This window comes from Musca vetustissima, unplaced genomic scaffold (genome assembly GCF_032173495.1).
Source record: "Musca vetustissima isolate MV318-11 ecotype Yass unplaced genomic scaffold, APGP_CSIRO_Mvet_v1 utg19417, whole genome shotgun sequence".
NCBI classification, from domain to species: domain Eukaryota; kingdom Metazoa; phylum Arthropoda; class Insecta; order Diptera; family Muscidae; genus Musca; species Musca vetustissima.
The window spans coordinates 1-51,849 of NW_026883637.1; the positions used below are offsets into that span (position 1 = coordinate 1).

A 51,849-nucleotide genomic window follows, 5' to 3' on the forward strand; every position below is an offset into this window, starting at 1 on the left:
GGAATTCTGAAACTTAGATTCAGGATGACTGTGGTACAACTATGTACCATTGAAATGTGGGTGAACCGATAGTGTTGGAATCCTGGAACTTGGATTTAGGATCACTGTGGGGGTGTTGGTTTGGGTTATATTGGCAGTTTTTGAAATTCGTACTACCGTGTACTAAATTTGGTACAATTTGAACTGTGGGTATATAGAAAGTTTTGGAATTGGCAAGCTTATATTTAGGAAATTCGTACTACTGTGTACTAAATTTGGTACAATTTAACTATTAAGTAAACCAATTGAGCTGGAAAAAAAAGAACTATAAGAGAACATAGGTACTAAATGTTTCCAAAAGTGTTAATAATGTTTGGTATTGGGTTTAAAATACTTCCCACATTCGCTAACGAAGTAGCGGGTATATAATAGTAGTATATATTTGAGCCGAAAATTAATGTAAGAAAATAATCTGATGGATCATCAACGCCCAGACGAAACGACTAAAGCTAGAAACTTGAAATTAGTTGGGGTTTGGTACGTAGGCGTGTGATAAGATTTTTGGAAATCCGTACTTAAAGGTACTAAAATGTACGAACAACTGCTTTACGCCGTAACGGTTAGAAGTAGTACTTTGAAACTTGGTACGTAGCTTTGTCAATGACGAGCGAAGAGCAATGTGTGAAAAAAAATTTGGACTTTAGTGGTACTAAAAAGTAGTACATTTTTGGAAATGAGTACTAAATATTATTAAAACTGTATTACAGCGGAAGGGTTGGAAGAAGAACTCTAAAATTTGGTTTTGTCAATGATAAGCGAATCAGAATGTGTGAACAAATTTTGGATAATAGTACTAAAGGTGCTAAAAAGTGCTAAATATTGTACTACGATGGAACAGATATCTGAAATTTGGTATGTAGCTATTATAAATAAAATGATGGGCAAACATATATATATATATATTTTTTTTTTTTGAAATTAGTACTAAAAAATTTGTAAATTTTATATTTCAATATAACCGATAGAGACACATACGTGAAACTTCGCATATAGCGTTAACTATTGCAAATGATATGCATATTTTTTTTTTTTAAATTGGTAGTAAAATGCACTGAATACTGTAGTATAATGGAACCGGACGAAATAGAAATCTGAAACGCCGCACGTAGATTTAACACAAATACTATACAGTAATATATTTTTGAAATTATTACTAAAATGGGACAAAATATTAAATTATAATGGAAAAGTTAGAGACTGCAATTTAGTATGTAGCTTAACTATTACAATAGAGCGATATGCATACAAATTTTTGGAAAATTGTACTAAATATTGTACCACAGTGTATGGTAAAAAATATAAATGTAACTTGAGAGTACAAAAAAAAAGATTCTAACTTTTAGTACAAATAAGAGGATTGGTTCATTGGGAATTCGTACTAAATGACACCAACAATTCAAAATATTGAACTATGTGGGAAAAAGCACAATTCAGAAATTTGGTATGGAAAACGCCAAATAGTTAGAAAATTGTACTCACAGTACCTATTATTAAATACTTATCTGGAACTATGACAATACACATTTATACATAAACATTTTCCAGAAATAAGTTCTAAAATGTACAACACATTGTATACGGCTGCATAAAGAATTTGGTACAAGGCTTCTTCTATGAAAAACAATGCTTTTCGCAATTTTCTTTGATATTTGTACTTACACAATATTGTATACGAAAGACCGATTTCTGAAAATTTGTATGCATACTTAGCTATAACAAATTAAAAAATGTATTTTTTTTTTTTTTTTGAAAATTTGTACTAAAAAGTACTAAATGGGAAAGGTTGACTATACTTCATCCAAAAGTATAATTAATGTTTTTATTTTAACTATAAAAAATTCGCTAACGCCGTAGCGGGCCTATGCTAGTTACTTTCAAGCAAATATGTCGTTATAACCATATCCCACTGTAGCAACCTCTCGTTAGGTGTAATTCGACATACAATTCAATTTTGTATGTGTATTTTTTCTATATTCTATATGTATTTTTTATTTTGAAACTATATTATTTATAAATATATTAAACGATTCAAAGTATTCAGTATATACATCAAGTACACTATCTGCCAATCATCAGTAGGAAATTTAATCAACTCATTGACACAATGAATAAACTAATCTTTATAATTGTTGGAATTATATTCACACAGGTATTATACTTATTTATTTTGATTTAATTTTTCGTAATTTATTAATGGAAAATTTACTTGTTCATCAGAAGGTCTTTGCCGATGACCACGATTGGTTTCCTAAAGATCCTGTCGCCGTACAAGATCAATGTGAAAAGGAAAATCCATTATCGGATGAGACTAAAGACGATATGTTACAAGGTGTCGTCCACAATTATCCCGATATGACAGCGTACATTACTTGTGTAGCCAAACGCATGAAATTCTATACAAGTGAAAAGGGTTTCGATGCTGAACGATTAGTATATGTTTTGAATAAAATGGATCGTTTATATAATCGTAATGCTGTTGAAGAATGTGTTAAAAAGTATGATGAAATTACGCCGGAAAGCGAAATGGTTTATCTCGTCTCGAAGTGTGTTAAGGAGGAAAATGTGCCGAATGAGGAATAGATTTAAGAATGGAAGTGGTATTGGATTTTGTTGTTGTAAAATTAAATAAGTACAATTAAATAAAAAATATTGGTCATAGGACTCTCAACACTATTGTGATTAAAATATTGGTCCAACTTTTTGGGGCAGACACCATATAACGAAAAGTCCAAATTTGGGTATTTTGGAAATTTGCCTGTAAATTAATATTTTTTTGTATTCTTATTGCGTAGAAAACCCAGTACCAAACATTATCAATATTTTCCCAATTTTCGGGTAGGCCCCAATGAAGACTTCCCAATTTTCGATAATTTTAAGATTTTAGAAACGTTTTGCACTGAATTATTTTGGTTCTCATTAGATGTCAAATCTTTCTTTCGTTAAAATTATCAATAAAGGTTAATGGAATAGTCCCACCATAATTTTCACTATATTGAGGATTTCAATAATTATTCTAACCGTGTTGGGTCTCATTTATTATTTTGAATTCTCTTTGGGATGCAAATCTTTCTAAAAAAGACTATCAATAACAGTCGATATGTGGGTACAGGACCCATATAAAGGTACATCCTCTTTTCGAACCAAAGTAAATATTTATTAACATTACGAAGTAATGTTACCTTGGCGGTAAATGTTGGCAGCAATTTACCATGGCAAATACCCCATACGAAAATCCCGATAGAGTTCAGATAGTTTGAATGTCCATCTCATGGTGGATGGTAAGTGTGGATTTTCTATACCCTACACAGCTATTTGGTGGTCAAATACGACTCCTAAAGTTTGTGGTCGGTTAATACTGAAGGGGTCAAAGGGGTCCAAAAACATTTTTTTAGGCTTTCTTCTGGTCGGTCAGTCTGTCTAATAATGTACGTTATTGAAAATGGGATATATATGTCAACGTTTTGTTATACCTCCATTTGGAAACGTATTTCATCCGAATTGGATGTAATTTGATACTTTGGGTTCTCACAAGGTAATACGTCTTCTCACCAATAATTATCTATATTGGTCCTTATTTTAGTATAGTCCCCATTAACGGGATCTCCCAAATTTCGGCATTTTCGGAGTTTGGACTCCTTTTCTATCCGATATGTAATTTGGTATTTTGAATTCTCTTTGGGTGTCAAATCTCACTAGCGAAAATTCTCAACATAGGTCCACATTTTAGAATAGCCTGCATATATAAGGTACCTCCAAAATGTCTGTATTTTAAGGTGTATGGGCACGGTTTACAACCGAATTGATTTTAATGTGGTACTTTGGCTTCTAATTGTGTAATACATAATCCCATTAAAAATTATAAATATTGATAAAGAAACCTCCAAAAGTTCGGTATATTGGGGCGTTTTATAATGCTATTTATCCGAATTGGCTGTATTTTGGTATTTTGATTACTCATTGGGTTTGAAATCTCAATACCAACAATTCTCAATATTGGTCCGCATTTTAGGATAGCCCCATTTTAGTGATATTTTGAGATTAACCGAATTGGCTCTCATTAGGTTGAAATCTTCGTACCAAAAATTGACCATGACATAGTCCGTCATATATAAAAATACCAAATGATTACAGGTATTTTAAATGTCTACATTGTGGCTTTTCAATACAAATATAGATATTCCAATTTATAAAATGTTTGGGAATCGTTGAATGGGCATCGAGGTCACTTATTATTCGTTATAAAGGGCTGTCGGATTCGTCAGGAATATTTACCATAAAAAATATCTCACTATACGATTAACAGAGAGACAGATGCGGGTCCCATTTTTTATACCCTTCACCACACTGTGATACAAGGTATTATGTCATTCTGCATATGTTTGTAACAGGCAAAAGGAAACGAGATGGACACATGGTTCCTTTTGAGAATATGCATAGAATCACTTTCTGAGTCGATTTACGCATGTCCGTCCGTCCGTCTGTCTGTCCATGTTAAATTGTAAACAAAGTACAGGTCGCATTTATGATCCGATTTGGATGAAATTTAGCACAAGTCAATTATTTGGCCCAAGGACGAACCCTATTGAAATTGGGAAAATCGGTTCAGATTTAGATATAGCTCCCATATATATTTTCGTCCGATTTAAGGTAAATGTGGCATCAAAGTCCCTATATATATTTCGATTTGCATGAAATTAGGCATAGAGTACTGAATTACGTCCAGAATGATATGTGCCAAGTTTCGAGAAAATCGGTTCAGATTTAGATATAGCTCCCATATATAGTTTCGTCCGATTTAAGGTAAATGGTGCACCAAAGTCCCTATATATCTTTCGATTTGCACGAAATTTGGCATGAAGTACTGAATTGGGTCTAGAATGACGTATGCGAAGTTTCGTGAAAATCGATTCAGATTTAGATATAGCTCCCATATATATTTTCGTCCGATTTTATGTAAATGGTGCACCATATATCTTTCGATTTGCATGCAATTTTTCATAGTGTACGGAATTGAGCCTAGAATGATGTGTGCTAAGTTTCGTGAAAAACGGTTCAGGTATAGATATAGCTCCCATATATATTTTCGACCGATTTTACGTAAATGATGCACCAAAACCCCATATATCTTTCGATTTGCACGAAATTTGGCATGAAGTACTGAATTGAGTCTAGAATGATGTGTGCTAAGTTACGAGAAAATCGGGTCAGGTTTAAGGTAAATGGGACACCAAAGTCCCTATATATCTTTCGATTTGCACGAAATTTGGCTGATCTTACATAATTAAGTCCAGAATGATGTGTGCTAAGTTTCGAGGAAATCGGGTCAGATTTAGATATAGCTTCAATATATTTTCGTCCGATTTTATGTAAATGGTGCACCAAAGTCCTTATATATCTTTCGATTTGCATGAAATTTTTCATAGTGTACGGAATTGAGCCTAGAATGATGTGTGCTAAGTTTCGTGAAAAACGGTTCAGGTATAGATATAGCTCCCATATATATTTTCGGCCGATTTTACGTAAATCGGGTCAGATTTAGATATAGCTCCGATATATTTTCGTCCGATTTAAGGTAAATGTGGCAACATAATCCATATATATTTCGATTTGCACGACTTTTGGTATAGCGCACTGAATTAGGTCGAGAATGATTTATGCTAAGTTTCGTGAAAATTCAGTGCAATCTACCGAAGTTACATTAGCCTTTCGTGTGTCAAGTGTTCTTGAAATCGGTTCAGATTTACATATAGCTCCCATATATATTTTCGTCCGTTTTAAGTGAATGGTGCACTAAAGACCCATAGCTAGGCCGATTGACACAACGTACTGAATCTCTGGCAAATTTCCCTGAAATCGGTTCAGATTTAGATATAGCATGTTTTATATATATATATATATATATATAATTTCGACCTATTTATGTTTGTTTGATATTACATTTTAAAGAGTGAAACATATTAAATAGCTTGTGTACAGTTTGCTTTAAATCTATTTACAAAATATAGAATAGGTTGCAGAATGGTCGGTTTACTTATCGATAAAGATCGCATATTTAAGTCCGTTGAATTTCATGTCAATGTTCCTTCGTAAAGGCGATGTCGGACACATATGTACAATAAACTCGAAGTGGTGAAGGGTATCACATAGTCGGCCCAGTCCGACTTTACTACTTTCCTTGCTGGTTTTTGCTATCTACCGATTAAACTTAAATGTCTACAAGGGCTTTAATCCCCAAATGGAATTTCCCAACCCTCAAGCCATGAGTTCCATTTTGATACATAATTTTACATATAGAAATATTGTATTTATTATAGGAACTACACATGTTTGGACAATCGGAACGAAAGATTGATGGCATACGACCAATAGTTTTTAGTGCCGATTCCTAACAACGAATCTCCACATTGGAAAAAATATTTGAGCCGAAAATTTATTTAACAAATTATTTACTTATAAGCTAAGATGTCGTTATAACCATAACCCACTGTAGTAACCTCTCGTTAGGTGTAATTCGACATTTATATATACATAGCTCTTAAATCCGCCGTAACCAATTAGTACATTACAATTTAATTTTGTATGCGTATATTTCATTATTCTATATGTATTTTTATATTTTGAAAATATATTGTTTATAAAAATATTACACGGCTCAATGTCTTCAGTATATAAATCAAATACCCTATCTGCCAATCATCAGTAGGAATTTTAATCAACTCATTGACACAATGAATAAACTAATCTTTATAATTGTTGGAATTTTATTCACCCAGGTATTATTATAGATCAGAATAATAGATCTAATTTTTTGTAATTTATTAATGGAAAATTTACTTTTTCATCAGAAGGTCTTTGCCGATGACCACGATTGGTTTCCTAAAGATCCTGATGCCGTAGAAGAACAATGTAAGAAAGAAAATCCAATATCGGATGAAACTGAAGCCGCTATGTTTCAAGGTGTCGTCCGCAATTATCCCGATATGACAGCGTACATTACTTGTATAGCTAAACGCATGAAATTCTATACAAGTGAAAATGGTTTCGATGCTGAACGATTAGTGCATTTTTTGAATAAAATGAATCATTTATATAATCGTAATGGTGTCGTAGAATGTGTTAAAAAGTATGATGAAATTAAACCGGAAAGCGAAATGGTTTATCTCGTCTCGAAGTGTGTTAAGGAGGAAAATGTGCCGAAGGAGGATTTGATTTAAGAATGAAAATGATATTGGATTTTGTTGTTGTAAAATGAAATAAGTTCAATTAAATAAAAAATATTGGTCATATGACTCTCAACATTATTGTGATAATAATATTGGTCCAATTTTTTAGGGCAGACACCATATAACGAAAAGTCAAAATTTGTGTATTTTGGAAATTTGTCTGTAATTTCAAATTTTTTTTGTATTCTTATTGCGCAGACAACCCACTACCAAACATTATCAATATTTGCCCAATTTTCGGGCAGGCCCCAATGAAGACTTCCCAATTTTCCATAATTTAAGGATTTTAGAAACGTTTTGCACTGAATTAGCCGTAATTATTTATTTTCGTTCTCATTGGATGCCAAATCTTCCTTTCGTTCAAATTACCAATATAGGTTAATGGTTAGGAATAGTCCCCCATAATTTTCACTACATTGAAGATTTCAATAATTATTCTAACCGTGTTGGGTCTAATTTAATATTTTGAATTCTCATTGGGATGCAAATCTTTCTAAAAAAAACTATCAATAACAGTCGATATGTGGGTATAGGACCTATATAAAGGTACAGCCTCTTTTCGAACCAAAGTCAATATTTAGCATTACGAAGTAATTGTAATTCGTGTAATTTCGAGACCTTGGCAGGGGAAAAATCTTCGCAGAAATTTGGCAGCAATTTACCGTGGCAAAGACACCACACGAAACTCCCGAGAGAGTTCAGATATTTTGAATGTCCAACTCATGGTGGAGGGTAAGCGTGGAATGTGTGTACCCTACACTACTATATTGTCAGGGTATTATAAGGATGCGTGTCCAAATGGTAAAGATCTATTAATATTAGGTTGGGGAGAAAGAAATGCACTATAGGACTTTATTTCACATGCTTTGTAATGTTCGCCACCGTTTTGTTGTATGATTTGTTGCCGTTTTAAAGGTAACAACATACTGCCTCTCTCATAGCAGTCCTGCTTTCTCTTTGCAAAAAACTCTAGTAGTCGATTTTCTCAATCCATCCCAGATACCAATTTTTATCATTAAAAAAATTTCGCAATGCTAGAAAAAGATCATAATCGCTTCTTCCCAGCCGAGCTCCCGAAGTGTCTGGCGAGTCAATGTAGATGTGCGTGGCCTAGCGTTGTTCCTCGACACCTCTCCTGTTGGCCAATTCTGGCTGTTTCTAGCCAATTGATATCTTCAAACGGCCCAGTTGTTGACTGTAAAGATCAGAAAGTAGCGTTTCGCCATCTGAAAGGAACTCATAATAAATAATCCCCTTCCAGTCCCACATAATGCAGAGCTGAACCTTCCTGGTAGTTATTCCTGGTTTGACCACCGTTTGAGGTACTTCACCGCTCTTTGACCATGATCGTTTTTGTATGTGATCCATTTCTCATCTCCAGTCACCATCCGTTTAAGAAATGGGTCTATCTCGTTTGACCAATGCTTTGCAGATGGAAATTCGATCCATCCTATTTTTTTCTATTAATTGGTGTGACATCCAAATATCGAACTTTTTTATAAATCTAACTTTGTGTAAATGGTTTAAAACTGTTAATGGTCGATTTTTAGCTCATGGGCGATGTTACGACTGCTAACATGATGGTCAATTTCGACCATTTCTACGATTTTATCGACATTTTCATAATGGATTTCTTTTTCCCCAACCTAATATTGAGGGGGGATGTATATGTAAAACCCCCAAATATTCGGTATTTTGAAGATTTGTGGAACGTTTTTCAACCGAATGCGATGTAATAGGCAATCCGGGTTCTCATAAGGCAATACATCTTCTCGACCGTAATTATCTATATTGGTCCCTATTTTTGTATAGCTCTAATATAACGGTACCTCTCAAATGTCGGTATTTTACATATTTTGGGTGTCAAATTTCACTACCGAAAATTCTCAACATAGGTACCTCCAAAAAAATCAGTATTTTGCAGTGTATGGACACGTTTTACAACCGAATTGGTTCAAATTTGGTAATTTGGCTTTTACCAAATTTAATTGGTTGGCATAGGGGATGATAGATACCAAGCAACGGCTCTGATTGGCTTTAACATGGCGAAGTCCAGACTTATCTTGGTCCCTCTTTCATCTCAATTGTGGACACTGACCTCCCCGCTGTGCCACCTGGGGAGCTATTCTCATCACCCGATGAAATAGTGAGCTAATATGTGCCGCGAGTTCACCTATAAGAACTATAAAAAATGGGTTGAGGCGTCGGGTTAGTTTCCCACTCTCGGAAAACCCAACCTGCTATGAAAAATAAAAACAAACCCTCTAATGTTGACGACCCCCGCAAACGTATAAAGGATCACGATCTACGAATTTGCACTTTGAATGTGCGCACGTTGTACAGAACAGGCGCACTGTTCGCTTTGGCGGAAGTACTCAAGAAGTACAAAGCCGATATTATTGCCTTATAGGAAATGCGAGGGAAAGGGACAGGCGTAAGTAAATCAGACGATTACGCCCTGTATTATAGCTGCCATGAAACGAGACAAGAATTTGGCTGCGGATTTATGGTTAACAGGAGAATAAAATACCTCGTCTCCAGATTCACTCCAGTAGATGAGCGAATTGCTATAATCCGTATAAAAGTTCTTCTACATCAGACTCATTTGCACCCATGCTCCGATCGCAGATAGAGATGAACAGACCAAAGACATATTTTACGAGCGCCTAGAAACAGCATATGACCGTTGCCCTGGCCATGACATTAAAATTCTGCGTTTGTAGGTAGTTGGATGGTCCTAGTCCTAAGGGACTACATTTCAAGGCCATAGCCCAATTATAAAATCAGGGTGTCTGTAGTGTTGTATTTCTTTTTTTATATATATAAAAATCTCGATTGATTCTAGATATTTTGAATACACAACTCTTGGCAGAGGATTAAAAAAAGTTCAAAAATTTAACGATTGTCTTCTTGTAATATTTTATGTTTGTTCATGTGCTAAAAATATACATATACACAAATAAAAAATTATTCACTATATTCCGGTGCCTTATTGACTTTTTGTATACACTGTGCAACACTATAGACCATTTCAGTTTCCGGTGTAACCTCTCTAAATTTCTCTACACACTCTTCGACACCATTACGATTATATAAACGATTCATCTTCTTTAGGGAATACAGCAATCTTTCCATATCGAAACCATTTTCCGTTGTATAGATATGCATGGCTTTAGATGTGCAAATAATATAAGCAATCATATCGGCATTAGTATTGGATGGTACGGCCACGGTTTTCTCAGCCATTCGAAATGAGTTTTCACATTCAAGTTTAATTTGATGAAAATCTTTGGGCAACCAATCAAGCTCAGCGTCGGCCAGAACCTTTGAACAGAATAGAGTATTTCAATTAGACAGTAAAAAAATAAATTTATTATAATACCTGAGTGAGGAAGAGAATTCCGACAATTGTAAAAATTATTTTAATCATTGCTTTAACGAGTAGATTAAATTGTGAACTGAAGATTGACAGTTGTTTTATTTGATTTAAATACTAAAGACCGTTAACTGAGAAATTTATTATTGTAGTGGAACTGGAAAAACCGATTGAATATGGTACAAATATATCAAAGATAATAATAAACAGTTGTGTTTCCATGAATAGTTTCTAGAATATACATACAATTCCTTTCTGGTTCGATTTATGTATTTATGTCCGTCTTTCCATTTATATTTGTAACGAATATACAGGTCGCATTCTTTTTCTTTGCTTTTTCGAAGTATGTTGGGTTTTCCGAGAGTGGGCAACTAACCCGACGCTTCAACCCATTTTTTATAGTTCTTATGGGTGAACTTCGGCACATATTAGCTCACTATTTCATCGGTTGATGAGAATAGCTCTCCAGGTGGCACCGCGGGGAGGTCAGTGTCCACAATTGAGATGAAAGAAGGACCAAGATAAGCCTGGACTTCGCCATGTTAAAGCCAATCAGAGCCGTTGCTTGGTATCTATCATCCCATACGCAACCCTAAAAAAATAAAAAAAAAACTGTGAGCGTAGCGGGGCCGACCATAGAATACCCTACACAACTTTCACGAAAGTCTAACTTTCTGTGGTTTTATGTTCTGAGGTTGGGCTAGATGTCAACAAATATTACTAATATTCAGTACAGCCTTTCTAACTACTTGTCTAGATTCCCTTCACCCTTTGTGTTGTAAAGTTCGGCTATCTATTGTGGCCTATAGATCGACTTCAAATTACACAAAAAATAAGTTTTCGGTCCACTTTATCCCAAAACTACTATCTGATCATCACCGAAAATTATGGGCGTTGTCCTTGACCATACCTGGATCCTCATGGAAAATTTCAAAGCGATCAGCTCTATATTTCCGCCCTCTAGTGAGGTAATGGATTAATAAATAATATGTGAATACGCAACCACCTGTAAATATTTATGTGTAACTCCCACATTCGGGTACATACGACAATATTTGGTATCGATTTAAAGGTCAACGACTCCTCTTTGATAAAACTATCAACATTTGTGGTCTATGTCCTTCAGGAGTAAATATATACGGTATAGAATACAAATTTTGTAATTTTTCACAAAAGTCATGGTCCATTTGACCCCGCTAAATATTGACCAATCTTTATCAAAACAGGCACTCTTATTCTTTGGCCCTATCCCCTTCTTCCTGTAAAAATTCGCGATGTTTGGGGCATAATTGCGGCCTCTGGAGCGACCAGAAAAACAGAAAAATATTTAGTATTTGGCCCATTTCATCCCCTAAATATTAACCGATCTTTACCAAAAACAATAGGGGTCTTCATTGGCCAGAACCCATCCTACATGCAAAATTTCGTGAAGATTGGTCCATAGCTGTGGCCTGTATCGTGCTTACAAATTATAATGGACAGACACATGATCGATTCAGCTAGTCGAGATATGACGATCGGTATACTTAAAGGTGGGTCTAGGACCAATATTTCGCGGCGTTACAAACTTTTGGGGCTGCACAAAGCTATAATACCCTGACAACATAGTTGTGTAGGGTATAATACCACACCACCATTCACAATATCATACCCACTCACAGTCCTTTCCTCTAATTGTAGTTTTTGATCTGTTTTTTTTTCTGTTCTCTAGACTGGGCTGCGTTCAATTGAAAATCTATATAATCCCTGCATGTTTGGATCGCTTTTTGAAAAATATGGAACTGGGGGATATAGCCCATCTTCTTGCTTTTGTATTAAAATCGATCCAAAACCCGATGCGCTTACATCACTATGCAACTCTGTTTCCCTCCTCGGGTTGTAGATCACTAATATTGGATACCAGAAACTTCTTAAGAATTTCAAGGGCTCTGTTACATTCATCAGCGATTACATATTTAGCTCTGCCCTTCGGTATAAACGCTTCATTGAGAAAATGTGTGCATGTTCAATACCTGTTTTTGAAAATTTATATCCTAATACATTTAAGAACTTTAAGCATCAACCCCTACTAACCTGATCAAACTCTTCTCCAACAAGATAACGTGTTTTTCTAGTGTTTTTGAAGCTCTTACAATGTCATCCTTATATATATTACCATTTCATTTTTGTACAAAAAGGCAAGGAACGGCTGGAATATAGCCGGCCCATTTTTAAGTTCAAGTGGTAGCCTTCACCGAATCTTCGTCCAATCTGACCTGATAAAAAACTGACTTCAAATCTATAATGGTAAACCATGATTCTCCCACTAAATTTTCTAATCAATCCTTTATCAGTTATTATATACGAATCGTCATATCTCTACTAGCTGTGTCGATCTGTCCATCTGTCCATTAAGATTTTTAATAAAGTTAACGGTCAGAGGTGTGAACCACTTGTCAGGAATTTGTACTTATCCGGTTCTGGCCAAAAAAAAAACATTTATTGTTTTTGGTAAAAACGTGCAATGTTTTCCTGTTAAAGTCAACCAGAAGCATTTTTATTTGTTTTTTTTTCTGATCGCTCTATAAAAATATTGAGCGGATCAAATGGGCCAGACTGTTGTATGAAAAATTATTGAATTGACATTCTATGGGGAATATATACTCGTAAAGGACATAAACCCGATATGTTGATAATATATAAATGTGATGTAGTTGACCTTTTATTGACACCAATTATATTTTATACCTTATGATCAAGGACAACACATGTTGTTGTTGTAGCAACTGTCTAAATGTTTGTTGTACTTTTTTTGCATTATTTCGATTCTGACTCCTCTGTATCCCGGTTCTGGAAGGTTGCAATCTCTATCGGCTGCGTCCAAAGAGATTCTGGAACAAATGAGTGGGTTTTAGCAGGGCAGTTAAAGAGAGGTCCATGTCCAATTCGGGCCCACTCTCGTTTAACTAGGCAGCTGTCGTTCTTCTGCTGCTATAGGTGTTGGGTGGACTCCAAGTACTGCATTTTCACATGCCTGTTGTTCTGGGGTTTCTTTTATACCGTTGGACATCTCCTTTTTTAAAGATCATGTAGGTCTCTCCTTACATGCCTTGGTGGAGGAATTCTATGCATAAGATGAGGCATGGATGATTCCTGCGATAACACCCAAGTAGGTACTGCATCGACAACATTCTGTTGTGACGATGTACGGGTAAGACCATTGCCTCCACATATAAATGGTCCACTGGTGTCATAAGCCGGCACCCTGTCGCAGTTCTCAGGGCGGCATTCTGGCAGGTTTGAATGTTCTTACACTGGGTATCGCTTACATTCGCGAACCACACTGCAGCCGCATAGCTTATTGACCTATTTCCTTTTAGCGGTGACTTGCGCGGACGATAATAAATAAGCTGTGAAGCGTTACACGCAAATTTTTGAGCTAGTTTGTGGTCGGAATTAGTGCACAATCGACCATTATGTTCAGGGGAGCTTAATTCCTGCCGTGGTGCACAGAGTGGCTGTGGTTTTAGCGGCGGATATCTTCATATTCCTCAGCTATATAGACAATTAACTTTTCGCAAATGTCATGTATAATGGGACCCGACGCCATGATCGTACAATCAGCCTCATGAATTACGATATCTATGCCGCCCGGTGGTTGTGGAATTTCAGAAAAGTAGAGGTTAAACTGTTCCGGAGATATGAACCCACCTTGGGGAACTCACTGTTTCAATCTACGGGGTTTAGACTTCTTGTTTCTGAATTCCACATATGACTGGCGACTAACACATCCAACGTTCCAAACTAGGCCGGAGGATGGTCTTCTCTATAAGGCTTTCGATAAGTCAAGAGCCACTAAGACTGTTCTGTCGCACGGTCTCTTCTGGTTAAGTCCTCTGCTTACATGTGTAGTTATGTCTTGTAATGCTGTAGTTGTACTGTCCATCCTCCGGAACCCATTTTGTAATGAGGGTACGATTCATCCCTGCTGACATCCTTGCCTGACTTCAGGAACGGGACCACCCTGCCTATTTTCCAGGCTTCAGGAACAATGTGGGTGGCTAACGACAGGTTGAGTACAGCAGTTAAGTACTCTTCACCATTTCCATGGAGATTTCTTCCAGGCCCAACGCTTTGAATGATTTAGGGTTTCGAGTGACATCTGTAACACCATCCTTCGTAAATTGTGGTGGTACCTCCTCGGCTCGGAGGGCTTTAATACGACTAAGGGCTCTAATCGTCTTGTCACTCTCGGTGTGCTCTATAAACTGCCGGTTAAAAAAACTCGCTCACCTCTTCGGATCAGTCACCGTTACATCGTTAAACACAGCCGTTCTATCGAGTTGCAAAGTTTCAGGTGGTCTAGCCACTTTTTCCTCTTATGCTCGCATACTAATCTTCTGACTGCAAGAATGAGTTCTTTCACCCTTGGTTCTTCAGGTTGTTGTATACAAACTGAAAATGATAAAAAAACGCTAGATGCTAGATCACCAACACTAAAAGTGCTAAATATTTTCCATTTCAATCTTAATATAATATTCATTATAGAAAACTCTACATCAGGTTCGCAGATAGAGAATAAGATACAACTTTATTCTGGAGGACATTCGCATATCCTTTAGGCATAGATAATATTAAAGTATTATTTCAGGCGAGATTGCTTCCCAGATAACTTTTCCGGCATCAAACAAATCTTCTTTAGATTGGTTTAATTTTGAGTTAATGCTTACAAAACAAATTCTGGGTTAAGATTTTTCCGACTGTTATAAGTGTGTTTTTGTTTAAGTTATTCTTTATAGAACTATAACAGTTATATGATTTGTAAATCTCACCTATATCTCCCTACCTTGATTATATTTAATACTAACCAATGGGAAACATTTTGTTATCTCCTACAATTTTTACAAAGCAATGCACTTTTGAAATATTTTCAATTTTTATATATAAGACAAAGAACATAGTGATTAGTATAAAAACAGAGCTAACTGTTCCTTATTATCAATTGTATTTGAGACCCGTTCGGCTAATCACCTCACATCATGAAAGTAATAATATTTGTTTCGCTAAGCATCATTCTTACTAAGGTATGAACATAAACATTATATGTACTCATATTTTAATTAAATTTATTCTTCAATGTCCTTTTACAGGCCCTGGCCGATGATACTCACGATTGGTATCCCAAAGATCCTGTTGCGGTACAGCAGAAATGTCGCGAAGCACACCCATTAAGTGAAGAATCACGTTCGGATCTCGAAAAGGGTCAAGTCCACAATCATCCAGATTTGGTAGCACTGTTTGTTTGTACTGCAAAAGCTATGAATTTCTATACTACCGAAAAAGGATTCGATGCGGAGAGAGTGGTGTATGCTTTAGAGAAAATTAATCGTTTACACAATCGCCAAGCAGTCGAGGAATGTGTAAAAAATAATGAAAATGTTGAAACCGAAAATGAAAAGGTTTTTAGTGTCGCCAAGTGTATTGAAGACAAAAATGACCCGGTGGCAAAAGATTGAAAGTCGTGATGTTTTTTGAGAACTAAATTGATAAAAAAATGTAATGAGATTTGAAAAAAGTAAAAAATGTGCTTTATTTCATAGATTGTTGAAAAAAAATTAGGAGGGATTCTTTATCGACGACCTGAAGAGAGTCCTTATACACGAGCTGAAGTAGTGCGTTTTTATGGAGGCAGTATTTATTAATGGGTTGAAACAGAGAGACTCTATAGGCAAGTCGAAGCAATGTTAACTAAATCGGACAGTCTTCTTAGAGGAGTTAAAGCTGGGTGTCTTCATAGTCGAGATGAAGCAGGGAGTCTGTACAGACCAGCTGAAGCTGCGAGTCTTTCATAGACGATCTGAAGCATGGAGCCTTTCATAGACGAGCTGAAGCAGGGAGTCTTTCATAGACGAGCTGAAGCAGGGAGTCTTTCATAGACGAGCTGAAGCAGGGAGTCTTTCATAGACGAGCTGAAGCAGGGAGTCTTTCATAGACGAGCTGAAGCAGGGAGTCTTTCAGAGACGAGCTGAAGCAGGGAGTCTTTCAGAGACGAGCTGAAGCTGGGAGTCTTTCATAGACGAGCTGAAGCTGGGAGTCTTTATAGACGAGCTGAAGCAGGGAGTCTTTATAGACGAGCTGAAGCAGGGAGTCTTTATAGACGAGCTGAAGCAGGGAGTCTTTATAGACGAGCTGAAGCAGGGAGTCTTTATAGACGAGCTGAAGCAGGGAGTCTTTATAGACGAGCTGAAGTAGGGAGTCTTTATAGACGAGCTGAAGCAGGGAGTCTTTATAGACGAGCTGAAGCAGGGAGTCTTTATAGACGAGCTGAAGCAGGGAGTCTTTATAGACGAGCTGAAGCAGGGAGTCTTTATAGACGAGCTGAAGCAGGGAGTCTTTATAGACGAGCTGAAGCAGGGAGTCTTTATAGACGAGCTGAAGCAGGGAGTCTTTATAGACGAGCTGAAGCAAAAAGTCTTTATAGACGAGCTGAAGCAGGGAGTTTTTATAGACGAGCTGAAGCAGGGAGTTTTTATAGACGAGCTGAATGTAGTCTTTTTAGGTGATGTATGGACGAGCTGAAGCAGGGAGTCTTTACAGACGAGCTGAAGCAGGGTGTCTTTCATAGACGAGCTGAAGCAGGGAGTCTTTCATAGACGAGCTGAAGCAGGGAGTCTTTCATAGACGAGCTGAAGCAGGGAGTCTTTCATAGACGAGCTGAAGCAGGGAGTCTTTCATAGACGAGCTGAAGCAGGGAGTCTTTCATAGACGAGCTGAAGCAGGGAGTCTTTCATAGACGAGCTGAAGCAGGGAGTCTTTCATAGACGAGCTGAAGCAGGGAGTCTTTCATAGACGAGCTGAAGCAGGGAGTCTTTCATAGACGAGCTGAAGCAGGGAGTCTTAATAGACGAGCTGAAGCAGGGAGTCTTTCATAGACGAGCTGAAGCTGGGAGTCTTTCATAGACGAGCTGAAGCTGGGAGTCTTTCATAGACGAGCTGAAGCTGGGAGTCTTTCATAGACGAACTGAAGCAGGGAGTCTTTCATAGACGAGCTGAAGCAGGGAGTCTTTCATAGACGAGCTGAAGCAGGGAGTCTTTCTTAGACGAGCTGAAGCAGGGAGTCTTTCATAGACGAGCTGAAGCAGGGAGTCTTTCATAGACGAGCTGAAGCAGGGAGTCTTTCATAGACGAGCTGAAGCAGGGAGTCTTTCATAGACGAGCTGAAGCAGGGAGTCTTTCATAGACGAGCTGAAGCAGGGAGTCTTTCATAGACGAGCTGAAGCAGGGAGTCTTTCATAGACGAGCTGAAGCAAAGGGGTCTTACATAGACGAGCTGAAGCAGGGAGTCTTGATAGTCGAGCTGAAGCAGGGAGTCTTGATAGTCGAGCTGAAGCAGGGAGTCTTTCATAGAAGAGCTGAAGCAGGGAGTCTTTCATAGACGAGCTGAAGCAGGGAGTCTTTCATAGACGAGCTGAAGCAGGGAGTCTTTCATAGACGAGCTGAAGCAGGGAGTCTTTCATAGACGAGTTGAAGCAGGGAGTCCTTCATAGACGAGTTGAAGCAGGGAGTCTTGATAGTCGAGCTGAAGCAGGGAGTCTTTCATAGAAGAGCTGAAGCAGGGAGTCTTTCATAGACGAGTTGAAGCAGGGAGTCCTTCATAGACGAGCTTAAGCAGGGAGTCTTTCATAGACGAGCTGAAGCAAGGGGGTCTTACATAGACGAGCTGAAGCAGGGAGTCTTGATAGTCGAGCTGAAGCAGGGAGTCTTGATAGTCGAGCTGAAGCAGGGAGTCTTTCATAGACGAGCTGAAGCAGGGAGTCTTTCATAGACGAGCTGAAGCAGGGAGTCTTTCATAGACGAGCTGAAGCAGGGAGTCTTTCATAGACGAGCTGAAGCAGGGAGTCTTTCATAGACGAGCTGAAGCAGGGAGTCTTTCATAGACGAGCTGAAGCAGGGAGTCTTTCATAGACGAGCTGAAGCAGGGAGTCTTTCATAGACGAGCTGAAGCAGGAAGTCTTTCATAGACGAGCTGAAGCAGGGAGTCTTTCATAGACGAGCTGAAGCAGGGAGTCTTTCATAGACGAGCTGAAGCAGGGAGTCTTGATAGTCGAGCTGAAGCAGGGAGTCTTTCATAGACGAGCTGAAGCAGGGAGTCTTTCAGAGACGAGCAGAAGCAGGGAGTCTTTCATAGACGAGCAGAAGCAGGGAGTCTTTCATAGACGAGCTGAAGCAGGGAGTCTTTCATAGACGAGCTGAAGCAGGGAGTCTTAATAGACGAGCTGAAGCAGGGAGTCTTAATAGACGAGCTGAAGCAGGGAGTCTTAATAGACGAGCTGAAGACGGAATCTTTATAGAAGAGCTGAAGCAGGGAGTCTTTCATAGACGAGCTGAAGCAGGGAGCCTTTCATTGACGAGCTGAAGCAGGGAGTCTTTCATAGACGAGCTGAAGCAGGGAGCCTTTCATTGACGAGCTGAAGCAGGGAGTCTTTTATAGACGAGCTGAAGCTGAAGGAGGGAGTCTTTCATAGACGAGTTGAAGCTGAAGGATGGAGTCTTTCATAGACGATCTGAAGCAGGGAGTCTTTTATAGACGAGCTGAAGCAGGAAGTCTTTCATAGACGAGCTGAAGCAGGGAGTCTTTCATAGACGAGCTGAAGCAGGGAGTCTTTCATAGACGAGCTGAAGCAGGGAGTCTTTCATAGACGAACTGAAGCAGGGAGTCATTCATAGACGAACTGAAGCAGGGAGTCATTCATAGACGAACTGAAGCAGGGAGTCATTCATAGACGATTTGAAGCAGGGTGAACGGAGTCTTTCATAGACGAGCTGAAGGGAGTCTTTATAGTCAAGATGAAGCAGGAGTCGTTATAAACAAGCTGAAGAGAGTTTTTCATAGACGAGCTGAAGACGAATGGAGTTATTATGCCCGAACTGAAGGGAGGCTCTATAGACGAGCTGAAGGGAGTATTTATGGACGAGGTGAAGGTAGTCAATCATAGTCGAGCTGAAGGGAGAACTCATATACGAACTGAAGGGAGTTTTTCAAAGACGAGCTAGAGTTAGTCATTCATAGACGAGTGAAGGAAGTCTTTCATAGACGAGCTGAAGAGAGTCAATATAGACGTGGTAATGGAAGTCTTTATAGACGAACTGAAGGGAGTCTTTATAAACGAGCTGAAGGGAGTCTTTATGGACTAGCAAAAACAGGGACTAGCTAAAAATAACCTTTATAGACCAGCTGATGCAGAGAGTATATATAGACTAGCTAGTCAAAATATGGACCGCCTATGTAGACAAACGTAGGGAAGTCTTGATGGGTGAATTGAAAGGTCTCTTTATGGACTCCACGCTTATCGATTTATATTTTAATATTATGTTTAGATCTTTTTTTCTGCAGTTCATTTGTTGTCGTAATTGTGGTTTTTCTATTTTTCTAAATGCGGTTTTCCGTGTAAACTAGCGTTTATATGTTATGCGACGAATCGACTGATAAGAATTGTTTTTATTATTGCATTATACATATGTAAATATTATTTTAGATCAAAGATCGCCAATATAAATATGATTGCCGGTATTAGCTTGCGATTATTTGCATTTTATTTGTCTTGAAAATTACATGCAATGCATCAAGTTATTCTGCTATCAGTTGCTGCATGCATTTTAATGCAGGTATTTATTGTATTATTCTAATAAGAAAATTTCCATTAATGGTGTTCAATTTCTCCCCCTATGGAAAATCCCATAAGGTCCATGGTGTCAAAGACGATTGGTACCCCGAAAGAGCCTACAGTACCCTACAAAAGTGTAAGGATCAACATCCATTGCCCGAAGCCGTTCTGGAAGATATAGATAATGGCCGCATGGAAGATAGTCCAACGTTAAGACAACTTATTTTATGTGCCTCGAAAGCATTTAATGTTTATACCACCGAACATGGTTATAATGCGGATCGATTGGCTCATGCACTCTATCGAATCGGAATGAATCGTACATGTCGTCGTCAGGTGGCTAACGAATGTGTTACGAAATATAAGGATGTTAAACCGGAAGATGAAATGGCCTTCAACATTATTAAATGTATCATAGATAAGGAAGTTAGCCCTGAAGTGGTTGAGAGGGATGGTCCACCATCGGAATGGAAAGGTTGTGATATAAGAGCGTGAGAAATTTTGTATAATTTAATAAGAATGATAATAAATTTAAAAACTTTAAAAAAACATAGATTTCTCCGGTAGACTGATATAAGAGCTAAAGCAAGGAGTCTCTATAGAGGACCTGAATCAAGTAGTCTTTATAGAAGAGGTCAAGCAGTGAATCTGTATAGACTATATGCAAGTGGAAAAAGTGCTGAAGAAGGGAATCCTTATAGACGAGTTGATGTAGGGATTCGTTATACACGAGCTGAAGAGAGTCTCTATAAACCAGCTGAAGCAGGGAATCCTTTTTTAGTTATCTTCATAGACTAACTGAAGCTGAAACAAGGTGTCGTTATAGACGAGCTGAAGGGAGTCTTTATAGACAAGCTGAAGGGAATCTTTATAGACGAGCTGAAGCAGGGAGTCTTTATAGGCGAGCTGAAGCAGGGAGTCTTATAGGCGAGCTGAAGCAGGGAGTCTTTATAGGCGAGCTGAAGCAGGGAGTCTTTATAGACGAGCTGAAGCAGGGATGTGAAGTAGGGAGTGAGACGAGCTGAATCATGTAGTCTTTATAGAGGAGGTGAAGCAGGGAGTCTTCCAAAGTGAACTGAAGTAGGAAGTCTTTATAGAGAGCTGACGGCAGACTATATATCATAATACGATCACCTTTATAGGAAAACTTAGAGGACAAATTTATTGACTCCACCATGAACGATTTTATAGACGAACTGTAGCTGGGAGACTTTATAGACGAACTGAAGCTAGGATTATTCTTTATAGACTAGCTGAAGTAGAGTGTTTTTATAGATGAGCAAAAGTCGGAAGAATTTAAAGAGGTGAACTAGGGATACTTTATAGACGAGCACAAGCAGGGATAATGCACAGATGGGGCGAATGTGGTCTTTGTACGTGGTCTGAACGAAGCACTATACAAACTGTTCTAGATTCGAAATTTGTTTTTTATTGAAAAATCATCTGAGCCGATTTTACCCCTGTAAAAAATCGGTCTCAGACTTTAATTATACCCTAAACAACTATGCTGTCAGGTTATTATAGCTTTGAGCTGTCCCAAGAGTGTGTAACGCCGCGAAATAGACCCACCTTTAAGTATACCTATCGTCATAACTCGACTTGCTCAGTCGATCTAGACATGTGTGTCTGTCCATTTTGTAAATACAATACAGGTCACAGTAATGGACCAATCTTCACAAAATTTTGCATGTAGGATGGGTTCTAACCAATGAAGACCCCTATTGTGTTTGGTAATGATCGGTTAATATTTTGGGGATGAAACGGACCAAAAGTTTAATTTTTGTTTTCTGACCGCTCCAGAGGCCGCAATTATGGCCCAACAATTTTTACATGGAGAAGAATATCGGGCCAAAGAATAAATATGCCTGTTTGACCGATCATTAGGTCAATATTTAGCGGGTCAAACGGACCTTTACTTTTGTGTGAATTATGATAACATTTGTATTCTATAGCGTATATATTTACCCCTGAAGTACATAGACCCGAGGTAGTATATACAAGAGGAGTGGTTGACTTTTAAATTGATACCGATTATATTGTCGTATGCAGGGACGGTCGCAGGGGGCGGCCCCGGGGGGACGCCCCACAACCGACCCTATAATGTATATATGTTCTTGATCAGCGTAAAATTCTTTGACGATCTAAGCATGTCCGTCTGTCTGTCCGTCTGTTGTAATCACTCTAGCGTCTAAACGAGTTGAGATAGATCGCCAAAATTTTGCACAGAGTCGTCTTTTGTCTGCAGGCAGGTCAAGTTCGAAGATGGGATATATCGGTCCACGTTTAGGCATAGCTCCCATATAAGGGTACCTCCAATTTTGCGGTATTTTGGGGGGTTTGATCGCATTTTTCGACCGAATTCGCTGAAATTCGGTACTTTGATTCTTATTGAGTAGCAAATCTCTATACTAAAAATTATAGATATAGGTCATTTTTATCGGGTAGCCCCCATATAAGGGTACCCCCCAATTTTCGGTATTTTAGGGTTATTGAGCGCGGTTTTCATCCGAATTCGCTGAAATTTGGTACATTGGGTTCTTATTGGGTACCAAATGTCTCCCCTAAAAATTATAAATATAGGTCCACTTTTTCTGGTAGCCCCTATATAAGGGTACCTCCCAATTTCCAGTTTTTGAGGTGTTTTGACCGGATTTTTTCACCGAATTGGCTGTAATTTAGTAATTTGAGTTCTTATTGGATAGCAAATCTCTCCACAAAAAATTATAAACATAGGTAATTTTTTTCGGGTAGACCCCATATGAGGGTACCCGCAATTTTCGATATTTTGAGGTTCGTGAGCGCGTTTTTCAACCGAATTCGCTGAAATTTGATATTTTGTAGTCGTATATGGTAACAAATCTCCCCACCAAAAATTATTAATATTCACCTCTTTTTAGGGGTAGTCCCCATATAACCCCCTTTTTTATATTAAAATAGTTATCTGATTTGTTCCGTGTGTTGCGGTAGGGTAGTCGTTACAGGGAATAGTCAATTTTTACCCACAAAGACTATTTAGCCATCTGGTGTAAGCATTCCGCCTTCTAAAGATATTGTGATAAAAAAACTCAAATATGACGATAATGAAATATATCGGTAGACATTTATGCATCTCCTCAATATAGTAATACCTTCTGAAGGAAAGAATTGAGATAAACAATTAAAATATTGGGTTCAAAATTGGTATATACCGGTCATTAATAAGGCATAGCCCTCATATAATGATATCCCCAAATATTCTCTATTTCCTACACTATGTAATCAATATTGGCCCCCCTTTAGGCATACCCTTTGTAATCTAAATTACAGTAGTTTGAGGATTTTATACTCTACCATGCGTTATCAGTATCAGTCCACTTTTTGGATCTTACATATTTTAGGAAAAACCCCATTGGAAATTGCTGAAGTTTGTATTTGGTGTACATAATGGTTTACATAAATCGGTTTGTAGAATTATCAGTATATGCCTCCTTTTTGGTATCTTCCCTACATTTTCATTGCATGTATCTGTCAGTATTACTATGGTGGAGGGTATCCAAAGTTCGGCCCGGCCGAACTTAACGCTTTTTCACTTGTTATTATTATTATTGAAAACAGTAAATTTGTCAAGCCGTTTTGAAATCACGAGGAGCTATAGCTCCTACCATGTTTATTATTGAAAATGGCTTCCATATAATAGTACCCTCAAAATTTCGGTATTTTGAAGATTTATAAATGTAACGCCCATCAATTTTCACTTTAAGTATTTTTATGGTCCTAGGCGTATTTTGGAATTAAAGAAACTGTTTCAAAAATCCATTCCACATCCGCCCTAGCAACAGATTTTATTTTTTAGACACAAATTGGGATTCATGCATGACTTTTTCTATAGAAAGTTAGGTATCTTGCCCTAATTTTTCACATGAACCCGAACGAGAAACCCGCAGAGCGTCCAAAACAAAGACAAAAATACACTTTTTGGTGCAGTACGTGGCACTATAAAATGAAAATTTGCATTTAATCTTATCTTCTTATACTTTATACAGATTTTTTAATTCAATATTCAAAACATTTTTTCAAAGTTCATAATCAGATATCAACAAAATTTCCAAAAGAAACAATTTCAACAAAATCATTCCACATTAGTACATTTTCCCGGAGCACCACCGAAAATGCATTCCAAACTTAAGTACATGAAATCTTCATGATTGCCATTCACACTGTGCTCCTTGTGACTTCCCAAACACTCACGGACCAATTCCAAAGCACATTCTAAATGTAAACTACGATATATACTATATGCTATACGTTCCGGGTCAAGATCCGTCTCAGATGTATAAACATTTTGGCCATTGGCCACACACAACAAAAGGGGTTTCATATTTGGATCATCGACGAGTTTGAAGTTACGGATTTCAGTTTTAGCTTCATCACTAATCGGATATTGTTGCATGCATTGCTTTTCGATTTCGGTAGGATTTTCAGGATACCAATCGGGGATGTTGCCTAACACCTAAAGGGAATATTATTTAATAAAATATAAAATAATTTTATTGTAATTTAACTACGTACCCCAGTCGAGAACAGTACGACAAATATTATAATGTTATGCATTGTTGCTTCAGATAGTTGCTGAACTTGAACTGTATGCTTTGTTTGAAATAAGTTGGATGTTTTATAGTCAGTAAATAGTTTTAACATTTAATTAAATTTAATGTCATAATTGTTTCAAAATAATACTTAATTCGAATATAATTTAGAAAAAATTAACATGAGTTGGCATGAAGTATGTATAACTGTTACAGATTTAATATTCAATTAAAAAGTGTTATGAAATATTAATATTAAAATAATTAGCAAGCATTTAAAACCCTTTTTTAACAACAACTTAAATTTGTTGATTTTATATATTGTTGTTTTCCAACATAAAATATTTAATATTTATATATACTACTTATTGAATTTTATTTGATTATCAGCGAGAACTTTTGAATTCATCTGCAATGCAATTTTTGGTCTAAAAGACAAACAATGTTTTTTTTTTTTTTGCTCATCTCATCCAATTTGAAAGAACACGTTTCGATCTTTCCATCAAATTCGTAGCCTTCCTCCTTCTACGTGAACCATCAGTTAGCTCGCTTTTATATGCCTTTTGAACTGGGGCATCCTCATCCATTCTCACAACATGACATTGCCAACGTAGTCGCTGGTGCTCGATACGTCTGACAATGTCGATGCCTGAAAATATATGGTTCATTTGCCGGCGATATTCACCTTCGACGCAGATCGGCCAATAGATCTTTCGGAGAATTTTCCACTCAAACATTCCAATAACTGCCTCATCTGCTTGCGTATGTACCCATGCTTCTAATCCATACACCAGCAGTGGTCCTTTCCGACTTTAACTGCAGACCTTGTGCCAGTTAAAGTTATACTGCATATCCATATTAATTTTGCAGAAATACCTGACGCAGACATGGCTTTAAACACTTTTGAGCAGCAGGTCTGTAGAATGATGTCGAAAAATAGTTGGAATGTGTCGATGTGTTTTTCACCTTTTCTGAATCCTCGTTTGGTATTAAAAGACTCTGAGTGGTCCTTTGGAATTGAACTTCTGACCTTGTGCCAGTTAAAGTTATCCTGCATAGCCGTATTAATTTTGCAGGAATGCCAAACGCAGACATGGCCTTAAACACTTCTGAGCAGCAGGTCTGTCGAATGCAGTATTATAGTCGACGAAAAGGTGGAATGTGTCGGTGTGTTTTTCGTGGGTCTTTTCTATCAGTTGGCGTTATAGTAGATTTGCCAGGTCTGAAGACACATTGATACGATCCAATAATAGCGTAGATCATTGGCTTTAGTCGTTCATACAGCACGCTGGATAGCAATTTATATCCGATGCGAATTCCTCTACAGTTGGCACATATCGTCTTGTCTCATTTTCTTTTTTTTTGTGCACGGAACACAGGATGCTAAGGTATATATCATTGAGCATGCATTCCTCTCGCCAAATTGTACTAATCAGTTGGTGTATGCTCCTGATGAACGTTTGACTACCGGCCTTGAATAGTTCGGCTCGTAATCCGTCGGCACCTGCTGCTTTATTATTCATCTCTTAATTGTTCTGGAGTATCTTCTTCGCCGCCTCTATTTGATACCATAAGCTTTGCAAAATACTCCTTCCAGATCCTCAACACGCTGTCTGTATCTGTAACCAAGCTGCATTTTTTCACATCACTCCTGATCATACCATGGGTTTCTTGATGGTTCAAGTGCTGCTTTTGTTGCAGTTTGTAGGGACTGGGCAAGTCTTTGCCATTGTGCTTCTATATTAGTATCGGGACAAGAAGGGCTTTCATCAAGCAGGCGAGTAAGTTTTGCGGAGTAGGCTACTGCTACCTGTTGTGCTTGCATCTTCCGTGTTGTCGAGTTTCCGTGTTGTGTTAGATCGCACCTTAGCTGCTACATTAAGACGAGTGCGAATCTTGGCTCCTCGGATCAATCGAACGTCTAAAACACTGGATGAATGCCTTCCGTCTATCGCAACATTATCAATTGTATTTGTCGTTGTTTGATCGGAAGAAATTCATGAGTCCTGAATCTGTTTCTGCTAACTGTCATGTTTTTTGCAGCCGCGAAGTCAATCAACCACATGCCGTTGTCGGATGTTTCATCATGGAGGCTGAATTCTCCGATGGTGGGACCAAAATATTATCCTTTCCGATTTTTGCATTAAAATCTCTTAGCAGAATTTTATGGGCATGACCAGGACAGCGGTCATATGCTGTTTCTTGGAGCTCGTAAATTATGTCTTTGATCTGTTAATCTTTGTCTTCCATCGGAGCATTATCGGTTTTGTACTTTTTGAGTATATTCGCTAAAGCGTCTATTCTGTACAACGCGCGCACATTCCAAGTGCAGATTCTCAATTCGTGGTCCATTTTACGTTTGCGGGGGCGTCAACATTCGGGGTGTTTGGTTCCCTTTTTCTTTACTTTTTCATAGAGGTGGGGTTTTTAGAATGTGGGCTACTAACCCAGCGCCTCAACCGATTTTTTATAGTTATTATGGGTGAAGTCGCGGCACTTCAACGGGTGAAGTCTCACTATTTCAACGGGTGATGAAAGTAGCTACGCCTGGTGACAGCGCGGGGAGGTCAGTGTCAAAAATTGAGATGAAAGAGGGATCAATATCAGCCAGGGATTTGCCATTTAAAAGTCAATCAGATCCGTTGCTTGGTATCTATCATCCCCTACGTCACCCGCTAAACTAACACATTCATGTTTATGTTGACAACTGATGTTCTTCGGCAGTGGGTGGGTCCTTGTGACTGCATCTGCGTACAAGTTTTTCATACCATCAGCCGCAAATTTTTTGCACAATCGTAATATTGTTTCCAAACCAATATCATGTTCGAAATGGGCCCTAGGTTTATAATTGTAAATCGTCGAAATGTGGAAATTTAGACCCTAAGCCCGTCTGTTTTTACCACACAAAGTGTTAAGATGTGGAAAAATAAATCTCATTTGAAGGTAATTGAGTATCCGAATATATTTCGAAACAATTCAATCCACCTCAGATAACTGTGGCGGCAGGTATCAGCCGGATGTCCTCAGTCAGACCTTCTGAAGGCAGAGAAGTTTTGAAAACCGAAATATGTCTGGTGTCGGAACACTATTTGTTTTAAGAGTGCATGTGAAGGATTTTAGTCACACCCTATTTTTAGACTATTTCTAGAAAAGTTGGTCCAATAGCTGCTCAGGGTTTCCTCGTAAAAAATAAAACAGCTAATGGCCAATTCAATATACAAATAAAAAATCTACTAAAAACTTCTTTCTCGAATATATCAAATTTATTATTTCATCGTTTAATTCTCTTCAACTTTCTTACAATTTTCTTCAGCACCAGCCACAGTACATTTCATGATGGTGAACATTTTGGCATCGTCTGGTGTCACATCCTTGCCTTTCTCGGCACAGCCTTCAATAAACTCTGGCTTACAATCCAATTTAGCTCTTTCTTTCAAGACAACCAATAGACGATCCGGTTTAAAGCCCGTTTCGGTACTGAAAATATTTTTCTTTTCGGCCAAGCAAAGGAAGAAATTGCGTGTGTCGTGGTTATCTTCAATATTATTCGACCAGATTTGTTTTGCAGTTTCGTCGCTAATGGAATTGTCTTCACGACATTTGGCTTCAATGGCTGCTTCATCTTCGGGATACCAATCGGGACGATCAGCAAAAACCTAAGTTTTTTTTTTTGTATTATTTGTAATTGTTGATAATTTTTTTTTTTCGTAAACTTACCATTGCCGAGCAGCAAATCAATAATATGAAACTTAATTTATTCATTTTTATTACGTTTTCGTTTTTTTGATTTGTAGTAAATTCCACGGAGATCAAAAGGAAACTAATACCTCCTTGCAAATTGCATTTCCATTATATAGAAAATTCCTTATCACAAACTAATGCAGTGACATCTACTTTTACATCTGTTGTTCTAGTGTAATCCAAACTTAATTGAGCCGATTAGTCTTTTGTTTTGAAATAATTAAATTTTATTATCAGTTGTTATACAATTGTTGTAATTGGCCCTGCTAAACTTTAACCCCTTGGATTTGAGATAATGTTTATTACACTGATATGTTTGTGGGGTATATTAAAAAACAGCACCAGATGTTGGATGCTGATTAAAGTGACAGTTAACAAATTTGCCAAATTTGAGTCACTTCGGTTGAAAATATGCCGAATATTGAGTGAATTTTGAATTTGACCTCATGTCATTTGTAAACCGTGGCCCACAATGTTATAAAATGTTACTGGTGTAAAGTTCAAAGTCCCCATATTTCAAATATATAATGTTATATATATATATATATATATATTGAGTGGATTGTAATGGATTCCTGGCCCTGGTAAAGACTTCAAGAATGAACCAATTAGTGCCCAATAGAAATTGAGAAGTTTACAATATTCCGATCCATTCGGACTTGTATTGGCAACAGTTTTTGGATGTTGTTTTGTCGATAGACGGCCTTCGTAATGAAGGTATTAGACATGTGTTATGAGAAGACAATCTGAATATTCTTACACTGTATATCACTCCGCATAGTTGACTGTGTCGGAAGTCTTCGATCGTCAATTGTCATCGTAGATTGTCTCGGTCCGTGTATGGTACGGAATCCATGTTGATGTTGGACTATTGAATGTCATAGATTTGGGGACTAGTGCTCCAAATGTCTTTGATACTGGGTTGACAAAAGTGAAATCGGTCTGTACGGTTCACTCCATTTTTATATCCTTCACCACACTGTGGTACAGGGTATTATGTCTTTGTGCATAAGTTTGTAACAGGCAAAAATAATCGAGATAGACTAATGGTTCCTTTGAGAATATGTATAGAATCACTTTCTGAGTCGATTTATGCATGTCCGTCTGTCCGTCCATGTATTTTTGTTAACAAAGTACAGGTCGCATTTATGATCCGATTTGAATGAAATTTGGCACAGGTCACTTAATTGGCCCAAGGACGAACTCTATTGAAATTGGAGAAAGTCGGTCCACCTTTAGGCATAGCTTTTATATAGGGGTACCCCCAATTTTCGGTATTTTTGGGTTCTTGAACCAAATTCTTTTTATACCCTTCACCACACTGTGGTACAGGGTATTATGTCTTTGTGCATATGTTTGTAACAGGCAAAAGGAAACGAGATAGACACATGGTTCCTTTTGAGAATATGCATAGAATAACTTTTTAAATCGAATAATGCATATCCGTCTGTCCATCCGTCCATGTATGTATGTATTAACAAAGTACAGGTCGCATTTGTGATCATGATTATTTGGCCCAAGGACGAACCCTATTGAAATTGGGAAAAATCGGTTAAAATTTAGATATAGCTCCCATATATATTTTCGTCCGTCCGAAATGGTGCACCAAAGTCCCTATATATTCTTCGATTTCCACGAAATTTGGCATAGGATTCTCAATTAAGCCTAAAACGATGTATGCCAAGTTTTATTGGAATCGGTTCAGATTTAGATATAGCTCCCATATATATTTTCGTCCGATTTTATGTAAATGGTGCATCATAGTCCCTATATATCCTTCTATTTGCAAGAAATTTGGATTTATAAGTAAATGAAGAACTCAAAATGTGGCCGAACATGTGACAGGTTTCGATGAAATCGGTTTAGATTTCGATATTTTGCTTTTAATTTATTTACATAATTTTGTCCCATTGTAAGAAGGTTGCAGAATGACATGTTTAATTTGATGTTAATGGTCCTTCAAAAATGCGACATCTGTTAGGATCCCATCTATTGAATATACCCAAAGTGGTGAAGGGTATCTTATAGTCGGCCCCGTCCGACTTTACTACTTTCCTTACTGTTTTTTTTTTTTTTTGAGCTTGTCCAGTTTAAAGCTAAAATAAAATTTGTTCGGTATTTTAAGGAGTGTGAGATAATTTTCACTAAAAAACTGTAGTAAACCGTGCAATGAAAAAAACCAATAGCCTCCATGTAACCGCCCACATTTCAATTTTAACCGAATTGGCTATATTCGAAATTTTAGCTTTTTTTTTAAATATTTTCCAAGTCTTATAGAGTTTTCCTCATGGTGGAGGTATGTTTCTTATGTCCTGTTTTTTTTTTAATAGGAATCTGGCAACCCTAGATGGCATAAATGAAATTTAGTAGCGGCACAATCATAATTTCCCAAATTTGATACCATACATATCCATAACTACCTAACTCAGCAATCCAACAGAAATCATGTTTCCCAATTTCAGAATTTCAGCTTTATTGGTTCACCAATTCCTAATTGTACTAAATTTAGTATCATTTATACACATTAGTACGGATTTCCAAAACGATATATATCATACAAAAAATTGAAACCTTACTTCCCAATGTCAATGTTTCAGGCCTATCAGTTCACCCAAAATGCAAATTGTACCAAATTTATTACTTTTAGTACACATAAGTACAAATTTCCATAACTAAATTTTGTCCAAGTCCAAGTACTATTTAGTTCACATTAGAACGAATTTCTAAAACATCCACAAACCTACACTTCAATATTAATCTTAATTTGAAATATTATGATTCGAACTCTATAGGTTCACCCAAATCAAATTTCAGTTTTCCAGCTCTATCGGTTCATCGAAATCAAAATTGTACAAAATATAGTAATATTTAGTACTTTTCGTAAACATAAGTACAAATTCCAGAAAATACCTCCATTCCCAATCCTACGAGGGCAGTTCGGAAACTTCTTAGCCCAGCACTAAACGCGCGGTATAAACAGAAAAAAATTAAGTGTTTGGGAAACGTCCACCTTTGTTATGAACATATCGCGATATGTTAAATTATGAGCGATATGTTCGATCTGGCAACTCTTTCATATAGAAACAGGTGTTCAAAAAGACGCATCCGCAATTTTTTTTACAATGGAAAAATTAGAAATGCGTGCTGTCATTAAATATTTACATAAAACAGGGACAAGAAATTCATAATGAATGATTTTGGTGAAAGTATTCCTTCCTATCCAACAGTAACCACTAAGGAAAGTAGTAAATTCGGACTGGGTCGACTATATGATACCCTCCACCACTTTGGGTATATTCAACATATGTCTCCTAACAGACTCCGCCTTTCCAAAGAACATTGGCATGAAATTGAACGAACTTGATTATGATCTGGAACCTATGCTAAATTTCATTTCAATGAACCGATTTTTACCGACGAAATATATATGAGAGTTATATATAATTCTGGAACGATTTTCACGAAGCTTATCGCACATCATTCTGCGCTATGCCAAATTTCGTGCAAATCGAAAGATATATATGGACTTCGGTGCACCATTTGCCTAAAATCGGACGAAAATATACATGGGAGCTATATCTAAATCAGGACCGATTTTCACGAAACTTTGCACACATCTTTCAAGACTCAATTCAGTACGCTATGCCAAATTTCGTGCAAATCTAATGATATATAGGGACATTGATGCACCATTTACATAAAATCGGACGAAAATATATTTATGGGAGCTATATCTATATCTGCACCGATTTTCATGAAACTTTGCACACATCATTCTAGACTCAATTCAGTAAGCTATGCCAAATTTCGTGTAAATAGAAAGATATATAGGGTCTTTGGTGCACCATTTACATAAAATCGGACGAAAATATATATGGGAGCTATATCTGCACCGATTTTCACGAAACTTTGCACATAACATTCTAGATTCTATTCAGTACACTATGCCAAATCTCGTGTAAATCGAAGGATATATAGGGACATTGATGCACCATTTACATGAAATCGGACGAAAATATATATGGGAGCTATATCTAAATCTGGGCCGATTTTCCCCAATTTCAATAGGGTTCGTCCTTGGGCCAATCAAATGAGCTGTACCAAATTTCATCCAAATCAGATTATAAATGCGTCCTGTTCTGTTCTATGATTTGTGTCGCATTTCTAAACAGTCGATCAAAAACGCATAAGAATGAACATTTCTTAAGCTTCTTGGGATCGTTTTAAGGGATGAGTTCTTGAGATTTTCACTTGAAATTTTATAGGGACATTCTTGAATTAGTTTAGATTCGAATTAAATCAAAGAAATGTTTGACCCCGAGAATGGGGGGGTCCCCTTAAGCGAAATAAAATTGATTTTAAGCGTCGTTTCATTACTGTTGATGAGATATGGATCCACCACTATACTCCAGAGACAAAATAACAACCCAAACAATGGACTGAAGCTGGTATGGTTATGGCAACGGGTTTTTGGGATTTCAAAGGTATTTTATTGACTATCTGCAAAATGTACAAATTTGAGAAAACACAAAAAAAAATATTTTTTCATCAAGACAACGCACCAGAGCACAAGAATGGCTAAAATTATTCGCCTGATTTAGCACACAGTGACTTTAACTTGTTCCCAAATCTAAAAAAATCTTTGCTGGCAAGCGTTTTACCTCAAATAAAGTTGTAAATCACTATTTTGAAGACCTTCAGGAAAACTATTTTCATCAAGGAATAGAATTGCTAGAAAAGCGTTGGACTAAGTGTATTAAAGTTTCAGGAAAAATAAAAATATTTTTGAAAAACTAACTATTCTCTTTCATTGATAGGCTAAGAAGTTTCCGAACCGCCCACGTACACTTTGATGTCAATTTCAAATTTCAGGATTCCACCTCCATTCGTCCCTTTCAAATTGTACCAAATTTCTTACCCTTTTGTAATTTTCGTATACATAAGTACACACTTCCTAAACAACCTCCTTATATCGGCCGTACTTCACAACCTTGATTCGCATTTCAAATTTCTATGCTACGAAATTGTAACAAATTTAGTACATGTAGGATACTTTTAGTTTGAATTTTTAAAAACCGTTTGGGACATATATCCTACACTCGGTGATCCTCATTTCAAATTTAAGATCTCTCTTTAGTACTTTTCGTGCCGTTCTAGTACGAATTCCTACAAAAATTGATGTCAGCCTCCAAAACTCTAATCAAATCAGTGCTTTTTGGTCCGTACAAAATGTGGAATTGATGGGTCCTCCGCCATACAACCCAAACTTGAGACCTATAACTTATTTTATGATCACCTCGGTTTAAGCTCATCAAGAAGAATGATTTTCGTTTGCAGAAGATGCTGCTTAATCGTTCAAAAACCCATTCAATTGGAATGGAAAAAGTTAATCTACAATTGGTTTGAGCACATAAAATATATAAGAGATACTGGAGAATACATTGAACAACAATAAAACCAGTGTTGATGATAAATATTAGAACAGAAATAAATACATACATTAGACCTCATATACAGATGTCAAAAGTCTAACAATTCTAATTGCAACAGTTGCCTAACAACTGATAGCCTACTTTATAACTGCCAGACAAAAGACTTAACGGCCCAATTCCAATTGGTTTGCACTCCAAGAGCCCATGTCTTGTGATGATAAGAATTCACTATAAAAAGCAAATTTTCTTAGTAGGATATGATTAGTTTTCTTTCAATCTTTGTGGTTATTACAACAATAAAAGAGAATCCAGAATGAATAAACTAAGTCTTGTATTATTGATTTGCTGTTCGGTGGCGGTAAGTAAATAATAATTCTAAGATAATATAAATATTAATGATAATTATTGTTCTTAGATCCTTGCCGATCGCCCCGATTGGTATCCTGAAAATGAAACCGAAATTGAAATGAAATGTCAGGAGGAAAATTCAATTAGCACCGAAACAATGAACGACATTTGGGCTTATAAATTTGACGACACTCCAGAAATTCGTAAACTTATGCTTTGCTTAGTCGAACGTAAAAATATTTACAATAAGGAAATGGGCTTTAAAGCTGATCGTTTACAAATTGCATTGACATCGAGAATTAAAATGGATTGTAAATTGGAATTTGTTGAAAAATGTGGTAAGGAAGCAAAAGATATAACTCCAGCTGATGCCATGATCTTTAGTATAATGAAATGTATTGTCGCCGGCATGGATGAAAATTGTAAGAAAGTTGAATAGATTTTCGTAGAAGAGATATTTTTTGAAATAAAATGTGATTATTATTGATGATAAAAATTATGTGTTGTTTTTATTAAATGCTTTCTGGTCTCTCATAAGTAAGTATTATCGTATATCGATGTATGTTTGTAATGAAACAACATTTCCTAGTTCCAACAACCATGAATATATTCTTGTCGGACATGAGAGGCCACACTATCAAACAAGGAAAATTAAGGCAAGACTAAGGCATTAAAAAGTTGCCTTTAAACCTGCAATGGACAAACATGACAAGGAGGATAAACTATACATCTTATTCGTGGCCTTCCCCTTCTGCGTGCACAATCAGCTGGTTCGCTTTTATATGCCTTCTGGGCTGGGGCATCTTCATCCATTCTCACAACATGACCTAGCCAACGTAGTCGCTGCAGCTCAATACGTCTAACAATGTCGATGTCCGAGAATAGCTGGAACAACTCATAGTTTATTCGACGGCGATATTCACCGTCAACGCAGATCGGCCCATAGACCTTTCGGATAATTTTTCTCTCAAACAATGCAAGAGCTGCCTCATCTGCTTGGGTAAGTACCCACGCTTCAGATCCATACAATATTACGGGTAGTATCAGCGACTTGTAGTGTGTGAGTTTGGTCTGGCGGGAGGTGGCCTTGCTTTTGAGTTGCTTACTCAGACCATAGTAGCATCTGTTGGCCAACACTATCCTTCTCCGAATTTCAAAACTGATGTCATTCGTTTTATTTATGGCGGTCTTGCGCGCTGATACCATCAGCATGGTCTTATCGCTTTTTACTGCCAGACCCACTTTGGCAGACTCCTTCTCAATTTGTTCAAAGGTGGCTGTTACCGATGTCATCGGCGTAGGCGAGTAACATGTGTTGTTTGGTGTATAGAGTGTCATTTCTGTTCACCTTTGCCTCTCGTATGACCTTTTCCAGCAGGATGTTAAAAAGGTCACACGACAAACTGTCACCTTGTCTGAATCATTGTTCGGTATTGAAGGGCTCTGAGAGGTCCTTTCCGACCTTAACTGCTGATCTTATACCAGTTAAATTTATCCTGCATAACCGAATTAATTTTGCAGGAATACCAAACGCAGACAATGCTTAAACACCTCTGAACGGATAGGGCTATCGAATGAGGTTTTATAGTCAACAAATAGGTGGAATGTGTCGATGTATTTTTCGTGGGTTTTTTCCAGGATTTGGCGCAGAGTGAAAATCTGGTCAATGGTGGACTTGCCAGGTCTGAAGCCGCATGGTATGGTCCAATAATGTCGTTGACCATTGGCTTCAGTCGTTCACACAGCACGCTGGATATCACTTTATATGCGATGGGAAGGAGACTTATTCCTCTATAGTTGGCACATATCGTCTTGTCTCCTTTTTTGTGCACGGGACACAGGATGCTGAGGTTCCAATCATAGGGTTCCTCTAGCCAAATTGTACTAATCAGCTCGTGCATGCTCCTTACCAGCATCTGACCACCAGGTTGAATAGTTCGGCTTTTAAACCATCTGCACCTGCTGCTTTATTATTCTTCAGCCAATTAAATACTATTCTGACCTCATCTTGGCTAGGTGGTATACACTCTATGCCGACATCTATTATTGGTTCTGGGGTATCTTCTTCAACGCTACTATTTGATACCAGAAGTTTTTAAAAGGTTTGGGCTTCGCCATGAGCCGTTGCTTGGTATCTATCATCCCCTACGTCTCCCTGAAGATACTAGAGAAAGCTAAACTCTTGCATTATTAAGCATTCTTTCAATGAAGAGAAGATGCTAATACCTCGAAGCGAAAGAAAAATTCCGACATTTTTTGGTTAGGTCGTTATAGTCAACTCGATTTATTCCCTTATTAATCTCATAAAAGGTCGGTTATCACTCGTTCCGCCACAGAATGTGACAGAGTTGGATCTATATTGAACATATGCCTGAAAACAATTCAGCATCGAGATGCAGCAAGCAAAAAAAGTATTTCAAAAAATACTTTTTATCATGTCAATGGTAAATGTGATGGTAAATGATTTTTGCGATCATGATCATGTCAATGGTAAATGTTGGCGACTGAAATTCGTAGAGTTTATTGCGGGGACAAATAAGAGGTTTTCGAATCGTTCTAATTATCTCAGCTCCCATATATCACAACACAAACTTGTTCCTTTTTATCTCAGTATTCTGTGTAAAAGACCACGAAAAATAGAGAAGGTTGGTATTGATGTTCATTAGACCAGATTCTAAACATGGGAACGAACATCTGAAGTAATCTTTACATAACACGCTAACCTTTTCTAATCGATGTGCATAAACATACATTTTATCATTGATCTAGGACGTAGGGATCCCATGAGAACAAGGTAAAATATTTAAGAAACATAAGGCAATATACCTTATGTCTACGATCAAAAATGTGCTTAATCGAAATAACAGAAGCAGACCACAAGTTTCATAGAATCAAACCCATTATAAGTATTTTGAAGTTGAATGACTAATTCGACTTATTCTATTTGGCAGCGCGGGCGATGGCTCTCGATGAGAGTAACCGATTTTATCACAATCTTGCACATCACAATATTTTTGTGATCATGAACATTATTGGATCACTCCTTCCATTAGCTCCCCTGATGACAGAATATTTTTAAAGTAGATCTATGTTTGCACACATTTCCCATATAAGGTCCCGACCGATTTTTTGGTATTTTGAATGACCTATCATCCTATCCTATTTTTAGAGGGCAACAAATGAACAAATTTTAAATATATGGATTTGTTTTCACTAGTCTCATATTATGCTCTCCCAGCCTGAAGTATTGTGGAGATCCTAATAGGATTTTATAGCCTATGTGGCTGTAATTTGTTTTTCGTCCGTTTTTTTTTTCTATTTTTGGCAATTTTTAAAACATTAGCCCCATTTTTTAACCGACGTGACTGTAATTTGGAATTTCAGGTTCCCAAAAGTAACAGAAATTGCACACACTTTTACCTATTATGAAGGTCCTGACCGTATTTTTTAACCCTAGTTTTTTTATATTTTTTAATGAAGACCTATTCAGAAGACAACACTCGTATATCCTGTTTGGCAAGGTGTCATATAATTATACTCTACAACACTATGTTGTCAGGGTATTATAGCTTTATCTCATGTCTCGACTTGTTGAGTCGATCTATACATGTGTGTCCGTCTGTCCATTATAATTTGTTATGGATTAATCTTCACGAAATTTTGCATGTAGAACCGGTTCTGGCCAAAGAAGACCCCAATCGTTGTTGTTAATGATCGATTAAAATTAGGTTGAAGGAAAAGAAAAAATTATTTCTATTACGAACTATAGGACATTATTTTTCATGCTTCGGAATGCCTAATTTGGGCCAAATATGCCAAGTTCGGACTGTATGACGGATGCATTAAAACTTCCCAACTAAGATGTGTGAGGCCTACCAGTTTGGTAGAGAACAGAAGTTAGAGTTTCCAGTCCCACAAAAAAAAAAAAAAAATAGCAAAACTTTCCTGGCCGTTAGTCCTGGTTTGGCCACCGTTTTAGGTGCTTCACCGCTCATTGACCACGATCGTTTTCACACAGGGTTATCGTATGTGATCCATTTCTCATCTCCAGTCACCATCCGTTTAAGAAATGGTTTTATCTCATTCCGTTTTGGCCAAGGCTTCGCAGATGTAAATTCGATCCATCCTATTTGTTTATGTTAAATCGTGTGACACCCAAACATCGAGCTTTTTTTGAATCCAGATTTGTGTAAATGGTTTAAAACAGTTTTATTGACGATTTCTAGCTCCTAGACGATGTAACGGCTGTTAACATGCCGTTCAACTTCGATCATTTTTGCCATTTTCGACCACCGGCCTAATGGATTTCTATTTCCCCAACCTAATAGGGTGGGGGTATATATCTGTCGGCAACACCGACTGATAATTATACCCTTCACACACTGTGGTACAGGGTATTATGTCTTTGTACATATGTTTGTAACAGGCATAAGGAATCGAAATAGACCCATGGTTGCTTTTGAGAATATGCTAGACGATGTATCGACTTTTAACATGCCGGTCAACTTCGATCATTTCTGTCATTTTATCGACATTTTCGACCACCGGCCAAATGGATTTCTTTTTCCCCAACCTAATAGGGTGGGTGTATATATCTGTCGGCAACACCGACTGATAATTATACCCTTCACACACTGTGGTACAGGGTATTATGTCTTTTGTACATATGTTTGTAACAGGCATAAGGAATCGAAATAGACCCATGGTTGCTTTTGAGAATATGCATACTCGATTTACGTATGCCCATATATTTTTGTGAACAAAGTACAGGTCGTATTTATGATCCGATTTGGATGAAATTTGACACAGTTCACTTATTTGGCCCAAGGACAAACCCTATTGAAATTGGAGAAATTCGGTTGAAATTTATATATAGCTACCATATATAGTTTCGTCCGATTTTATGTGAATGATGCACCAAATTCCCAATATTTGTCCGATTTGGGCAAAATTTGGTCATAGTACTGAATTTGGTCCACATTGAAGTCTGCGAAGTTTTGTTAAAATCGGTTCAGATTTAGATATAGCTCCCATATATAGCTTCGTCCGATTTTTTGCGAATAATACACCAAACTCCCAATATATGTCCGATTGGACAAAATTTGGACAGAGTACTGAATTAGGTCCAGCCTGATGTCTGCGAAGTTTTGTTAAAAATCGGTTCAGATTTGGATAAAGCTCGAATGCAATTAAAAAAAATTATGTGTGATAAGGTTTGTTGAAATCGGTTCAGATTTTGATATAGGTCTTATATACATTTTGGTTCGATTTTATGTAAATGGTGCACCGAAGGAGCTATGTTTGTTTGATTTCCACGAAATTTGGCAGAGGGTATTAAATTAAATATAGAGTGATAGCAAAAAACAAATGGTGTGTGCAACGGTTGCTCAATTAGGTCGATGTGTTTATGTATAGCTTTCATACATAATTTTATTCGATTTCATACAAACGGTACACCAAAGAATCCAAGTCTGCCCGTTTGACATGCAATTTTTCGTTGATTTCAGAACGGTATGTATAATAAAATAATTCCGCCCGATTCCATCTCAATGGTCCCACAAAGATTCTATGTCTGTTCTATCTACAGGATATTGTAGATATTAACATCTATTGCATGTACCCAAAGTTGTGAAGGGTACCATATAGTCGGCACCGACCCACTTTCCTTACAGGTTTTTTACTTGTTATTCCTACGATTAACACTATTTGATATCATCTGATAACTAACGCTTTATGTGCCTTATTAATTGATATGGGAGACTGCTTCTATTGACGAAAATGCGATAGAAATAGCAATTTTGAGACGTCAACGTCCGCTGTTAGAAAATATAGCTTTAATAGTTAAACATTAAGTCGGGTATTAAAACAAAATAGAACCTTTAGACGATCTGAATTCCAACAAGACTGATAGCAATGATAATTACCAGGCTATGCCCATGTGTGCCGAAAGTCGCCCATCAAATGTTATTTCGGGGAATTTAACTTCTTTTGTAAAACTGTAAAATTTTTTACAGTTTTACAAAATAAAATTTATTTATATATCTGTTGAATAATTACTGAGATATAGAAGTTTAAACAAAAAGTGCCGAATCTGCCCAAGTCTCTCCTATATATAAAAATTTGCAAAATCTTTCCATTGACATTTTAGAAAATTAAAAAAAAATTATTATAAATTAATATATATTTTGTCTAAATATTTGTTTTATTGCAAATTGCCAAAAAATAATATTATACGAAATTGCATCACCATCACCGATTTGACTTATGTCAAGTTTAATTTTAATACGTCCTGATAAGCATTTCTATAAAAACACCATAAAATATTCCATTGCATGGCAGTGATCGATTTCAACAACGTTCCGCAAGATGTTTAAAATTGTTGCTTTAATTTGTTTGATTTCCTTGGTAAGTAAAAAAATTAAGACTGATTTGTTTTAAATTTTAGGAAATGTATCCAATGTAGGTTGTGGCTGAACGTCCCGATTGGTATCCCGAAAATCCCAATGAAATTGAAGCGGAGTGTATGAAAAAATATAATGTGAGTGCTGAAACTGTGGCCAAGATACGTGCCATGCAACTAGAGGATACACCCGAGATCCGTTCTGTATTACTCTGCAGTGCCATTGGTAAAAATATCTATAGCCCTGAAGTTGGATTTATGCCAGAACGTTTTGTAGTTGGTTTGAAATATGGTCTAAATATGGATTGTAATGTGGACTTTATTCGTAATTGTGCTCAACAATATGGTGGTATTGAATCTCATGAGGAGAAGTATTTCAGCTTCTTTAAATGTATTTTCGCCAACATTAAGGAAAATTGCAAGAAAATTGAATGAATAAAAAAAATTGAGAAATAAAATATTTTTAAAAATAATTTGTTTTGATTGCTCATCTTTCGAGAAATTTGTACCGACAATAAATCAGGTAGCCTCTATATGTTATTTTTTATTCTTGAGTCTTTATCATCTGTTTTGTCGATTGTGGTAGAATGTTCATACCTAGGCTGATAACAAAAAGCATAGCTATGGATTTGAAATTATACCTCAACAACACCTAGTCTATATTTCAAAGTGATAAGTTCCACATTTAATGTTTACGAAATCATGCTTAAGATTCTCAGCATTGCCTTACTTTGTGTAACAGCGGTAAGCTCCATCATACTAATTCCCTTTTTTCCAAATATCATAATCGCAAATTTATTTTCTAGATTTTTGTACAAGACTTACCATGGTATCCAAAAAATTCGGATGAAATTGAAGCGAAATGTCGTGAACAGTACCCTGTTGAGAAGAGAATGATGGTCCAGGAAAATGGTCGCTGGAAATTGAAAAATAATCCAATGTTACGTTCCTATTTGATCTGTATGGGAATGAGTAAGAATTTGTATAGTCCGGAAATGGGATTCATTGGTGAACGTATTGCTTATGACATCGAACAGACATTTAAATATAAATGTCCTCTGGAATTGATTCAGGATTGTATTGATAATAATTATGAAGATTCATATTCGGAAGATGTGATTTATTTTAATATAATGAAATGTATTTTGGAAAATGCTCATGAAGAATGCGAACATGTTTGAAGATGAATAATAAAAAAGTAAATGAAAAATATTGTTTTTTCCTGAAACATTGATTGACTTCTTTGAAACAGAGGCTTGGTATATTTGTAATATAAAATAATCTTTAAAAAATTCACGCCTGTGATAGGCCTCAAAAAATAATCTTTAAAAAATCCACGCCTGTGATAGGCCTCAAAAAATAATATTTAAAAAATCCAAGCATGTGATAGGCCTCAAAAATAATCTTTAAAAAATCCACGCCTGTGATAGTACTCAAAAAATAATCTTTAAAAAATCCACGCCTGTGATAGGCCTCAAAAAATAATCTTTAAAAAATCCACGCCTGTGATAGGCCTAAAAAAATAATCTTTAAAAAATCCACGCCTGTGATAGGCCTCAAAAAATAATCTTTAAAAAATCCACGCCTGTGATAGGCCTCAAAAAATAATCTTTAAAAAATCCACGCCTGTGATAGGCCTCAAAAAATAATCTTTAAAAAATCCACGCCTGTGATAGGCCTCAAAAAATAATCTTTAAAAAATCCACGCCTGTGATAGGCCTCAAAAAAAAATCTTTAAAAAATCCACACCTGTGATAGACCTCAATAAAAATATTCTTTAAAAATATTCTTTAAAAAATCCACGCCTGTGATAGGCCTCAAAAAATAATCTTTAAAAAATCCACGACTGTGATAGGCCTCAAAAAATAATCTTTAAAAAATCCACGCCTGGGATAGGCCTCAAAAAAGATTCTTTAAAAAATCCACGCTTTTGATAGGCCTCAATAAAATATTTTTTAAAAAATCCACGCCTGTGATAGGCCTCAATAAAAATATTCTCTAAATATTCCAAATTTTGTTGCATAGTGTAATTTTACGTTTTTTGATAATGAGAGAATGAAAGTTTGGGAACCTCTGCCTGATCCAAACAAAACCACATATTAGTTGTATTTCAAGTTTTATTTCTATGTCGTCGTTGGTGTTTTTTTTCTTCACTTCTTGTTTCAGAAATAAACAATCGCCACAGACATGTGAGTGAATGAATGGCTTAAAACACCATGACCACAGCCCGTTGCCTGTTAGTCTATATTTGTATTCCAATAAAGTGTTAACTTCCAAACCACAAAATTCCGCACAATGACAAAGTGTGCATTTTTAATTTTCTGTGTCGCTATGATTGCGATGCACCATGTGTATGCTGAGATACTGGATTTGGGTAAAAGACCCAAATGGTATCCAAATGATGGTCCAGTTATTGAGACCGAATGTATGGAGGATTATTCCATAAGCCCTGATACTATTGCTGAAATAAAGAAATTCGAAATTAAAAATACTCCCGATGTTCGATCGTATTTGCTGTGTTATCTGAAGGAGGCGAATGTCTATCGCCCCGAAAAGGGACCCGAAATTAAACGTATTGCATGGTCTCTGAAAGAGATGTTCAACTTGAATAAATGTGATTTGGATATGATACGCGATTGTGTGGAGGAACATCAATCGGATGAACTGAAAGATTATGCCTATTTTAATATCATTAAATGTGCCTATGAAAAAGCTCCAGCTAGATGTTTGCAGAAAGGTGAAAAGAAGTGAACTTAGTTAAGATAATTTAAGTTATTTTTCGTTGTTAATTTATTCATTGCATTCTGGTTATACACAAATCGTATTTTGCTTTAAGCATATTCCAATGTACATACCTACATATAAAGGTTGACTGTATCAGTCATATAAACGATTAAATATAATAATGTATATAATATTGTAATGAAGTTATGAATGGTTCTGTTTATTTTGGGAAATGGATCCCTTTCATTATTTCAGTACGAAAAACTATAGCCATCTGAGAAGAATTGGACATAACAGACTGCTAGGAAGGTCATAGCGAAAAATATATATAATATGGGAGCTATATCTAACTCTAAACCGATTTTAACGAAACTTTATACACGTCATTATAGGTCGGTCCGGCATAAAATCGGTATAAAATATACATAGGAACAATCTATACTAATCTATTCTAATACAAGAGTAAAGTGTTTGACTGACTGACTGATTTAACGATTCATCAACGCCCAGACAAAACGGCTGAAGCTAGAATCTTGAAATTTTAGGTAAGGGTCACTACTTTTCGTCCAAAAGTGACAGATAAGGCTGGGTTTTTTGAAATTCGTACTAGAACGGTACAAAAAGTACTAAATGTGATACCATTTGTATGTGGCAACTAGAACTTTGAAATTTGGATTGAGGGTCATTGATGGCGTGTAAAATAGATGTATCATGGGGTTTTTGGACATTCGCACTAGAAGTATCCGAAAAGTACTAAAATGTACTAAATTTGGTACAATTTGAATTCATGTGAATGGATTGAGCTAAAGACTTGAAATTTGGAATACGAATTAAGGTTGAGAAGTAGGGTCGATTTATGGGGGTGGTTTTGAAATCGTGTACTCATGTATACGAAAAGTACTATATGGTACTATATTTGGTAAAATTACAAATGGAGCTGAAATTTTAAATTACAATTACCTCCGGAGAGTAAGTTTAGAATATGTACGTAGTTTACGAAATTTTTTACTTATGTGTAAGAAAAGTACTAAATCGTACTATAATTGGTACAATTTGAATTTCGGTGAACCAATAGAGCGGAAACAATGAAATTTGGAGTCAGAACCATTGTAGGGGTGTAGGATTAGGACCAGGATTCAGTTTAAGAAATTAATATTTATGGGTACTACGTGGTACCAAAATTTGGTACAATTTGAATTTTAGGTTAACCAGTAGAGTTAGAATCATGCAATTTGAAGTCAGGATCACTGTTGAGGTATAAGACTGAGATTTGTTCCAATGCGTACTAAATTTGGTATTGTGGGTGAAGCGATAGAGTTGAAATCATGCCATTTTTATTTAGGATCAATCTGGAGGTGTAGGATTGGGGTATATAGGAAGTTTTGAAAATTGGTACTACTGTGTACAAAACAACAACAACAACCGTTGCCCGTTGATATATAGCATATCCACATTAAATGAAACCTTTTACAAATTAAATGAACCCTTTTCCAAATTAAATGAAACCTTTTCCAAATTAAATGAAACCTTTTCTAAATTAAATGAAACCTTTTCCAATTGAAATGAAACCTTTTACAAATAGAATGAAACCTTTTCCAATTGAAATGAAACCTTTTACAAATAGAATGAAACTTTTTCCAAATTAAATGAAACCTTTATTCTTATCTAAGGAAATATAATATTTGCAGTAATTTTAAACCAATATTTGAAAATTAAATCAAAGAATATTAACAAATATAGTTGTATGGCTATGTAATTAACATAAATATTCTTTAATTCGGTGTGCTTTCATTTAATATCTTTACTACATAAAACTAAATAAATAGTAATACAAACTGGGGTATTTCTTGACACTTTAATAAATAAATATTTAAGAACAAGAATTGAATACCCGGCCCTAAATGCGAAATACATATTTGACTTAATAAATTGTTGATGATAAGGTAACTAACTGCTTATCTTAATGAAGGGGTTCCCGACTTGCAGCTTGTGGGATTTTCAAAACAATCTCCATAACGTAGTTAGAACAATCTTGCCGAGTAAGCTTTTGAATACTTCGCTCGATTACTACATACATACATACATGTCAGTCACACAGCTTTGGTTGTGGTGAAATATTAATGCCGCGGCGCCATCTATACGTCGTACATAGTTACGTAGTACACAGTTAGGGGTTGTGGCGTAGCTAACCATGTCTTCTGTTACCACCTGTCTGTCAGTACATTATGTTTCATAGTTAGTGTATTGGATAAGTAGCCAATCAGTACTTGTTCGCATTGCCAACCATATACGTTTAATTACAGTATCGTTCCGACAAATTGTCCGCGGCGTGCGGTCGGTCAAACAAACCAAAGCCACTACCGATGATGTTTGGCCATTTCAGAGGACCTTAACTGATCTGGCCCACCAACACGCACTCCAAATGAATGGCAGAGAGTGTGGATTCATTTTAAGGCAAAGTTGAAAGAGAAGAGGGCGCAAAATAAGAGAAACCATAACATCACCGTTGGACCATCGCAAGAAGTGTCGTTATCAGCATTGGAGCAGGCGGCAGCGGACCTGGATTTGACATTAAATCCAGAAGGTGCCCTTTTTGGGGTTATATCAGATACATTGGATGTGGAGGAACTGCTTGAAATCGAGCCAAACACTGACAAGGAACAGGAAAATGTAGTGAAACAAGTTAAGATGGGCAACGAATGCTTTTCCTATTTAGATATAAATGGTGAACATCTTCTTTTCGGGCCATGATATGTACGTGTGTGCCAATTATACATCCGACAACACCAGAGAACCGTGTTTTCGAATAAAACAATTTTTATTCTTCCCTTTTTCCTCCTCTGTTAATTTGGAAACAATCCAAATTTAATACAGTCTTTCCTCAATTAGCCGGACAAATTCGGTCAAAACCACCGACATCGTGGGTTGAGCCATGACAAGGATGAAGTATTTGCCATGGGACTTTTGAAAACCTCCCACCGCAAAAAACCTCAGAGCTGCACAAACTTTTAAGAGAAACCAGGATTTAATGCGTCAACTAAGTACACAACGGCATCTTTTGGTAGCCGAAAATACGCCTTAAAGCTAAAATAAGTTGAGTTGCCTTCCACAATCGACCCTTTAATTCAATATATATAGGATGGCCATCGTACTTATAGAATGGCCATTGTACTTATACCAGGGCAAATACTACTATATATTAGTTTTGGGGAAAAATAAATCCATTATTTTTATATGAACTATATGACTTTTTTAACATGCTTCGGAATGACCGATTTGGCCAAATATGCACGGTTTGGTGTATGATTTGTTGTCATTTTAAAGTTAACTTTTCATAATGCCTCTCTCATAAAAGTCCTGCTTTCTATTTGCAAAAAAATCTTGTAGTCTATTTTCACCATCCTCCCTAGATACCAATGTTTTATCATTAAAGAAATTTTGCAATGCAAGAAAAATATGTTGATCGTTTGGTCCCAAGTCCGGGATGTATGGTGGATGCATTAAAACTTCCCAACCAAGCTCCCGAAGGTTCTGGCGACTCACTGTAGATGTATGTGGCCCAGCGCTGTCCTGGTGGAACACGACACCTCTCCTGTCGGCCAGTTCTGGCCGTTTCTGGTCAATTTTAAATGACTTAAGGGAACCCCCCCCCCCCATTCTCAATTTTTTATTTTTAAGATTTTAAATGGGCTGGTAAATGAATACCAATGCTTGTTAAGGTTTGTAACTTCGCACATATATATTTGAAGATTTAAAAAAGAAGAAAAATAATTTACAAAAAATTGTTGTTGTTGTTTTGTTGTTGTTTTTTGTGATCAAAGAAAAGTCCTTATATTTGTTGGCGGGCATGATAACTCCTCACTGGAACATCGGAATCCGAAAATTCCAACGGTGTTAGAAAGAGTACTTGTCTGGCTCTCGTATGAACTAGGATTATTGACTTCGCTCTAAAATTAAGAAAATGGAATTAAGTCAACAAAAATTTTGACCCCGAGAATGGGGGGGTCCCCTTAAAGCAGTTTTAAGGTCGATTTTTAGCTCCTGGGCGATGTTACGATTGCTAACATGCCGGTCAACATCGATCATTTCTCCGATTTTATCGACATTTTCGACGACCGGCCTGCCTGTGCGAGGTGCACCTTTAGCATCAAAAATTCCTGAACGAAATCTACGAAACCAAAATTGCATATAATTGTCTGTTACAGTATCGGAACCATAAACACCATTCACAATTTTAGCCGCTTGGCTTGCGGCTAATTGATACCCTTCACCACTTTATGCACATACACGAGATGCTCAGATAGAATAGACATAGCATCTTTGGAGAACCATTGAAATTGAATCGAACAAAATTAACTGGGTGAAGTACATACATATTTGAACTAAATTAAAACAACCAATCTGACATATATGAAAAAGTGAATGTCAAACGTCGGGATTTCTACATTTGATTTGTTACGTTGTGCACTAATTCGTTAATTGGTTATTTGGTACATCATTTTGATGAAATCGGATGAAAATATATAAGGGAGCTATATCTAAATCTAAACGTCTCCATTTACATAAAATCGGACGAAACTATATATGGGAGCTATATATAAGGGTATAAAAATCAGCGTTTGACGAGTCTACTATGTCACAACCAAAATGACATTGTCCCTTTACTACAGACTCTAAGTATCGTTTTAAAGTTCATATCCTGTTTCAGTACAAAATACAAATATATTTTTCGATATATTCCTAGCTGACAGAGTATTTTTAATCAATAAAGGGATTATTTTCTTTTACAATGTTTTTTTTTCTAGCCTACATATTTAAATGCCTACATAGAAATCTGACGCTCTAATACGACATCAAAATACTTCCTCCTACACCTCCTTTCCATCAACATTTAATAGATTAAGTGGATCGATTAGTAACACCTGAAAAAAAAAATAATAAAAAAATCTCTGGATAACACAGTATCGATTATTGATAGCCGTATCAATTTGAGAAAATGAACAAATTGAAATTCATGACTACCGAAGAACGGAGATTCCTATGACAAACTCATGTTACAAAGGACATGTGCCATGTTCATCCTTGAACAACAAATTACAACATGTTATATTGATATCCGAACGAAATGTGCTGCTATTCCGTAATATGTACACGTAAAGCAATGTGTTTCTCTTGACGAAATATGAAACTTGACAAAGGGTCTACTACGAATACAAAAAAATAAAAAAAATCTGCAACAAAAGTATATTAACAATACATTGTAAAAAATACCTAAACAAGGGTAATTAAGAGACATTATTACCATTTTGAGCGGGTAATCATAATCTTGACACCATTAACAAACAAACAAATATATAATGTGACCAATTGTGCCACTTCATCAGCAGCAACAGCAACAAATTTAAAAAACGCAACAAAAACAACCTTTTTTTCAACAGGGGTGTGCATGGCCTTTTGCTCTAAATTTCCTGTCATCCTGCCATCCATCCATCGAGCGCAGGAAACTTGACAACAAAATTGCCAAATAACAGTTTCCGATTACAGTCAGGACTCAACGAGACCAGGACTCTTGTTGCAATTGAGATGCTAATCAGTGAACCACTATTGTTACACTGAGTATAAACATTGTTTCCGATACCATCGGCTAGCTAACAGGGCAGGGCTGCAAAAAGGATACTTGGCTGAAGTATGATTTGGTAACATAATGTAAATATTTCTTTTGGCGCATGAACCCTCGACATTTCACACCAACAATGTTAACACAATGGAGGTTGTGTTTTGAAGAGTGTGTTTCCCTGTATTTATACATGGTAACAAATCTGGATAGGGTTCTCCATTATGGTTATTGTTATGAATTATAATTAAATTATTAATTATGGGGTACAATTACAATTATAAATTAGGGAGTATTGAAGGGTATCTCGAATAAACAAAAGGTAAAAAATCCTCTACAAGGCCTGGATTTATTAAAGAATATTTTTTTCAAGGGCCAATATAAGGCGTAGATTTTTTAAGGAATATTTTTTCAAGGGCCAATATAAGGCGTAGATTTTTTAAGGAATATTTTTTCAAGGGCCAATATAAGGCGTAGATTTTTTAAGGAATATTTTTTCAAGGGCCAATATAAGGCGTAGATTTTTTAAGGAATATTTTGCAAGGGCCAATATAAGGCGTGGATTTATTACTTAGTTACTTAGCTGGCTTGTAACAGAACTTTCGTTCCATAAACCCAGCTTAAAAAGGATTTCCAGGCGTCGGTCTTTTGTGCAGCTTTTCCAATTTGAAAGACCATATTCGGAAATGTTATCTTCCACTTGGTCTTCCCATCTTATTCGTGGCCTTCGCCTTCTGCGTGAACCATCAGCTGGTTCGCTTTTATATGCCTTCTGGGCTGGGGCATCTTCATCCATTCTCAACATGACCTAATCAACGTAGTCGCTGCAGCTCAATACGTCTAACAATGTCGATGTCCGAGAATAGCTGGTGCAACTCATGGTTTATTCGACGGCGATATTCACCGTCAACTCAGATCGGCCCATAGATCTTTCGGAGAATTTTTCTCTAAAACACTCCAAGAGCTGCCCCATCTGCTTGCGTAAGTACCCAGGCTTCAGATCCATATAACAGCACGGGTAGTATCAGCGTCTTGTAGAGTGTGAGTTTGGTCTAGCGGGAGGTGGCCTTGCTTTTGAGTTGTTTGCTCAGACCATAGTAGCATCTGTTGGTCATCACTATCCTTCTCCGAATTTAAAAACTGTCATTCGTTTTGTTTAAAGAATATTTTTATTAATCAAGGACAAGAAGTCTATGAATTCCCTATCTTTTGAGGAACTCATGTCAGTGAACATTTACTGATATTACATACAGATATTAACATATTTTTTATTAATTTATAAAAAGAACTAGCAAAGTGCCCGCTACTTCGTATGCGGAAAGGGAATACAAAAACATATTTCATATGGAAATCGTGAATACTGTATAATTTGTTGTACTATAGTTCCAAATTCCACCTCTATTTCTACATCTAATATCATGTTTATTACCATTTAGTACTCTTCACATACATAAGCACTATTTTCCGAAATCCATTTTTTTTTTATTTTATTACACAGATTAAAACCAAAAAAAATACATATGGGAGCTATATCTAAATCTGAACCGATTTCCACGAAACTTGACACACATCATTTAGAACAAAAAATTAAGTTTTCGGTCCACTTCATGCCAAAATGGTTATCTGATCATCACCGAAAATTAAAGGCATTGTCCATGACCATAACTGGAACCTCATACAAAATTTCAAAGCGATCAAGGCTATATTTCCGCCATCTAATGGGTTACTGAATAATACCTGAATACGTAAAGCACCTGCAAATTTTTGAGTGTAACTCCCATATCCGAGCAGATACATCACTATATTTGGTATCTATTTAAAGGTCAACCACCCTGGGATGTACTATCAACTTTTGGGGTCTATATCCTTCAGGAGTAAATATATAAAAAAATGCCTTAAAATGCTTTTTTAGGCGATAGAAACCTATAAAGGCCTTAAAATGCCTTTTTTAGACCACAGAAAATTAAAATGCGTTTTTTAGGCGTTAGAAGCTTTTAAAGGCCTCACAATGCCTTTTTAGACCACCGAAAATTAAAACTCCTTTTTTAGGCGAAAGAAGCCTTTAAAGGCCTTAAAATGCCTTTCTATACCACCGAAAATTTAAATGCGTTTTTAGGCGATAGAAGCTTTTAAAGGCCTTAAAATGCCTTTTTAGATCACAGAAAATTAAAATGCGTTTTCTAGGCGTTAGAAGCGTTTAAAGGCCTTAAAATGCCTTTTTAGACCACAGAAAATTAAAATGCGTTTTCTAGGCGTTAGAAGCGTTTAAAGGCCTTAAAATGCCTTTTTAGAACACAGAAAATTAAAATGCGTTTTCTAGGCGTTAGAAGCGTTTAAAGGCTTTAAAAAGCCTTTTTAGATCACAAAAAATTAAAATGCGTTTTCTAGGCGTTAGAAGCGTTTAAAGGCTTTAAAAAGCCTTTTTAGATCACAAAAAATTAAAATGCGTTTTCTAGGCGTTAGAAGCGTTTAAAGGCCTTAAAATGCCTTTTTAGACCACAGAAAATTAAAATGCGTTTTCTAGGCGTTAGAAGCGTTTAAAGGCCTTAAAATGCCTTTTTAGACCACAGAAAATTAAAATGCGTTTTCTAGGCGTTAGAAGCGTTTAAAGGCCTTAAAATGCCTTTTTAGACCACAGAAAATTAAAATGCGTTTTCTAGGCGTTAGAAGCGTTTAAAGGCCTTAAAATGCCTTTTTAGACCACAGAAAATTAAAATGCGTTTTCTAGGCCTTTTTAGACCAC

General features: G+C 36.7%; 6 protein-coding genes across 6 annotated transcripts; 4 read left to right on the forward strand and 2 right to left on the reverse strand.

Moving 5' to 3' along the window:
* Window positions 1-2,188: 2,188 nt before the first annotated feature.
* Window positions 2,189-2,619, forward strand: LOC133330561 (uncharacterized; the record flags this gene model as incomplete). Its single annotated transcript, XM_061538998.1, has 1 exon — window positions 2,189-2,619. A coding segment is annotated over one exon (431 nt), but the record flags the coding sequence as incomplete, so codon positions are not given.
* Window positions 2,620-20,321: 17,702 nt separating this feature from the next.
* Window positions 20,322-20,777, forward strand: LOC133330556 (uncharacterized). The gene has a single exon (XM_061538993.1). The coding sequence runs from the start codon at window positions 20,322-20,324 to the stop codon at window positions 20,775-20,777; it is 456 nt and encodes a 151-aa protein (XP_061394977.1).
* A 3,613-nt stretch (window positions 20,778-24,390) lies between these two features.
* LOC133330557 (uncharacterized) lies at window positions 24,391-24,872 on the reverse strand. Its single transcript, XM_061538994.1, has 2 exons — window positions 24,831-24,872; window positions 24,391-24,771 (listed from the first exon to the last, which is right to left on the reverse strand). The coding sequence occupies exons 1-2, from the start codon at window positions 24,870-24,872 to the stop codon at window positions 24,391-24,393; spliced, it is 423 nt and encodes a 140-aa protein (XP_061394978.1).
* Window positions 24,873-28,125: 3,253 nt separating this feature from the next.
* LOC133330558 (uncharacterized) lies at window positions 28,126-28,609 on the reverse strand. Its single transcript, XM_061538995.1, has 2 exons — window positions 28,565-28,609; window positions 28,126-28,503 (listed from the first exon to the last, which is right to left on the reverse strand). The coding sequence occupies exons 1-2, from the start codon at window positions 28,607-28,609 to the stop codon at window positions 28,126-28,128; spliced, it is 423 nt and encodes a 140-aa protein (XP_061394979.1).
* Window positions 28,610-34,333: 5,724 nt separating this feature from the next.
* LOC133330559 (uncharacterized) lies at window positions 34,334-34,807 on the forward strand. Its single transcript, XM_061538996.1, has 2 exons — window positions 34,334-34,378; window positions 34,436-34,807. Exons 1-2 carry the CDS (start codon window positions 34,334-34,336, stop codon window positions 34,805-34,807), a joined length of 417 nt encoding a protein of 138 aa, XP_061394980.1.
* Window positions 34,808-43,099: 8,292 nt separating this feature from the next.
* On the forward strand, window positions 43,100-43,519 carry LOC133330560 (uncharacterized). Its single transcript, XM_061538997.1, has one exon. It carries the CDS (start codon window positions 43,100-43,102, stop codon window positions 43,517-43,519), a length of 420 nt encoding a protein of 139 aa, XP_061394981.1.
* The last annotated feature ends 8,330 nt before the right edge of the window (window positions 43,520-51,849 follow it).

Excerpts from the sequence above, each read along its gene's own strand:
- LOC133330556 (XM_061538993.1), top strand. The coding sequence starts at position 20,322 with ATGGTGTTCAATTTCTCCCCCTATGGAAAATCCCATAAGGTCCATGGT.
- LOC133330557 (XM_061538994.1), bottom strand. The coding sequence starts at position 24,872 with ATGCATAACATTATAATATTTGTCGTACTGTTCTCGACTGGG. Across the intron at positions 24,772-24,830 it reads TCGTACTGTTCTCGACTGGG|GTGTTAGGCAACATCCCCGA; the intron begins GTACGTAGTTAA and ends TATTCCCTTTAG.
- LOC133330558 (XM_061538995.1), bottom strand. The coding sequence starts at position 28,609 with ATGAATAAATTAAGTTTCATATTATTGATTTGCTGCTCGGCAATG. Across the intron at positions 28,504-28,564 it reads TGATTTGCTGCTCGGCAATG|GTTTTTGCTGATCGTCCCGA; the intron begins GTAAGTTTACGA and ends AAAAAAACTTAG.
- LOC133330559 (XM_061538996.1), top strand. The coding sequence starts at position 34,334 with ATGAATAAACTAAGTCTTGTATTATTGATTTGCTGTTCGGTGGCG. Across the intron at positions 34,379-34,435 it reads TGATTTGCTGTTCGGTGGCG|ATCCTTGCCGATCGCCCCGA; the intron begins GTAAGTAAATAA and ends TATTGTTCTTAG.
- LOC133330560 (XM_061538997.1), top strand. The coding sequence starts at position 43,100 with ATGATTGCGATGCACCATGTGTATGCTGAGATACTGGATTTGGGTAAA.